Genomic DNA, 71897 nt, shown 5'->3' on the forward strand with positions numbered 1-71897 from the left:
AGGGGGAGAGAGTCGGGGGAGAGAGTCAGAGGGGAGAGAGTCGGGGGGAGAGAGTCGGGGGAGAGAGAGTCGGGGAGAGAGAGTCAGGGGGAGACAGTTGAGGGGAGAGAGAGTCGGGGGAGAGAGGCACGGGTATTGAGCCATGGGGGTGAGTCGGTTTGGAGAGAGTCGGGAGGGGGAGAGTCGGGGGGAGACAGAGTTGGGGGGTGATTCAGAGGGGGAGAGAGTCGGGAGGAGAGAGGGTCGGGGGGGAGTGAGTCAGGGGAGAGAGAGTCGGGGGAGACAGTCAGGGGAGAGAGAGTCAAGGGGGAGAGAGAGTCAAGAGGAGAGAGTCGGGGGGAGTGAGTCGGGGAAGAGAGTTGGGGGAGAGAGAGTCAGGGGGAGAGAGAGTCAGGGAGAGAGAAAGTCGGGGGACAGTGTCGGGGGTGAGAGAGTCGGGGGGAGAGAGTCGGGGGAGAGAGTCGGGGGAGAGAGTCGGGGAGAGAGTCAGGTGGAGAGAGTCAGGTGGAGAGTGTCAGGTGGAGAGTGTCGGGGAGAGAGAGTCGGGGGGAGAGAGTCGGGGGAGAGAGTCGGGGAGAGAGTCAGGTGGAGAGAGTCAGGTGGAGAGTGTCGGGGAGAGAGAGTCGGGGGAGAGAGAGTCGGGGGGAGTCAGTCAGGGGGAGAGAGTCGGGGAGAAAGTTCGGGGGGAGAGAGTTGGGGGTAGAGAAAGTCAGGGGGAGAGAGTCAGAGGGAGAGAGTTGGGGGGGAGAGAGATTCAGGGGGAGAGAGGCACGGGGATGAGCCATGGGGGTGAGTCGGATTGGAGAGAGTCAGGGGGTAGAGTCGGGGGGAGAGAGAGTCAGGGGGAGAGAGTCGGGGAGAGAGTCGGGGAGAGAGAGTCAGGGGAAGGGTCATGTGGGAGAGTCGGGGGAGAGAGAGTCGGGGAGAGAGAGTCGGGGAGAGAGAATCAGGGGGAGACAGTTGAGGGGAGAGAGAGTCAGGGGGAGAGAGGCACGGGGATGAGCCATGGGGGTGAGTCGGATTGGAGAGAGTCAGGGGGTAGAGTCGGGGGGAGAGAGGCACGGGGATGAGCTATGGGGGTGAGTCGGATTGGAGAGAGTCAGGGGGTAGAGTCGGGGGGAGAGAGAGTCGGGGGGGATTCAGAGGGGGAGAGAGTCGGGGAGAGAGAGTCGGGGGGGGAGTGAGTCAGGGGAGAGAGAGTCGGGGGAGACAGTCAGGGGAGAGAGAGTCATGGGGGAGAGAGAGTCAAGGGGAGAGAGTCGGGGGAGTGAGTCGGGGGAGAGAGTTGGGGGAGAGAGAGTCGGGGGGAGAGAGAGTCAGGGGAGAGAGAGTCGGGGGGAGAGAGAGTCAGGGGAGAGAGAGTCGGGGGAGAGTGTCGGGAGTGAAAGAGTAGGGGGGAGAGAGTCGGGGAGAGAGAGTTGGGGAGAGAGAGTCGGGGGAGAGAGAGTCAGGGGGAGAGAGTCGGGGGGAGAGAGAGTCGGGGGAAGAGAGTCGGGGGGGAGAGAGTCAGGGGGGAGAGAGTCAGGGGGGAGAGAGAATCAGGGGGGAAAACGAGTCGGGGGAGAGAGTCAGGGGAGAGAGTCAGGGGGGAGAGAGAGTGTCGGGGGGAGAGAGAGTGTCAGGGGGAGAGAGTCAGGGGGGAGAGAGTCAGGGGGGAGAGAGAGTGTCAGGGGGAGAGAGTCAGGGGGGAGAGAGAGTGTCAGGGGGAGAGAGTCAGGGGGGAGAGAGTCAGGGGGGAGAGAGAGTGTCAGGGGGAGAGAGTCGGGGGGAGAGAGTCAGGGGGGAAAGAGAGTCAGGGGGAGAGAGAGTCAGGGGGAGAGAGAGTCAGGGGGAGAGAGTCAGGGGGGAGAGAGAGTCAGGGGAATGGTCATGCGGGAGAGTCGGGGGAGAGAGTCGGGGAAGAATAGTCGGGGGAGAGAGTTGGGGGGAGAGAGTCAGAGGGAGAGAGTCGGTGGGAGAGAGTCAGGGGGAGAGAGTCAGGGGGGAGAGAGTCAGGGGGGAGAGAGAGTCAGGGGGAGAGAGAGTCAGGGGAATGATCATTCGGGAGAGTCGGGGGAGAGAGTCGGGGAAGAATAGTCGGGGGAGAGAGTCAGAGGGAGAGAGTCAGGGGGGAGAGAGTCAAGGGGGAGAGAGAGTCAGGGGGGAGAGAGAGTCAGGGGGAGAGAGTCGGTGGGAGAGAGTCAGAGGGAGAGAGTCAGGGGGAGAGAGTCGGTGGGAGAGAGTCAGAGGGAGAGAGTCAGGGGGGAGAGAGTCAGGGGGGAGAGAGAGTCAGGGGGGAGAGAGAGTCAGGGGGAGAGAGTCAGGGGAGAGAGTCAGGGGGGAGAGAGAGTCAGGGGAAGAGAGAGTCGGGGAATGGTCATGCGGGAGAGTCGGGGGAGAGAGTCGGGGAAGAAGAGTCGGGGGAGAGAGTTGGGGGGAGAGAGTCGGGGGAGAGAGTCGGTGGGAGAGAGTCGGGGAAGAGAGAGTCGGGGGAGAGAGAGTCGGGGGAGAGAGTCGGGGGAGAGAGTCGGGGGAGAGAGAGTCGGGGGAGAGAGTCAGGGAGAGAGTCGGGGGAGAGAGTCGGGGGAGAGACTCAGGGGGAGAGAGTTGGGGAAGAGAGTCAGGGGTGAGAGTCGGGGGAGGCAGTCAGGGGGAGAGAGTCTGGGGGAGAGATTCAGGGGGAGAGAGAGTCAGGGGGAGAGACAGTCAGGGGGAGGGAGAGAGTCAGGGGAGAGAGTTGGGGGAAGAGTGTCAGGGGAGAGAGTTGGGGGGAGAGTCAGGGGGAGAGAGAGTCAGGGGGAGAGAGTCAGGTGGAGAGTCAGGTTGAGAGTCAGGGGGAAAGAGTCGGGGGGAGAGTCAGGGGGAGAGTCAGGGGGGAGAGTCAGGGGGGAGAGTCAGGGGGGAGAGTCGGGGGGAGAGTCGGGGGGGAGAGAGTCGGTGGGTAGAGAGTCTGGGGGAGAGTGTCGGGGGGGAGAGTTGGGGGGAGAGAGTTGGGGGGAGAGAGTCGGGGGGAGAGAGTCGGTGGGAGAGAGTCAGGGGGAGAGAATCGGGGGAGAGAGTCAGGGGACAAAGTATGGGGGAGAAAGTTGGGGGGTAGAGAGAGTGGGGGAGACAATCGGAGGGAGAGAGTCGGGGGAAGAGAGTCAGGGGGGAGAAAGAGTCAGGGGGAGAGAGTCAGGGAAAGAGAGTCAGGGGGGAGAGAGAGTCAGGGGGACAGAGTCAGGGGGAGAGAGTCGGAGGAGAGAGTCGGGAGGAGAGAGTCGGGGGAAAGAGTCGGGTGAGAGAGTCGGGGGGAGAGAGTCGGGGGAGAGAGTCAGGGGAGAGAGTCGGGGGGAGAGAGTCGGGGGAGAGAGTCAGGGGAGAGAGTCGGGGAGAGAGAGTCGGGGAGAGAGTCGGGGGAGAGAGTCGGGGGAGAGAGTCAGGGGAGAGAGTCAGGGGAGTGAGTCGGGGGAGAGAGTCAGGGGGAGAGAGTCAAGGGGGAGAGAGTCGTGGGGAGAGAGTCAGGGGGGAGAGAGTCAGGGGGGAGAGAGTCAGAGGGAGAGAGTCAAGAGGGAGAGAGTCGGAGGGGGAGAGAGAATCAGGGGGAGAGAGAGTCAAGGGAGAGAGAGTCGGGGGGAGAGAGGGGGGAGAGAATCGGGGGGAGAGAGCCGGGGAGTGAGAGTCAGCAGAGAGAGTCAGGGGGAGAGAGTCGGGGAAGAGAGTCGTCGGGGGAGAGAGTCAGGGGAGAGAGTCAGGGGGAGAGGGTCGGGGGAGAGAGTCGGGGGAGAGAGTCGGGGGGAGAGAGTCGGGGGGAGAGAGTCGAGGGAGAGAGTCAGGGGAGAGAGTCGGGGGGAGAGAGTCGGGGGAGAGAGTCGGGGGGAGAGAGTCGGGGGGAGAGAGCCGGGGGAGAGAGTCAGGGGAGAGAGTCGGGGGGAGAGAGTTGGGGGGAGAGAGTCGGTGGAGAGAGACAGAGGGAGAGAGTCAGGGGAGAGAGTCAGAGGGGAGAGAGTCAGAGGGGAGAGAGTCAGAGGGGAGAGAGTCAGGGGAGAGAGTCATGGGGAGAGAGTCATGGGGAGAGAGTCATGGGGAGAGAGTCGGGGGAGAGAGTCAGGGGAGAGAGTCGGGGGGAGAGAGTCGGGGGGAGAGAGTCGGGGGGAGAGAGTCGGGGGAGAGAGTCGGTGGAGAGAGACGGGGGAGAGAGTCAGGGGAGAGAGTCATGGGGAGAGAGTCGGGGAGAGAGTCAGGGGAGAGAGTCGGGGGGAGAGAGTCGGGGGGAGAGAGTCGGGGGAGAGAGTCAGAGGGGAGAGAGTCAGAGGGGAGAGAGTCAGGGGGACAGAGTCAGGGGGAGTGAGTCAGGGGGAGAGTGAGTCAGGGGGAGAGAGCCGGGAGAGAGAGTTGGGGGAAGAGTGTCAGGAGAGAGAGTTGGGGGGTCAGTCGGCGGAGAGTCAGGGGGGAGAGTCAGGGGGAGAGAGTCGGGGGGAGAGTCAGGGGGAGAGTCGGGGGGGAGAGTCGGGGGAGAGTCGGGGGAGAGAGTCGGGGGAGAGAGTCAGGGGGAGAGAGCCGGGGAGAGTTGCGGAGAGAGAGTCGGGAGGAGAATGAGTCGGGAGAGTGAGGGTCGGGGGAGAGAGAGGGAGGAGACAGAGTCGGGAAGAGAGAGTGTCGGGGGGGCCAAGTCGGTGGGGAGATAGTCAGGGGGAGAGAGTCAGGGGGAGAGGGTCGGGGGGAGAGAGTCGGGGGGAGAGAGTCGGGGGGAGAGTCGGGGGGAGAGTCGGGGGAGAGACAGTCAGGGGGGAGAGAGTCAGAGAGGGAGAGTGAAGGGGGAGAGAGTCGGAGGGGGAGAGAGTCGGGGGAGAGAGTCGGGGGAGAGATTCGGGGGGAGAGAGAGTCGGGGGAGAGAGAGTCGGGGGAGAGAGTCGGTGGAGAGACTCAGGGGAGAGAGTCAGGGGGAAGAGAGTCGGGGGAGAGAGTCGGGGGGAGAGAGTCAGGGGGAGAGAGTCAGGGGGAAGAGAGTCGGGGGAGAGACAGTCGGGGGGAGAGAGTCAGGGGGAGAGAGTCAGGGGAAGAGAGTCGGGGGAGAGAGTCAGGGGGAAGAGAGTCGGGGGAGAGAGTCGGGGGAGAGAGTCGGGGGAGAGACAGTCGGGGGGAGAGAGTCAGAGGGGGACAGAGTCGGGGGAGAGAGTCTGGGGGAGAGAGTCAAGGGGGAGAGAGTCAGAGGGAGAGAGTCAGGGGGGAGAGAGCCGGGGGGAGAGAGTCAGGGGGGAGAGAGTCAGGGGGGAGAGAGTCAGGGGGGAGAGAGTCAGAGGGAGAGAGTCAAGAGGGAGAGAGTCGGATGGGGAGAGAGAATCAGGGGGAGAGAGTCGGGGGGAGAGAGTCAGGGGGGAGAGAGCCATGGAGTTAGAGTCGGTGGAGAGAGTCAGGGGGAGAGAGTCGGGGGAGAGAGTCGTCGGGGGAGAGAGAGTCGGGGAGAGAGAGTCGGGGGAGAAATTCAGGAGGAGAGAGAGTCGGGGGAGGGAGAGTCTGGGGGAGAGAGTCGGGGGAGAGAGTCGGCGGAGAGAGAATCTGGGGGAGAGAGTCAAGGAGAGAGAGAAGTGGGGAGAGTGTCGGGGGGAGAGAGTCAGGGGGAGACAGTCGAGGGGAGAGAGAGTCAGGGGGAGAGAGGCACGGGGGAGAGAGCCGTGGGGAGCAGAGAGAGTCAGGGGGAGAGAGTCGGGGAAGAGAGTCGTCGGGGGAGAGAGTCAGGGGAGAGAGTCAGGGGGAGAGATTCGGGGGAGAGAGTCGGGGGAGAGAGTCGGGGAGAGAGTCAGGGGAGAGAGTCAGGGGAGAGAGTCGGGGGGAGAGAGTTGGGGGAGAGAGTCAGGGGAGAGAGTCGGGGGAGAGAGTCGGGGGAAAGAGTCGGGGGAGAGAGAGTTGGGGGCAGAGAGTCAGTGGAGAGAGACAGAGGGAGAGAGTCAGGGGAGAGAGTCAGAGGGGAGAGAGTCAGGGGAGAGAGTTGGGGGGAGCGAGTCGGGGGAGAGAGTCAGGGGAGATAGTCGGTGGAGAGAGACGGGGGAGAGAGTCAGAGGGGAGAGAGTCAGGAGGAAAGAGTCAGGGGGAGTGAGTCAGGGGGAGAGTGAGTCAGGGGGAGAGAGCCGGGGGAGAGAGTTGGGGGAAGAGTGTCAGGAGAGAGAGTTGGGGGGTCAGTCGGCGGAGAGTCAGGGGGGAGAGTCAGGGGTGAGAGAGTCAGGGGGAGAGAGTCAGGGGGAGAGAGTCGGGGGGAGAGTCAGGGGGAGAGTCGGGGGGAGAGTCGGGGGAGAGTCGGGGGGAGAGAGTCGGGGGAGAGAGTCAGGGGGAGAGAGCCGGGGAGAGTTGCGGAGAGAGAGTCGGGAGGAGAGTGAGTCGGGAGAGTGAGGGTCGGGGGAGAGAGAGGGAGGAGACAGAGTCGGGAAGAGAGAGTGTCGGGGGGGCCAAGTCGGTGGGGAGATAGTCAGGGGGAGAGAGTCAGGGGGAGAGGGTCGGGGGGAGAGAGTCGGGGGGAGAGTCGGGGGAGAGACAGTCAGGGGGGAGAGAGTCAGAGAGGGAGAGAGTGAAGGGGGAGAGAGTCGGAGGGGGCGAGAGAGTCGGGGGAGAGAGTCGGGGGGAGAGAGAGTCGGGGGAGAGAGAGTCGGGGGAGAGAGTCGGGGGAGAGACTCGGGGGAGAGAGTCAGGGGGAAGAGAGTCGGGGGAGAGACAGTCCGGGGGAGAGAGTCAGAGGGGGACAGAGTCGGGGGAGAGAGCCGGGGAGTGAGAGTCGGGGGAGAGAGTCAGGGGGAGAGAGTCAAGGGGGAGAGAGTCGGGGGGAGAGTCGTGGGGTGAGAGAGTCGGGGGGAGAGAGTCAGGGGGAGGGAGTTGGGGGTGAGAGAGTCGGGGGGGAGATTCAGGGGGGGAGAGAGTCGGGGGGAGAGTCGGGGGGAGAGAGTCAGGGGGAGAGAGTCAGGGGGAGGGAGTCATGGGAGAGAGTCAGGGGGAGAGAGTCAGGGAGGGAGAGAGTTAGGGGGAGAGAGTTGGGGGAGGGAGAGTCTGGGAGGAGAGAGTCAGGTGAGAGAGACTCATGGGAGAGAATCAGGGGGAGATAGAGTCGGGGGGAGAGAGAATCGGGGAGAGAGTCGGGTGAAAGAATCGGGGGAGGGAGTCGGGTCAGAGAGAGCCAGGGGGAGAGAGTTGGGAAGAGAGAGTGGGGGGAGAGAGAGAGTCGGGGGAGTGAGTGTCAGGGGGAGAGAGTGGGGGGAGAGAGTGTCAGGGGGGACAGAGTCGGTGGGGAGAGAGTCGGGGGAGAGACAGTCAGGGGGGAGAGACTCAGAGAGGAAGAGAGTCAGGGGGGAGAGAGTCGGAGGGGGAGAGAGAGTCAGGGGAGAGAATCAGGGGGAGCTAGAGTTGGGGGAAGAGGGAATCGGGGAGAGAGTCGGGTGAAAGAATCGGGGGAGAGAGTCGGTGGAAGAGAGCGCGGGGGAGAGAGTCGGGGGAGAGAGAGTCAGGGGGAAGAGAGCCGGGGGAGAGAGTCGGGAAGAGAGAGTCGGAGGGAGAGAGAGTCAATGGGAATAATTATTATTTCCCCCTCCCTCACACTGTCCAACACAAGGGGAATAATTATTATTTCCCCCTCCCTCACACTGTCCAACACAAGGGGAATAATTATTATCTCTCCCTCCCTCACACTGTCCAACACAATGGGAATAATTATTATTTCCCCCTCCCTCACACTGTCCAACACAAGGGGAATAATTATTATTTCCCCCTCCCTCACACTGTCCAACACAAGGGGAATAATTATTATTTCTCCCTCCCTCACACTGTCCAACACAAGGGGAATAATTATTATTTCCCCCTCCCTCACACTGTCCAACACAAGGGGAATAATTATTATCTCTCCCTCCCTCACACTGTCTAACACAAGGGGAATAATTATTATTTCTACCTCCCTCACACTGTCCAACACAAGGGGAATAATTATTATCTCTCCCTCCCTCACACTGTCCAACACAATGGGAATAATTATTATCTCTCCCTCCCTCACACTGTCCAACACAAGGGGAATAATTATTATCTCTCCCTCCCTCACACTGTCCAACACAATGGGAATAATTATTATCTCTCCCTCCCTCACACTGTCTAACACAAGGGGAATAATTATTATTTCCCCCTCCCTCACACTGTCCAACACAAGGGGAATAATTATTATCTCTCCCTCCCTCACACTGTCTAACACAAGGGGAATAATTATTATTTCTACTTCCCTCACACTGTCCAACACAAGGGGAATAATTATTATCTCTCCCTTCCTCACACTGTCCAACACAAGGGGAATAATTATTATTTCTACCTCCCTCACACTGTCCAACACAAGGGGAATAATTATTATCTCTCCCTCCCTCACACTGTCCAACACAATGGGAATAATTATTATCTCTCCCTTCCTCACACTGTCCAACACAAGGGGAATAATTATTATCTCTCCCTCCCTCACACTGTTCAACACAATGGGAATAATTATTATCTCTCCCTCCCTCACACTGTCCAACACAAGGGGAATAATTATTATTTCTCCCTCTCTCACACTGTCCAACACAAGGGGAATAATTATTATCTCTCCCTCTCTCACACTGTCCAACACAAGGGGAATAATTATTATCTCTCCCTCCCTCACACTGTCCAACACAATGGGAATAATTATTATCTCTCCCTTCCTCACACTGTCCAACACAAGGGGAATAATTATTATCTCTCCCTCCCTCACACTGTTCAACACAATGGGAATAATTATTATCTCTCCCTCCCTCACACTGTCCAACACAAGGGGAATAATTATTATTTCTCCCTCTCTCACACTGTCCAACACAAGGGGAATAATTATTATCTCTCCCTCTCTCACACTGTCCAACACAAGGGGAATAATTATTATCTCTCCCTCCCTCACACTGTCTAACACAAGGGGAATAATAATTATTTCTCCCTCCCTCACACTGTCCAACACAAGGGGAATAATTATTATTTCTCCCTCCCTCACACTGTCCAACACAAGGGGAATAATTATTTTTTCTCCCTCCCTCACACTGTCCAACACAAGGGGAATAATTATTATTTCTCCATCCCTCACACTGTCCAACACAAGGGGAATAATTATTATTTCTCCCTCCCTCACACTGTCCAACACAAGGGGAATAATTATTATTTCCCCCTCCCTCACACTGTCCAACACAAGGGGAATAATTATTATCTCTCCCTCCCTCACACTGTCTAACACAAGGGGAATAATTATTATTTCTACCTCCCTCACACTGTCCAACACAAGGGGAATAATTATTATCTCTCCCTCCCTCACACTGTCCAACACAATGGGAATAATTATTATCTCTCCCTCCCTCACACTGTCTAACACAAGGGGAATAATTATTATTTCCCCCTCCCTCACACTGTCCAACACAAGGGGAATAATTATTATCTCTCCCTCCCTCACACTGTCTAACACAAGGGGAATAATTATTATTTCTACTTCCCTCACACTGTCCAACACAAGGGGAATAATTATTATCTCTCCCTCCCTCACACTGTCCAACACAATAGGAATAATTATTATCTCTCCCTTCCTCACACTGTCCAACACAAGGGGAATAATTATTATTTCTACCTCCCTCACACTGTCCAACACAAGGGGAATAATTATTATCTCTCCCTCCCTCACACTGTCCAACACAATGGGAATAATTATTATCTCTCCCTTCCTCACACTGTCCAACACAAGGGGAATAATTATTATCTCTCCCTCCCTCACACTGTTCAACACAATGGGAATAATTATTATCTCTCCCTCCCTCACACTGTCCAACACAAGGGGAATAATTATTATTTCTCCCTCTCTCACACTGTCCAACACAAGGGGAATAATTATTATCTCTCCCTCTCTCACACTGTCCAACACAAGGGGAATAATTATTATCTCTCCCTCCCTCACACTGTCCAACACAATGGGAATAATTATTATCTCTCCCTTCCTCACACTGTCCAACACAAGGGGAATAATTATTATCTCTCCCTTCCTCACACTGTCCAACACAAGGGGAATAATTATTATCTCTCCCTCCCTCACACTGTTCAACACAATGGGAATAATTATTATCTCTCCCTCCCTCACACTGTCCAACACAAGGGGAATAATTATTATTTCTCCCTCTCTCACACTGTCCAACACAAGGGGAATAATTATTATTTCTCCCTCTCTCACACTGTCCAACACAAGGGGAATAATTATTATCTCTCCCTCTCTCACACTGTCCAACACAAGGGGAATAATTATTATCTCTCCCTCCCTCACACTGTCCAACACAATGGGAATAATTATTATCTCTCCCTTCCTCACACTGTCCAACACAAGGGGAATAATTATTATCTCTCCCTCCCTCACACTGTTCAACACAATGGGAATAATTATTATCTCTCCCTCCCTCACACTGTCCAACACAAGGGGAATAATTATTATTTCTCCCTCTCTCACACTGTCCAACACAAGGGGAATAATTATTATCTCTCCCTCTCTCACACTGTCCAACACAAGGGGAATAATTATTATCTCTCCCTCCCTCACACTGTCTAACACAAGGGGAATAATAATTATTTCTCCCTCCCTCACACTGTCCAACACAAGGGGAATAATTATTATTTCTCCCTCCCTCACACTGTCCAACACAAGGGGAATAATTATTTTTTCTCCCTCCCTCACACTGTCCAACACAAGGGGAATAATTATTATTTCTCCATCCCTCACACTGTCCAACACAAGGGGAATAATTATTATTTCTCCCTCCCTCACACTGTCCAACACAAGGGGAATAATTATTATTTCCCCCTCCCTCACACTGTCCAACACAAGGGGAATAATTATTATCTCTCCCTCCCTCACACTGTCTAACACAAGGGGAATAATTATTATTTCTACCTCCCTCACACTGTCCAACACAAGGGGAATAATTATTATCTCTCCCTCCCTCACACTGTCCAACACAATGGGAATAATTATTATCTCTCCCTCCCTCACACTGTCTAACACAAGGGGAATAATTATTATTTCCCCCTCCCTCACACTGTCCAACACAAGGGGAATAATTATTATCTCTCCCTCCCTCACACTGTCTAACACAAGGGGAATAATTATTATTTCTACTTCCCTCACACTGTCCAACACAAGGGGAATAATTATTATCTCTCCCTCCCTCACACTGTCCAACACAATAGGAATAATTATTATCTCTCCCTTCCTCACACTGTCCAACACAAGGGGAATAATTATTATTTCTACCTCCCTCACACTGTCCAACACAAGGGGAATAATTATTATCTCTCCCTCCCTCACACTGTCCAACACAATGGGAATAATTATTATCTCTCCCTTCCTCACACTGTCCAACACAAGGGGAATAATTATTATCTCTCCCTCCCTCACACTGTTCAACACAATGGGAATAATTATTATCTCTCCCTCCCTCACACTGTCCAACACAAGGGGAATAATTATTATTTCTCCCTCTCTCACACTGTCCAACACAAGGGGAATAATTATTATCTCTCCCTCTCTCACACTGTCCAACACAAGGGGAATAATTATTATCTCTCCCTCCCTCACACTGTCCAACACAATGGGAATAATTATTATCTCTCCCTTCCTCACACTGTCCAACACAAGGGGAATAATTATTATCTCTCCCTCCCTCACACTGTTCAACACAATGGGAATAATTATTATCTCTCCCTCCCTCACACTGTCCAACACAAGGGGAATAATTATTATTTCTCCCTCTCTCACACTGTCCAACACAAGGGGAATAATTATTATCTCTCCCTCTCTCACACTGTCCAACACAAGGGGAATAATTATTATCTCTCCCTCCCTCACACTGTCTAACACAAGGGGAATAATAATTATTTCTCCCTCCCTCACACTGTCCAACACAAGGGGAATAATTATTATTTCTCCCTCCCTCACACTGTCCAACACAAGGGGAATAATTATTTTTTCTCCCTCCCTCACACTGTCCAACACAAGGGGAATAATTATTATTTCTCCATCCCTCACACTGTCCAACACAAGGGGAATAATTATTATTTCTCCCTCCCTCACACTGTCCAACACAAGGGGAATAATTATTATTTCTCCCTCCCTCACACTGTCCAACACAAGGGGAATAATTATTATTTCTCCCTCCCTCACACTGTCCAACACAAGGGGAATAATTATTATTTCCCCCTCCCTCTCACTGTCCAACACAAGAGGAATAATTATTATTTCCCCCACCCTCACACTGTCCCACACAAGGGGAATAATTATTATTTCCCCCACCCTCACACTATCCAACACAAGGGGAATAATTATTATTTCCCCCTCCCTCACACTGTCCAACACAAGGGGAATAATTATTATTTCTCCCTTCCTCACACTGTCCAACACAAGGGGAATAATTATTATTTCCCCCTCCCTCACACTGTCCAACACAAGGGGAATAATTATTATCTCTCCCTCCCTCACACTGTCCAACACAAGGGGAATAATTATTATCTCTCCCTCCCTCACACTGTCCAACACAAGGGGAATAATTATTATTTCTCCCTCCCTCACACTGTCCAACACAAGGGGAATAATTATTATTTCTCCCTCCCTCACACTGTCCAGCACAAGGGGAATAATTATTATTTCTCCCTCACTCACACTGTCCAACACAAGGGGAATAATTATTATCTCTCCCTCCCTCACACTGTCCAACACACGGGGAATAATTATTATTTCTCCCTCACTCACACTGTCCAACACTCGGGGAATAATTATTATCTCTCCCTCCCTCACACTGTCCAACACAAGGGGAATAATTATTATTTCTCCATCCCTCACACTGTCCAATTCAAGGGGATTGATTATTATTTCTCCCTCACTCACACTGTCCAACACAAGGGGAATAATTATTATCTCTCCCTCCCTCACACTGTCCAACACAAGGGGAATAATTAATATTTCTCCCTCACTCACACTGTCCAACACAAGGGGAATAATTATTATTTCTCCCTCACTCTCACTGTCCAACACAAAGGGAATAATTATTATCTCTCCCTCCCTCACACTGTCCAACACAAGGGGAATAATTATTATCTCTCCCTCCCTCACACTGTCCAACACAAGGGGAATAATTATTATTTCTCCATCCCTCACATTGTCCAACACAAGGGGAATAATTATTATCTCTCCCTCCCTCATACTGTCCAACACAAGGGGAATAATTATTATTTCTCCATCCCTCACATTGTCCAACACAAGGGGAATAATTATTATCTCTCCTTCCCTCATACTGTCCAACACAAGGGGAATAATTATTATTTCTCCATCCCTCACACTGTCCAACACAAGGGGAATAATTATTATTTCTCCGTCCCCCATACTGTAGAGCACACGGTGTGTAATGATGAATTCTCCCTGGAGGTGATGGTCATAGACTCACCGTGATGTTCTGTCAGGGTTAACGATGTGGAGGAGCTGGTGTTGGACTGGAGTGGACACTGTCTGAAGTGACACAACACCAGGTTATAATCCAACAGGTCCATTTGGCAGAACAAGTTTCCACTCCTGTGTCCTGTAATCCTGTCCTCGTAGCTACCTGACAAAGGTGCTGTGCTTCGATAGCTCGTACTTCCAAATCAACCTCTTGGACTATAACCTGATGTTGGGTGAGTTTTACTCGGGTTAATGAACCAACTGATGATGAAACAAATTCTGTTTGTACACTTTGGAACACATTGAGATTGCAAAATAGAACAACTGATTGTACCCAATAATGCATACTGTTTGGAAATTGGTGAATTTGATCTGTTAGATTTTATTTAAAATTGAGGAGTACTTTGCAAAAAGGAAAGCATTTGTCTGGAAGGGTCCGATATGTAGAAAGTGTTAATTGCATGATTGCTTTGATCTTTGACACATTAATCCCCCCCTCCCCATGTCTGCAGAAGCTGTTAGAACCGTTCAGCGTTTCCAGAACCTTCTGTGCTTATTTCCGGTGCCCAACAGGAGCAGTATGTCACTTTTATTTGATTAAAAGAAAACCCATTCCTGTGCTGCATTCAACATTAAAACATGAGCTGGGACCCAGCCCAGGGGGAGGCTGTCCTGGGTATTGCTACCCAGTTGCACAGAGCAATTCACCGTGACCATGGTGACTGCAAGGAAGCAGCAATCTGAAGGATCTGTTTCAGAAAAAGTCAATGGCGAATCTCTCTCATTTCGCGTTGGGCGATTTTTCAGTTGAAAATTGCTTTGAAACTACGGTGGCTCGGAATCGTGTGCAGGTTGAATGCTTCGAAGTTGCTCATCCCGCATCCCACCACCACTCTCTGCCAGGCTTGCTATTCCCAAACGCACTTCACAAAACCCCAATCATGAGCATTGAACGGGTGGAGCTGAAATCAAAACAGAAACGGTTCAGTTCTGAAAAAGCGTCAGCAGACTCAGAACCGTCACTCTGCTGTCTCTCCCCACAGATGCTGCCTGACCTGCAGAGCTTCAACAGGCCATTCGGCCCATCAATCCACACCGATTCTTTAATGAGCATCCTACGTCGACTCACACCTCTCTCCCCCTCCCCCCCCCCACCCTACCCCCTATAACCCTGCATTTCCCACGGGTAATATACCTAACCTACACATCTCTGGGCATAACGGGCAATTTAGCGTGGCCAATCCACCCCCCCCCCCAAAACCTGCACATCTTTGGACTGTGGGAGCACCCAGAGCAAATCCACTCAGACATGGGGAGAATGTGCAAACTCCACGCAGACACTCTGAAGTCAGGCAGGGACCTGGGTAATTGGAGAGGTTTAGAGACGGAATCCACATGTTTAGACCAGAGTGTGAGTGATGGGCCCAACAGCCTAATTCCAGTGCAGTAAAACCTCCACAACACGATGACTCCCTACATGCAACGTTCATCACAGTTTGCATTTCGTTTTAATTTGTCATATTATTGACCTTATACTGAAAGGAATGTTTGGAGAGAGGTTGTGCATTCAGTCAGATCTGTGTATCGGTGGGTTGAGGAGCATCACACACAGCAACAATACCTGAGGGCGGATTGATTTGCTGCTCCTTACAGATTCAAGGGCAACATGCCATTTCCTTATAATACATCTTAAATCAAATGAACTTAATATCTAATATCATCACAATACATTGATGCCCTTCTGGGCATGTTATGAATTTGAATGGAGCGGTACCTATTTTCTCTATGAACAAACAGAGTACCAAGGAGTCAGGCCGGAGACTGTGTCCTCTCTCAGAAAGAGGACCAGGCAGAGGATAGTCCCTCTGAAATAAACGGAGGCCGGGCTGAGAAAACTGACACAGTCGGCAGCATCTAAAGAGAGAAGGGAAGGTGTGCTGGAGTGTTGGGGGGGAAAGATGAACCCGTGTGTCCTGGGGGTGGAGGGCTTCAGTACAACAGAATGAAGTTAGGAAAGTAATCATTTCTGAGCAGTTGGAGTGGGGGTGGTGCTGAACAAAGAATGAGATGGTTTGTAATAGGGTGGAGGCTCCAGATGTTTAATAACAAATGGTTTCATGGAACCAAATCTACAGGGGGTGGGAATTGGTTCAGTAAATTTCTAAAAGTTGAGGCAATTTGAGCAGGAGGAGACTGCACAGCCTGTTCAAACTGTTCTGTCTGTTCTGGTAGTCAATCCAATCAGACCTGATTTTAGATTTCAAATCCAGTTTCCTGTCCACTCTCTATATCCCATGATTCCCTGAGGCACCAGCCAACTGTCTATTCTCGTCTGAACTGTATTCAGCGATGGCGTATCCACAGTCCTCAGGGATAGAGAATGTTAAAGATTCCGAGGCCATATAGTGAAGTGCTGCCTCCTGATCTTTGTCATAAATAATCTGCCCCTTATTCTGAGACAGTGTCCTCGTTGTTTCAGATTCCCAGGCCCGTAGGAATAATTTCTGAGCAAGTACCCTTTCAAGCCCCTGTTGCTTCAGAATTTGATGGATTCCAATGAAATTACCTTTCAATTTTCTGCAACGTAGACTCGATTTATTCAGATACTCAGCACTGGCGCATCCCGGGTACCCAGACCGTGAACGTGATCGTTTCTGATTCATTCGTGTGTTTGGGCCATCGCTGGCCGGGACACAGACGGGCTCTGGCGAGGAGAGGGTAAGTTGTGGCCTTGTACTGCTGGAATCCATTTGGGTCGGGTAATCCCACATTGATGGGAGGAAAGGAGCTCCAGGATTTTCAACCGGTGACACGATGGAACTGAGGTGTTTTTCCAAGCCAGGATGGCGAGTGGCTTGATGTGGAATTGTCACCTGGTGGTGTTTCTGTGTATCTGCTGAGCTTGGCACTCCAGGTGATCATGCCGTCGGTCTGGGAGCTGCTCTGTCAGGAACCTTAGTGAATTTCTGCAGTGCATCTTCTCTATGGTACACACTGCTGCTGCTGAGTGTTGGAGGTGGAGGCTGAGAAAGTTGTACTGCAAGTTTATTCTACTTAGACATGGAGAGCACAACGGTTCTGTTATACAAGTCTGTTAATTGTGCAAATGTCGATGAGATTTTAAACAGATTCACTCCTTCCCAGACAATAGGCTGAGGGACATCACTTGACTGCTCAACTTTCTCATTGACATTTCTTTTTTTTTATGATTAGATTCCCTACAGTGTGGAAACAGGCCCTTCGGCCCAACAAGTCCACACTGCCCTGCCGGAGAGCAATCCACCCAGACCCATACCCCTACACCTAACACTATGGACAATTTAGCATGGCCATTTCACCCTGACCTGCACATCTTTGGATTGTGGGAGGAAACCGGAGCACCCGGAGGAAACCCACGCAGACACGGGGAGAATGTGCAAACTCCACACAGACAGTTCCCCGAGGTGGGAATTGAACCTGGGTCCCTGGCGCTGTGAGGCAGCAGTGCTAACCACTGAGTCACCATGCTGCCCTTAATTTCATCTGGGAATGAGATGATTGACAAAGATGGTTAAACTCAGGGCAGTATCAGTTACTGCACACAGACTATATATATGTGTGTATATGTGTGCGTGTGCACGCACGCGTGTGTCTATGTGTTTGTCTACCCCTGTATGACTGTGTGTGAGCGTGTGTCTATGTGGCTTTGTCTACCCCTGTATGACTGTGTGTGTGTGAGCGTGTGTCTATGTGTGTTTGTCTACACCTGCATGACTATCTGTGTGTGTGTTTGTGTGTTAGTGTGTCTCAGTGTATGTGTGTCTCTCTGTCTCTGTTGTATTGGGGGCTGTATCCATTAAATGGGGTTGAACCTCCCTCTATCTCTTTCTCTGTCTATTCTTCTATTTAAGTTGATATAATGCTGTTGGTCATGTTGATGTGTGTGTGTGTGTGTGTGGGGTGTGGGCCCACCTCTGCCTGCAATGGGACACAGTTTGTCCTGGAGGGAAGTTTAAATGAATGAATGAATTAAAACCTGATGAATCAATTTCTCTGACTCTCTCTGGGTCAGTGTCTGTCCCTCTTGCGTTTAAAGTGATACAATGCCACCCTCTGCTGGGCTCCCCGCGCCACTGCACAAGCGGCAGGTTTCTTTATGGGACAATTTGCTCCTGTCCCTGACCATTCTATTGGTTCTGACAGTCTCACACTGACCCGAGTGACGCAAAGAAGCAAGGGTCAGCGCGGTGACATCTCCCCCAAATGGCCACACCCATGGGGCAAGGAGGAAGCGGGAGAAGGCAAGAGGTGAACTTGGGCCTTATCTTTTAGGATTAGCTGATGAAAGACTTAACAGTGAACAGGTTTGTTCAATACCATCAGTTGCATGGCACGGTGATCTTTTGCTGTAAGTTCTGTGTCCTACGATCCTGCTCCACTAGCTACCTGACAGAGGGGCAGCGCTCCGAAAGCTAGCGCTTCTAAATAAACCAGTTGGACTGTAACCTGGCGTTGTGTGATTTTTTAACTTTGCACACTCCAGTCCCACACCGGCGCCTCCACATACATGTCTGAAATTAGTTCTTTTTAAGAGAAATCTTTCACCATCTTGTAACAAGGCAGCACCCAGTCCCTGAAACACGGGCGTGGATTACTTCAGTGAAAGAATGCAGGACGTGTTTAACTGTTAGGAACCACGACAGAACATATTTAGCATTTTTATTTGCCCTTCCAGGGATGTGCATGTCAGATGGGGTTATCCATGGGAAATGCGGGGTTCCAGTATCAGGATTGGGTCTGGCGGGATACTGTTCAGAGCGGTCACTTGGACTGAATCTGCACTGCCAGCAATTCCTGCTTCTCACTGAGCTGGATGGCTACTTTGTGAAGGGCAGGGCAGGAGTTAACCATACCAGCTGAGATCACCCAAACGGACCCTGCTTCTGGGATCTGCTTCAGCCTGGGAATGTATCAGTGTCTGTGTGTCTCTGTCCAACCGGGGTCCCCTTGTTCAACACTTTCTGACTGTAAACTTAGTCTCTGTGTGTTTCCACTTCTTCGTTTCGGTTTGATTCCCCTCAGGCACACCTTCAGCTTCTCTGTCCACCTTGTCGCTCCGTCACCGTGCCCTGTAGCACAGGAAGCCTCACGCCTCTGTCATTCAGTCCGTCCTGATCACGGAAGTCCCTTTACACACCCAGCCCTTGCTCAAGACGTGGTACATCTCCGGTGCAAGCTCAAAACGTTAACTCTGTTTCTCTCTCCACACCCCTGATGCTGGCGGGTCGGGTGGACGGTATTCCAACACCTTCCCGTTTCTCTTCAGCTCAGTCTGCAGGATACAAAGCGCATGGACAACAGGCTAATAGGAACTATGTTACAAACCGAAACTGAGCCCAGTGCTTCCCGTGCCCCACACCCTGAGCGTCTCCGGAATTTTAGTTTTGTTTCCCTCAGGGAGGTATCACTGGGGAGTGGGGGGGGGGTGGAGTCTGTATCGACCGCTGCTGCACACCGTCCACCTCTTCTCCCTCATCCGCCGTCCGGACACGCCTTGGCGTGCCCACTTGCCACCGGGCGGTGGGGATCCCCAGTGGAGGGCTCTCTACGCGGGAGTCCTCCCCCTTTCTCTCGGGGATCTGGGGTGGAGGGCGCTGCACGCAGCAGTCCCCTGCAACCGCAGATTGCGGTGGTTCACGGACTCCCAGCCCAACTGCTTGTTCTGTGGCGCTGTGGAGTCCGTGGACCACGTGTATATTGGGTGTGGGTGTTTGCACTCCCTTTTCGATTTTCTAAAAAACCTCCTCCTCTGCTTTTGGTTGCACTTCAGTCCCATGCTCCTGATCTTCGGGCACCCGGTACGGAGGAGGGAGGGCAGGTCTGAAAACCTCCTCGTGGGTCTGCTCCTGGGCCTTGCCAAACTGGCCATCAATAGGTCGAGGCAGCGGGCCATGGAGGGGGTCGTTAGGTCCGACTGCCTGCCCCTCTTCCGCGGTTACGTTAGGGCCCGGGTGTCTCTGGAGAAGGAGCACGCGAGTGTCCACCAACACCCTGGAGGTGTTCAGGGAGAGGTGGGCGCCGCAGGGAGTGGAGTGCATTATTTCACCCTCCAACTCTATTTTGATTTAATCCCTGCCCTCCCCTTCACTGTTTGATCACACAGCATTGCCCCTTGATGTGAAGGGCAGTGTTTGTCACTGGCCACCCGGGTGTTTTCCTATCTTCCTGGTGGTGGGATATAAATAAAGATTTGTGCACTTGGTGTCTTTCACTGTGTCTCTCACCTGCACACACACACCATGGGGGCTGGGTGATAAAAATATAAGCACAAAGTGAATAAGAAAGTAAATAAATAGGAGTGTTAGGAGCCCCCAGTGTTGTCCTCACTATAAACTTGAGCATCATGTACTTCCTCCTTAGATCCGTGAAAATGTGCCATTGATTTTCTTTAATAATCTGCTTTAAATGAAATGTCTTTATCACTAGAAAAATAAATAAATAAATAGGAGTAAAAGCAAATTACTGCGGATGCTGGAATCTGAAACCAAAAGAGAAAATGCTGGAAAATCTCAGCAGGTCTGGCAGCACCTGTAAGGAGAGAGAAGAGCTGACGTCTCGAGTCTAACTGACAGAGCTTTGACAAAGGGTCAGTTAGACTCAAGACGTCAGCTCTGTTCTCTCCTTACAGGTGCTGCCAGACCTGCTGAGATTTTCCAGCATTTTCTCTTTTGGAAATAAATACGAGTGTTCCCTGAAAAACTGGTTGAATGGTAGGGCTTGGGGCCTGGCTTTGCTGCTCCTCTCCCTGGTAAAATTGCTGTTTCTCTGTCTCCAGCTGTTACTGTGAATTGTTTTAAACTGTGAATTGTTTAATCAAATATAATAAGTAGGAGTGTTTGATCGGGCAGCATTGTCCTTTGATGTGGAGGGGCACTCGGGTGTTTCCTTTATTTACTAAAGAAGAGAGGATACAAAAATGAAGCTGAGCTAAATAAATTACAGATTTTAGATAAACTCTCTCAATGGCAATATGGATTTGAGGAAGAGCTGTGCAAGCTGTTTTTCTCAAAAAACAGTCTGTTTTTCTCAAACTGGTTAGAGTATCCCACGGCAGCTAACTACTCAGGTCAGACAGGTGAAATGTTTGACGTGCGCAATAATGATTGAATGCGGATTCCCAAATTATCTGTATCATATTCGCTACCCGGTTTCTCTTCTGTTTAAAGAGATATCTCACTGAGTGGCACACTGTCTCCACAGTGAGAGTCTCTTCAGGGCACACTGCCTGTCAGTGACCAGATGAATAGCCAGATATACTCAGCAGGTCATCCTCACTTTCTCCTCAGTCTGAGGCAATCCAACAGGATGAACTGTTCGAGCTGATGACATTTCATCAGGACTAAAGGAAGCTGTAAATACAGCAAGGGTTAAGCCAGCAGTGTGGGTTTGTGAGTCTATCTCTTTAGTTTCTGATTCGGAGATGCCGGTGTTGGACTGGTGTGGACAAAGTTAAAAATCTCACAACACCAGGTTAGAGTCCAACAGGTTTTATTGGAAGCACTAGCTTTCGGAGCGACGCTCCTTCATCAGGTGGTTGTGGAGTGTATTCTAAAAGATGAGAGACTTAACAAACAATCCAGATCTTTTTTAATGTATAATTTCAGTTACATCGCACTGTAAACTTTTGCTATAAATTCTGTGTCTTACAATATGCTACTCCACAACCACCTGATGTAGGAGCAGCGCTCCGAAAGCTAGCGCTTCCAAATTAACCTGTTGGACTCTAACCTGGCGTTGTGTGATTATTAACTCTTTAGTTTCTGTGTTTGTCTGTGTGTGTGTATATGTCAGTGCGTGTGTCCGTATCTCTGTCTGTGTGTGTGTATATGTCAGTGCGTGTGTCCGTATCTCTGTTTGTGTGTGTGTGTGTATATGTCAGTGTGTGTGTCTGTATCTCTGTTTGTGTGTGTACGTATCTCTGTTTGTGTGTGTGTGTGTGTATATGTCAATGTGTGTTTCTGTATCTCTGTTTGTGTGTGTGTATATGTCAGTGTGTGTGTCTGTATCTCTGTTTGTGTGTGTGTATATGTCAGTGTGTGCATCTGTATCTCTGTTTGTGTGTGTGTATATGTCAGTGTGTGTGTCTGTATCTCTGTTTGTGTGTGTGTATATGTCAGTGTGTGTGTCTGTATCTCTGTTTGTGTGTGTATATGTCAGTGTGTGTGTCTGTATCTCAATTTGTGTGTGTGTGTATATGTCAGTGCGTGTGTCCGTATCTCTGTATGTGTGTGTATATGTCAGTGTGTGTGTCTGTATCTTTGTTTGTGTGTGTATGTCAGTGTGTGTGTCTGTATCTATGTGTGTGTGTATATGTCAGTGTGTGTCTGTATGTCTGTTTGTGTGTGTGTATATGTCAGTGTGTGTGTCCGTATCTCTGTTTGTATGTGTGTGTATATGTCAGTGTGTGCGTCTGTATCTCTGTTTGTGTGTGCGTGTATGTCAGTGTATGTGTCTATATCTCTACGTGTGTGTATATGTCAATGTGTGTGCCTGTATCTCTGTTTGTGTGTGTGTATATGTCAATGCGTGTGTCTGTATGTCTGTTTTTGTGTGTATATATGTCAACGTGCACATCTGTATCTCTGTGTGTGTATGTCAGTTTGAGTCTGTATCTCTCTGTGTGTGTATATATGTCAGTGTGTGTCTGTATCTCTGTTTTTGTGTGTGTGCTTGTTTCTCTGTTTTTGTGTGTATATTTCAATGTGTGTCTGTATCTCTGTTTGTGTGTGTGTGTATGTCAGTGTGTGTGTATATATGTCAGTGTGTGTATCTGTATCTTTGTGTGTGCGTATTTGTCAGTGTATGTCTGTATCTCTGTTTGTGTGTGTGTATGTCAGTGTGTGTGTCTGTATCTCTGTGTGTGTGTGTATATGTCAGTATGTGTGCGCCTGTATCTCTGTTTGTGTGTGTATTTGTCAGTGTGTGTCTGTATCTCTGCTTGCGTGTGTGTATATGTCAATGTGCACGTCTGTATCTCTGTTTGTGTGTGTGTATGTCAGTGTGTGCCTGTATCTGTGTGTGTGTCTATATGTCAGTGTGTGTGCCTGTATCTCTGTTTGTGTGTGTGTGTGTGTATGTGTGTGTATGTCAGTGCATGTGTCTGTATCTGTGTGTGTGTGTGTATGTCAGTGCATGTGTCTGCATCTGTGTATGTGTGTCTATATATCAGTGTGTGCATCTGTATCTCTGTTTTTAGTGTGTGTGGGCCCGTCTCTGCCTGCAATGGGACACAGTTTGTCCTGGAGGGAGGTTTAAATGAATGAATGAATTAAAACCTGATGAATCAATGTCTCTTTTGCTCCCTCATGTGTTTAAAGTGATACAATGCCACCCTCTGCTGGCCTCCCCGCGCTACTGCAGAAGCGGCAGGTTTGTTTGGAGAAAGCATCAAAGCCTGTGGGCTGTCTGAGTTTGCTCCAATCAACCAATCCAGTTCTCCCCCAGGAGGATGAGTGGAACAGCTTGTTGCTATGGCAACGGGCTGTCAGCTCTATACTCCTTTCATCAGCCTGTAACAAGGCATCATCCACCCCACCCTTGAAATACCAACCTGAATTGCTTCAGTTCTATATTACGGGACATATGTGACTGTTAGGAACTGCAGAACGGTGCATACCTTTATCATTATTGTCTGCAGATCCAGGAATGTGCAGGCTAACTGGGTTGGCCAGGGGTAGTGCAGGGTTACAGGGATAGGGAAGGGGGTGTGGGCTTTGGTGGGACGTCGTTTGGAGGGTTGGTGCAGACTCCAAGGGCCGAACGGCCTGCATTGCGTGGATTCTATGATTCTCAGCTAGCTCGATGGCTGCTCTGTGAGCTACCCATAACAGCTGAGGTCCCCCCCTGAAGGTTCTCGGCAGAAGTGGGTGCTGGAGATTAGAGTCAAGGTGAGAGCGGTGCTGGAAAAGTGCAGCAGGTCAGGCAGCATCCGAGGAGCAGGAACGTTTCAGTCAGGAGACTATGTCCTTGATGTTTTTCAATGGGGTAATAAACCAGGCCAGGCTCCGATCAGCCTGGTTTGGTACAGAGATGAAAAGGAGTTTGAGAGGCCTTTTGTTTTTACGTAAACAGATGAGAATTCAGGCCAAGGTGGTCATGTTTTAGAAGTGACCTGTACAATGAAAGGGGAGTGGTCAGCTCTCTAGCTGAGCTGAGCTGTTTTATTTCAGTCTGGAACTGGTTGGTAGTTCAACAGTGAGCTGTGTGGAAATTCTTTCTCTTTCTCTGCCCTTCAATTCCAACCTGTAAACATGTGTTCCATTTAGACTGGTTTTTAAAGGGAGTTTGCTTATTGGGACTGATGTGTGTATTTGGAACAGTATAATTAGGTCTAGTTGGATAGACTGAGTTCTGTAGGGGTCCTTTATTCTGTTCTTCTGGTATTTCATTGTGTAATTTTGTGAATAAAGTTTTGTCTGTTTTAAAATCAAGTAGTCAACTTAGCTAGCTTACTCTGGGTAATGTTCACACACACACACACACAATGGTATGAGCTCTCTTTCACACACACACACATACTGAGGCATGGTCTCTCTCTCTCTCTCTCTCTCTCTCTCTCTCTCTCACACACACACGCAGACATTTGAGTGACGATGCTGAGCTCAGACTTTCACTGAATGGTGACATGGTAGCTCAGTAGTTAGCACTGCTGCCTCACTGCACCAGGGTCCTGGCTTCGATTCCAGTCTGTCACTCCGTGTTTGCGTGCGTTTTTCCCAGGTGCTCCACATGCAGGTTAGGGTGGATTGGCCGGGCTAAATTACCCATAGTGCCCAGGGATGTGCAGGTTAAGGTGGATTGGCCGTGCTAAATTACCCATAGTGTCCAGGGATGTGCAGGTTAGGGTGGATTGGCCGTGATAAATTACCCACACTGTACAGGGATGTGCAGGTTAGGGTGGATTGGCCGTGCTAAATTACCCATAGTGTCCAGGGATGTGCAGGTTAGGGTGGATTGGCCGTGATAAATTACCCACACTGTACAGGGATGTGCAGGTTAGGGTGGATTGGCCGTGCTAAATTACCCATAGTGTCCAGGGATGTGCAGGTTAGGGTAGAGTGGCCGTGCTAAATTACCCATAGTGCCCAGGGATGTGCAGGTAATGGTGGATTGGCCATGCTAAATTATCCATAGTGCCCAGGGATGTGCAGGTAATGGTGGATTGGCCATGCTAAATTATCCATAGTGCCCAGGGATGTGCAGGTAATGGTGGATTGGCCATGCTAAATTATCCATAGTGCCCAGGGATGTGCAGGTAATGGTGGATTGGCCGTGCTAAATTACCCATAGTGCCCAGGGATGTGCAGGTAATGGTGGATTGGCCGTGCTAAATTATCCATAGTGCCCAGGGATGTGCAGGTAATGGTGGATTGGCCATGCTAAATTATCCATAGTGCCCAGGGATGTGCAGGTAATGGTGGATTGGCCATGCTAAATTATCCATAGTGCCCAGGGATGTGCAGGTAATGGTGGATTGGCCGTGCTAAATTATCCATAGTGCCCAGGGATGTGCAGGTAATGGTGGATTGGCATGGTAAATTGTCCCACAGTGATCAGGGATGTGTAGGTTCGTCAAACGAAATGTAGAGTTTGGGTAAGGAAATGGTTCTGGATGGGTTACTCTTCGGCGGGTCAGTGTGACTTGTTGTGCTGAAGGGCCTGTTGGGATTCTATGATTCTATGATGACTTCCCCCCTCCGACAAAGTCGTGTAAAGTGCCCAACATGTCCCCAGTCCTGTGATGGTGAGCGGGGGAGGGAATGTGAATGGGGAGGGGGGATGGTGGTGGAGATGGGGAAATGTTGGGAGGAGCAGGCATGTTATCAATATTTTACATTCCCAAACTCTGCTGAAATATGTGTGAAGGTGAAAGAATATAAAAGATTTAAAGCTAAGTTAGTAAGGTCGAGAGACACAGAGAGAGAAAGAGAGAGAGAGAGAGAGAGAGAGACACAGAGAGAGAGAAAGAAAGAGAGAGACAGAGAGAGAGAGAGAGAGAGAAAGAGAGAGACAGAGAGACAGACAGACAGAGAGAGACAGAGAGAGAGAAAGAGAGAGACAGAGAGAGAGAGAGAGAGAGACAGACAGAGAGAGAGAGATAGAGATAGAGAGAGAAAGAGAGAGGGAGAAAGAGAGAGAGAGAGAGAGAAAGAGAGAGCTCTATTCTGGGAACTGCATACACAACAGAAAGATTCTGAGATATTCTCAGCAAATATCCCCCTCTCCCTCCAGTCCGGTGTCTGTTGGGGGGGGGGGGGGGGGGGGGGGTGGTCTCTAGGCAGACTGTCGGCTGCTGGTGTGAGACCAATGTTTAATATTTTCAAACTGCGCTGATACCACTCACAAGGCTTCATAAAGATTAAAAAAAAACACACACACACACACAAGGCATGTGAATCTTTTCTGCCCCAGAATTAACATCTCAGTGGGAGCAAAGATCCGACAGCGCCCCTGTACTGGGAATTAACATCTCAATCCCACAGAGACCTCCCCAGAGTGACAGACGTTACAACGGGTCAGAGACTGCAGGAGTGCAGTCCACGAACACCTCACTGAGAATAAATGTGGACAGGCATTTGTCAAATTCACTCTCAAACCCTGCTCTCTCTCTCTGTCTATTGAGAGAGTGAGCAGCTCTCGCAGTCTGTGTGTATATATGTATGTGTTTATTGATGTTTCAAGCCTCTGGCTAATTGCTGTCCTATCATTTGTTTATATTTCAATCTTGCTCTGATTTTATTCAATATATTGGGGATGGGCTGGGGGGGGGGGGGTGCTTTTAAACCTGGGATCTTGCTGTGTAACTTTGCTTCAAACTCCTCTCACTCCCCCTTTCAACCTATCTTTTCTTGCGTGTATCCCAAGGACATTGGAAAGCTGCAACGTCAAGATCCAAAATGTTCAGGGCCAGGAAAATCTTGGACAAGAACAACCTCCAGGGGGGGAGGGATATGGTTGTGAGGCCTGAGGCCTGGTCGATAGGCTGCACCCTGTGGGGGCCCAGGTGAGTTGTGTGTTTATTTACCCTGAGATTTAATCTCGTCTAGGGGACCCCGAGTTTTAGGGGCCTCTGGTTAACTGGCTCCTGTCGGATTGCGGCCCTGTCATTTTTAAAACAGTTTTGAAGCCTGGGGTTAAAGTACGTCAACCCCAAGATCTGAGAGGCAGACTCCCCGAGGAGGAAATTAAAACCCATATGATGTGACCTTTTCTGAAGACTTGTCATAAGGTCAGAGTAATGTTGGTTATAGAGAAGGCAGGATGAGAAATTTTGACAGTGAGAGAAAGGGAGTGAAAGAAAGAATTGAAAAATTGAGAGAGATGGGGAAACAGACCGGGAGAGAGAACGTGAAATAGCTAGAATGTTTGATTTGGGGGTGACAGGAAATAATTAAACTGAAGCAGCGTCACAGAGGGGAAAAAAATTCGAGTAACTAGCTGCTGCTGCATTGTAGCATGTGGGATCGTGCTGTGCACCAGTCTTCCCAATGCTATCATTGAAGGCAGTGAGTGTTTTAATCAGCTAACCCACCATCTCAAAGTTTTTCAAAGGGTCTGCCATGAAAACTCAGCTCATTGCTCGATATGTTTGTGTTTGTATGTTGCGAAGAGATTGTCTGTGTCACTGAGAGAAGGAAACCTGGGATCCTGCTGTGCTATCTTTCTGTGCTATCTTTCCTGCTTTGCCTTTCAGTTAATACTGTCTCTTTCCTCCCAAAGGATCTTGCCGGCCATTTGAAGATTCAAAGAGTGAAACTTTGGGATCAGGAAACCTTTGAACAAGAGCTTTCTCCAGGGGGGGACACGGTCCTGAGGCCTGAGGCCTAGTCGAGAGGTTGAAGCCTGTGGGAGCCCACGTGGGTTATGTGTTTATTTACCCTGAGGTTTCATCTCCTCTGGGGGACCCTGGGTTTTAGAGGCCTCTGGTTAACTGTCTCCAATTAGATTATGGCCCTGTCATGTTTAAAACAGGTTTGAAACCTGGGGTTGAAGTAACCAGTTCCTATGAGTCTAACAGCACACAGAAACAGACCCTTTGGTCCAACCAGTCCATACTAACCATAATCCCAAACTAAACTAGTTCCATCAGCCTGTGCTTGGCCCATTTCCCTCCAAATATTTATTATTCATGCACTTATCCAAATGTCTTTTCAAGATTGTAACTGTACACTTATCCAGAACTTCCCTGGAAATTCATTCCACACACGAAACATTCTCTGTGGAAGAAAATTGACCCTCATGTCAAAGAGTCACAGAGATGTACAGTGTGGAAACAGACCCTTCGGCCCAACTCGTCCATGCCGACCAGATATCCTAATCTAATCTAGTTCCATTTGCCAGCACTTGGCCCATATCCCTCCAAACCCTTCCTATTCATATACACATCCAAATGCCTCTTAAATGTTGCAATTGTACCTCTGGCAGTTCATTCCATACACGTACCACCCTCTGTGTGAAAAAGTTGCCCCTTAACTCTCTTTTATATCTATCCCCTCTCACCCTAAACCTATGCCCTCTAGTTCTGGACTCCTCACCCCAGGGAAAAGACCTTGCCTATTTATCCTATCCATGCCTTTCATGATTTTATAAACCTCTATAAGGTCACGCCTCAGCTTCTGATGCTGTGAGGAAAACAGCCCCAGCCTGTTCAGCCTCTCCCTGTGGCTCAGACCCTCCAACCCTGGCAACATCCTTGTAGATCTTTTCTGAACCGTTTCAAGTCTCACAACATCTTTCCGATAGGAAGGAGACCAGAATTGCACACAATATTCCAACAGTGGCCTAACCAATGCCCTGTACAGCCGTAACATGACCTCGCAACTCCATACTCAATACTCTGACCAATAAAGGAAAGCATACCAAACGCCTTCTTCACTATCCTATCTACCTGCGACTCAATTTTCAAGGAGCTATGAACCTGCACTCCAAGGTCTCTTTGTTCAGCAACACTCCCTAGGACCTTACCATTAAGTGTATAAGTCCTGCTAAGATTTGCTTTCCCAAAATGCAGCACCTCACATTTATCTGAATTAAACTCCATCTGCCTCTTCTCAGCCCATTGGCCCATCTGGTCCAGATCCTGTTGTAATCTGAGGTAACCCTCTTCGCTGTCCACTACACCTCCAATTTTGGTGTCATCTGCAAACTTACTAACTGTACCTCTTATGCTCGCATCCAAATCATTTATGTAAATGACAAAAAGTAGAGGGCCCAGCACCGATCCTTGTGGCACTCCACTGGTCACAGGCCCCCAGTCTGAAAAACAACCCTCCACCACCACTCTCTGTTTTCTACCTTTGAGCCAGTTCTGTATCCAAATGGCTAGTTCTCCCTGTATTCTGTGAGATCTAACCTTGCTCATCAGTCTCCCATGGGGAACCCTGTCGAACGCCTTACTGAAGTCCATATAGATCACATCTACCGCTCTGCCCTCATCAATCCTCTTTGGTACTTCTTCAAAAACCCCAATCAAGTTTGTGAGACATGATTTCCCACGCACAAAGCCATGGTGACTATCCCGAATCAGTCCTTGCCTTTCCAAATACACCTACTCTTTTGAACTTTGGTGTGCAGGTCATTTGGTCCAAATGATTTATCCACGTTCAGACCTTGCAGTTTTTCTAGCAGTTTCTCCTTGGGGTGATGGCCACCATACTCACCTCTGCCCCTCGACTGTCTTGAATGTTTGGATATTACTCATGTCTTCCACCCTGAAGACTGACGCAAAGTACCCATTCAATTCCTCAGCCATTTCTTTGTTCCTCATTACTACTTTGCCAGCGCCATTTCTCGTCGACCCAAAGTCCGCTTTTGCTTCTCTTTTACCCTTTATATATCAAAAGAAACACTTGCAATCATCTTTTATGTTACTAGCTTGCTTCCCCACACGATTAATATTTTCCCTCCTTATTTCTTTTTTCGTGGTATATCACATCTGCTGCTTGTCCCTTATGTATTATGTTAGTACATCCTTCAGTAGGTTCGTCAGACATGTTCACCCTTTCAGAAATCCATGTCAGCTTTGCTCTGACATCATGACTTTTACTAAATATATTCCTTACCTTAGCCACAGTTGAGCCATTTCCCCTGGCGTGCTCTTTCACCCAAAAGGTGTGTAGACTTTTGTACATATTAATCCTTATACGTTAACCACTACCTATCCAACGTCATGCCTTTGAATGGAATGTTGGCATTTGTTGCGAAAGGAATAGAAAATAAAAGTAGGGAGACTTTTCTGCAACTTTACAAGGTATCAGTGAGATTGCACCTGGAGAATTGTTCACGGGCGTGGACACCTTGCTTAAGGAGGGATACCGGGGCTTTGGAGGCAGTAGACTGGAGTTTCATGAGATTGATTCCAGAGATGAGGGGATATGAAGAGATATGTGTGAAGTGGAGGTACCAGGTTATGATCCAACAAGTTTATTTGAAATCACTAGGTTTCGGATCACTCCTCCTTCGTCAGGTGTTAGTGAATATGTAGAATTTTAGACAAATACTACCGAGAGTTTAGAAGAATGAGGCGAAATCTGTTAAGGTACAGAAGGTTCTAAAGGGGGACTGATATTGTGGACTGAAAGAGGATGTATCATCTTATGGGGCAATCTGGAATGAGAGGGCACAGCTTTCGAAATAAAGAGTAGCCAATTAAATAAAAAAGATGAGGAGAATTTACTGCTTCTCATCTGTGGAATTCACTCCCCCTGAGTGCGGTGGATGCTGGAACATTAAGGAAGTTTAAAGAGGAGATCAACTTTTAACGAGGAACTGGTTAAAGGGTTACGGAGAGTGGACAGACAAGTGGAGTAGAGGTCACAATGTAATCACCGATGGTTGTGTTGAATATCGGAGCAGCTTCATGAGGTTGAATGACCTATCTGTACTCCTAGTTCCCATGAGGGTACCCATTCTATCACAGCCCGCTCACCCCTCGTAACTCATACTTTCACACTGTCCTTTGTTTCAATATAAGATCCCAGATTCAGATGGGACTGGTTCACTTTCTATCCCAATGAAGCGTTCAATCATGTTTTGGTCACCTTTTGCTGAAAGGTCTGTCACATGAAGATTATTGGTAAACCCCTTCTCTTTGCACAAAACCCAATATCGGTAAAGTGTTTCCCTCATTAGTTCATCAGAATACTTGTTTATAACCCATATTTTACACATTTCACATGTACACCCACTGCAGTCTTATTCCCAATGTGCTTCGTTCAGTGTGTATTTGGATTAAAATGATCACTGGTTCCTGCAGTTCCCTTGTTGCATGAATCTCTAATTTCCTGCTTCATGCCACCCTGCCTTCCCAATTCTGCTTGGCCACCTGGAGATAACTCCGACTAATATTTTCCATCTCGTGTTGCTTCTGAGCTCTGCTCAGGCTGATTCCACAACTGGATTCCTTGTGCCAATACCTTTTCTCGCTCTTGCACTGATTTCATCTTTGACTTACAACATGCCCCCATCGCCTTTTCCTTTTTATCTGTGCTTCCCAAGGATTGAATTCTTTTGGATATACAGCTCCCAGCCTTGCTCATCTTGCAGCCCTGCCTCAATGATCCAATTCCAGTTTTTTCCGCTGGTATTTCATCAATCTTCCATGCACTCAGTCTTTTCGACATTCCCACACATTGCTATACACTATCCCTTGTCTATATGGTATCTTTGCACATTCCTTTGTACTATGGCTCTATTTGCTGTTCGCCATTGCGTCGACTGCCTTCCCCTTTTTATTTTCTGCTTTTCTATCATCAATGTCCAACGTTATTTCCCTTGTTCCTGTTTTCAAACTCACGTTCCCACCCACCTTAATCCTCCAGCTAGCCTGCAACGTGCTGTCGTTAGTATGATAGAAACAGTTCCATTTTCAATAGTGCTGATTGCCAGCAGCGAAGATACACAGCTTCTCCAGAGTGAATGCTGGCATTAAGTTACAAAGTGAAAAGGGTATATAACATAAAGGGAGTGTGGCTAAAACGATACAATGCACTGGTCAAAGCAAATGTGGAATAGCATAAACAGGTTTGGTATTCTTACCTTCGGATAGATACACTGGCACTGTAGGCAGGCCAGAGGACATTCACTAGGAAGATACCAGCTATAGGGGAATTGTATGAGGAGGAGTGGTTGATGAGTTTGGGCCCGTACCCGTTGGAATATAGAAGAATAAGAGGCAGACTTAGTGAAATATAAAAGATTCTGAGGGGACTTGACAGGAGAGATGTGGATAAACGGTATCCCCCATGTGGGAGAGATTCCAGGGTCAGAGGGCACCATCTCAGTATAAGGGATCACACAGAGCTGAGGAGTAATTTCGTTTCTCGCAGGGGAATGAATCCGTGGAATTCTTTGCCACGGAGTTTGGGTCATTAAGTGTGTTCCAGGCTGAGACAGACAGATTTTTAATCAGGAAGGGAATCAAGATTTAGTGGGAAATTGGAAAGAAAGTCGAGTTGAGGAATATCAGATCAGCTGCAATCTCATTGAATGGCAGAGTAAACTTGATGGGCTGAATGGCCTACCTCTGTTCCCATGTCTAATGTTCTTATAGCAATGTCTGTCAGGTATTAGATCGGTAAAAGTGAAGGGAACCTGTTTAGCAATTTACGCCTCCCTCGCATTATTGTAATCAGTAATTGCTCTGTAATATCTGGGACTTTCAGTTCAGCTCAGCCTAGTAACATTGCCCATGCTCCTGCCCATTTTCAGCCTTTTATTTAAATCAGTCCCACGGTTCCCTCAAGTAGGGAGATTGGTCACCTGAAGTTGGCATTTTCGGGAGTTGATGTGCCAAATGGGTCTGAGCACCATAGTTCCTTTCAGACTAATACAGCTCTCCCACAATGAAAAAAAAGTTTAGTGCAGTTCCACAGACAAAGGGAACTGCTGAATTAATGCCAATTCCCAAACCTTTACCGTCTTTTCTCATCTATACAATATCTCAAATTGGAATAGGACTTCATCAATAATAGGAATTGAAATCAAATCTGAACGTATTGCAGTCCCCAATTCCAATACATTACCTCAGACAAACCCAGGATCTAAAGCCACCACTGCATTATAATCCAACACTGATTTTCATACCAACACATCTGTATAGTGACACTGACTCTGGGTCGAATAAAGCTCCTCAAATTGATTTCCTTTCTGAAATCGAGCTCAAGTGAATAAACCTTTAACTGGTGTATCGTCTCACACTCATGCAGCACCCCATGAGAACACAGATCCACAATCAAATAAAGCACTTGAAATGTTAAAAATCATCTCAGCTGATTACTGTTGTAAATGAATACTGCGTCTCTCTTCAAAGCAACACTTCAAAAACTGTAATTTATAGAGAACCTACCGATATAACAAGACCATTCAGATGGATACAACTGATGGGTCCTGAACTGAAACTAACTATGAAAGTGATCTCTCAATCCAGTCCATTATGTTTACAGAGTGCTCAAACTAACAAGTCGAAAAATTACATTTAAAGTAACCGTTACAAAGGCAGTGCGGGTGATGCAGCTGTCTCTGTGATATCCGTACTGAACCAAGGCACTATTGTGCTGTTTGTCAGAACAGGCAAAAGCGAAACCAACCCCCCGCCCGTCCCAAGCTTTTCAATGTTTAATTGATCATAGTCACTTACCCGGGATGCCAATGTTTGCAAGTTCAGGGTAATATATTTTCACAAACTTAATAAATAATACAAGTATTTTCCTTTTGTCAGAGCCCCTTCGTGTTGCAGGAGTTTGCTGCTACTTACGTTCTGAGGTGAAACAGTCCCAGTTTATACCCTTTAGCATGTCCACCGGGTCACCAAGGTCACAACATCTGAAGAAGGGTCACTGCACTCTCTGTGTAAACGTTGTATTCTCGGGCTGTCTCTCTGTTTTGTGTAGGTTGACCTATGCTTCAATTACTTTGTCCGAACTGCCAACCCTGTTCCAGAAGCGACCGTATCTGGTAAATGTGATTTGCAGGTGTTGAAGGGGAGGTTGTACAGAATATTGAATTTGGCACAATTAAGAAAAGGAATCAATTTGAGGGGCTTTATTAAGCCAAGCGTCAGCGGCGCTCTGCATTGGTGTGAAAAACAGCATTGGTGGTTTTAGATGTTGTGTTAGTCTGTGGCTATATTAGAATTGGTTGGGAGTCACCAATATTAGTCATAATGCAAGAATATTTATCTTCTCAGACATCGCTGTGGCCTTGCTTCAAGAGAGGACCAAAAGGATCTGTTGAAGCAAACAAACATTTCTTTAGCTGAAATGTTGGACAGAGGATGAAGGGCTGGGAGCACTCCAGGGCTTCATAGTTTATGTATTAGTGGGCAAGAGTCCAAGGAAGATTAGATTAGATTAGATTAGATTAGATTAGATTAGATTAGATTAGATTAGATTAGATTAGATTAGATTACTTACAGTGTGGAAACAGGCCCTTCGGCCCAACAAGTCCACACCGACCCGCCGAAGCGTACCCACCCAGACCCATTCCCCTACATACACCCCTGCAACTAACACTACGGGCAATTTAGCATGGCCAATTCACCTAACCTGCACATCTTTGGAATGTGGGAGGAAACCGGAGCACCCGGAGGAAACCCACACAGACACGGGGAGAATGTGCAAACTCCACACAGTCAGTCGCCTGAGGTGGGAATTGAACCCAGGTCTCTGGCGCTGTGAGGCAGCAGTGCTAACCACTGTGCCACCATGCCGCCCGGTGAGTCACAGGTCCCACAGACTCACAGATCTCCTCCAAGAATAGGGCACAGTGGCAGTTCTCAAACATCAATCCAGCTGTATTGGGAAGTAAAAGTTCATGAGGTTTGCACCAACTGTCCAGCCAGCCAACTGAAAAAAAAGACCCAAGGAATTCCAGTTTCCGTGACAACGCACATTTTTATAAGCTTGGATGTTGAAGATAGAGTCTCCAACCTTACTCCCATGACATGACCTGTTATTGAAAATGTTATTAAGCTCAAGAGAGTTCAGGAAAAAAAATGCCCAGGATGTTGCAGGGAACGGAGGGTTCGAGTTGTAAGGAGAGGCTTGGATAGGTTTGGAGTTTGTTCACTGCAGAGTTTTATAAAATCATGAGGGATGTGGGAAAGACGAACGGCAGCTGTCTGTTCCTTCGGGCTGGTGGGCATATTTTTATGGTGAGAGGAGAAAGACTTAAAAACGACCTGAAGGGCAATGTATTTTCACACATTGTGAGGTTCGTGTGTGGGATGATTGTCCAGGGGAATTGGTGGATGTCGATTCAGTTCCAACATTTTAAAGACATTTGGATAAGCACATAAATAGGAAATGTTTGGAGTGGTATGGTGAGACTAGTCTGATTTGGGATTATGGTGAGACTAGTCTGATTTGGGATTATGGTCGGCACAGACTGGTTGGACCAAAGGGTGCTGTATGACTCTATGAGTGGGTGGTCAGGGGTCTTTCCCTCCCCATGAGCCCGCTGTCCACGGGTGTAGGAAGGATGAGGAAGTTGATCCTCTAACAATTCGATCACGTCATTTCTTGTCCTCCTGTAATGACAAAGCGCTAACGATGCTGGAGACGTCAAAGGAAATCAGAGCGAGCTGGATGAACTGCTGAAAGCATCTTTAAGAGAGGCAGAGAGACAGTACGATTCAATATGATCCTTCCTCAGCGTCAAACTCGCACTAGGACTTAAATACGGGGAATCAAAGACAAGGAGCTAGCCCATGTCACCGACACAAATGCAACACAAAACAGATCATCATTTAGACTGTTCGAACCCAGTTCAATCCCATGACCAAGGGTCTTCTAGCCAACTGATATTGCTAATATGCCACGGCGCTTAACATCACAGCTAAAGCTTTGGAAGTTTCTTTTCTTTTAATTGAAGAACAAACATAGCAATATCCAATTCTTAACGCTGCAAGTCCTGTCTGGTCGTGCAGTGATCACTGGGGCTAGGAATGTAGACGGGATTAGCAATTTGCAGACATAGGTTCCAATCACAGCCAGTGGCATGATTTTCAATTTAGCAAAAGATAGGATGAAAACGTTAGCCGCATGGTAACTATTGGCGCAAAAACCCTGTCTCGTTCACAAATATCCCTCTAGGGAAGAAAATATGCCGCCTCCATCCACTGAAGGTGACATTTGTGTTACGACACGAGGTAAACTTTCCTACTTAATTTCAAACCAGCAACACAGAAACGATTTCTCCCGTGCAGTAAACTGTAAAATATCGAGTGGCCAAGAACTATGTAAAGTAAAAATTAACTTTATTTCTTAAAGTGCAAGAGAGAACAATTAAATAGCCACTATTTACAATTTCTTTCTCTATCCTATCTTTCAGCTTCCCTTGTGTAATACTGGTACGATAAAACTCCCAATTAAGATGTGCAAAACGACTCTTCGTATCTCAATACCAGACAAGTGTAGGTTCTTGTGTTCGGATCTTCCTGTGTCTTCTTTTCACCTTGTTAGGAATTATTGTGTCACAGTTCACTAATCGAAAAGGTACCATTTGAGAGTGTTTTTCAAGCAGTCTGTTACATGCTAAGACTTAGCAGTTCTCCTCTCAACTGTGCAATTTTCCCCTGGTCTCAAACCCCAGAGCATTGGATTGTATCGTTGGTTTTTAAGCTTGTCAATATACTCAATTCGAACTTGATTAGAAATTGGTATTTTCTTCCCGGTATAATTTAAACTGATTGGTCGAATTCGAATTTGCTTTTTTTTTTATCTCCAGGCAATGAAGTAATTGAGTGGTTCAAGCCAGTGTTTCGTCGTTGACTTATTGACAACACTTTGTGCAGTGTCCGGTAGTTCTCCTTCCTTTAACTCTCTTAAAAGTACACCCACATCTTCATTACTTATGACTCAACACCAACAGTAAAATGGTTCACTCTTAACTGCTTTCTGATATGGCCTGAGGGAACCTCTCGGTTGCCTCCTCCCCAAGGCAAATAAGGATGCGTAATAGTTGCTGTCCCAGTCAATGGTACCCTCATTTCATGAATAAAATATACCCTTAATTAACCTTGTTGAATTGTAGCCTTGCCATTTATGGAATATCAAGTCAGCTCAAAATGATTTTGGTTGGTCTCTTTGCCAACCTGTGTACATGAGAACAAATTTTATTCATGGAGTTGGAATGGGATCATGGAGTCACTGAGGAGAAAGTGAGGACTGCAGATGCTGGAGATCAGAGCTGAAAATGTGTTGCTGGAAAAGCGCAGCAGGGTCAGGCAGCATCCAAGGAGCAGGAGAATCGACGTTTCGGGCATAAGCCTGAAGAAGGGCTCATGCCCGAAACGTCGATTCTCCTGTTCCCTGGATGCTGCCTGACCTGCTGCGCTTTTCCAGCAACATATTTTCAGCATCATGGAGTCACTCCAAGTGATGGAGGTCATTCAACACATTGAGTCCACATTGGCTCTCTGGCAAGCAGTCCAGTCAGTGTCAATGACCCACTCCATACACATAGCCTGGCCACATTATTTCATTCAGCACCTCTGCAAAATCGTACAGGAACATTTCATGATTGCTGCTTTTCCATCTCACATGAAGGCAACACGCCTCATTCACTGCAATTATTCACCCTGCGATCTCCCCACAAGTATTCCTCAAAATCTTACATCAGTACTACTTCATCCTGTTATGATTTTCAAACGATAATAGTGTTATCTATATAGCCTCATAACCTTGAGAACTGCTTTTCAAATCTCTGCTGAAGCTTTTCACATCAAGATATAAAAGAAATTTCAGCCACTTCAACCAAACCTTGCAGCTGAAGTGTCTCCCTGCTGGGACGAGACCTGAGTGCAGCTCCTGTCGCTGAAAGCGAGCATTCAGATGTAGCAGGGAGTGAAGTGGGAAAATGGTATGCTGGCCTCAATAGCAAGAGGGTTGTAGTGCAGGAGCAGAGATGAATTGGTGTAATGGTACCTTGATGAGGATGTTCCTGGAATACCAAGTGCAGTTTTGATCTCCTTTCTGAGGAAGGGTGTTCTCGTGCAGGAGGGGAATGCCACAAACATTTACCAGACTGGATTGGTCAGGATTGCATTGACTGGATTTTCGATGATTTGATACAGAATTCAGAAAAAAATCCAAGAAATTCTGCCAGGACCAGACATGACGAACACTGGATGATGGAGGACTCCAGAAGTAGGTGGTCACTGTCTAAGGAGACGGAGAATGTGATTGAGGGCTGAGATGAGGGTGGCGTATCAGTGGATATCTCTGCCACACAAGGTGAATACGTTCATGATATTTTCCTTCGGGCTAAAGGGATCTAAGCGCATGGAGGAGAAATTGGGAGATGGGGATTAAGTTGGATGATGATTCAACATGAGGTTGAATGGTATGTGATAATGCTGCTCCTTTAACAAGGTTGTGTTGTCATTGATCTTTCTCTAAAGGGGTCTTAAAGGCAGATGTTCCGATATGTCTGGAAATATATCCTTGGGAAAGCTTTGGAGCCTTTCTCTTAAAACACATGGACAATGAAAGAGGAGGGGCTGGTTCTCCCAGTTCAGGGTTTGATTTGGTTTGGTTTTAGCAAGCAGTCTGTTTGTGGCTGCTGGTCCAAGAAACAGGTACATGTTGATTCTCCCTCTCTCCGACATCTCTCCTATAAGACCCTGTGTTTGATCTTACATTTGTTTGCCAAGAGGTTGGTTGTGGCGATATAGCAGGTATTTGGAACAGCATCATTATGTTGCAATCGAATCGATTGGGTTTTCTCATAGGTTAAGTTTTTTTTAAGATTAGATTCCCTACAGTGTGGAAACAGGCCCTTCGGCCCAACCAGTCCACACCCACCCTCCGAAGAGTACCCACCCAGACCCATTTCCCCTCTGACTAATTGACCTAATGTTAGGGGGTAATTCACCTGACCTGCACATCTTTGGAGTGCGGGAGGAAACCGGAGCACCCAGAGGAAACCCACGCAGACACGGGGAGAATGTGCAAACTCCACACAGACAGTCGCCCGGAGGCTGGAATCGAACCTGGGACCCTGGTGCTGTGAGGCAGCAGTGCTAACCACTGAGCCACTATTCTACATTCACTTCCCTTTTGTTCGTGATTCATTCAGTAGTCTGTTAATAAATTCTGTTTTGTTTAAACCCGAGTGGTTGGGCGAGCTGCGTCAGACCTGGAATATCCACTCGACCCCTGCTGGAAACAATTGCAAAGTTACCTTCTTGAAATGTTTCGAGAGGGTCTGGCCTGGTTCAAAATATATTGGGGGCTCATTGCGGGATATGGTCAATAGTTTCACTTTGGGATTAGGTTTGCTAGACATACATTTAGCGAGTGGTAGGTGTTAGTGCGTTTTTTTCCCAGGTGTTGTATTCAATTGGTTTAAACAGTGCTTGGTGTACTTGTGGGTGTTTCAGTGACTAAGCGATTTCTGGGGGTGAATGAAATTACCCTGAGGGTTTTACAAAAGCTGAACAAGAAAACGCCGCTAGAATTTAGGAGTCGACTGGAGTTGGAGTTACCGTCATCCGTAAGAAAATTACAGCAATACCTCAGCACTTAACTTTGCTGGAAGCCTCGTCAACATCGTTAGAGGTTTCTAAAATTCAATAGAAAATGAAGCAGCTTGTGTTAGAGGCAAAAGAAAAAGAAAGGGAGAAAGAAATGAAATTGAATCTTGATTAAAATCAGAGGACAGAAAAGAAAAACAAAAGGCCATCGCAGAAAAAAAAAGGAAAAAGAGAGAGAAAAGGAAACAGAAAGAAAGAGATGGGGTTTGACCTTCATGAATTGGCGCTTGTACAGGGAACGTCAGTTTAAAAGGATGGAGATGAAGGCTGAACGTGAGCGTAGGGAGGGAGAGAGTGAGGAGGAGCAAATCCATGGCAGGCAAAGGCTGGTGTGGATCTGTTTAAATATATTGAAACATCGCCTAAATCTGATGAGAAGGATGTCGAAGCCATTTGAAAAGGTATCTGAACAGAGGATGTGTCCAGTAATCATGTGGGTTTTGTTGATCCACACAAAGCTGGTAAGTAGCGTTGGTGAGGTATTTGCATCGCTATCGGGGGAAGTCATCTGGGCGGATCAGGAGGTGAGTAAAGCCATCTTAAGTATATCCAAGCTTGTGTTAGATGACTACAGAAGGCATTTCAGGAATCTAAGGAGGGATCCTGGTCAAACCCTACTTTGAGTTTGAAAGGATCAAACATACTAATTGCAATAGGTGGGTAAGGGCATTAAAAATAGAGCAAACCGATGACGCCGTTAAAGAGACGACTATCTTTGAGGAGTTCAAAACTGCACTTCCTGAGTTACTGAGAACTTGTGTGGAAGAGCGGAGAGTTGAAACGGTGAAATCAGCAGCTGATGATAATTAATTGGCTCATAAATCAAAGTTTGCTTTCCATGATTAATTTCAATCCACGAGGAATATAAACTGGGGAACACATGGTAAGGGAAAATCACATCTCGGATGAACGTCATAACTTACCACCGGATAAAAAGGAATCCCTGGAAGGGAAGAGAGAAGTCAAAAAGCGCCATTGTTTTCACTGCAAAATAATAGGCCATGTGAAATCACAGTATTAGATTAGATTAGATTAGATTAGATTAGATTACAGTGTGGAAACAGGCCCTTCGGCCCAACAAGTCCACACCGACCCGCCGAAGCGAAACCCACCCATACCCCTACATTTACCCCTTACCTAACACTACGGGCAATTTAGCATGGCCAATTCACCTGACCCTGCACATCTTTGGACTGTGGGAGGAAACCGGAGCACCCGGAGGAAACCCACGCAGACACGGGGAGAACGTGCAAACTCCACACAGTCAGTCGCCTGAGGCGGGAATTGAACCCGGGTCTCTGGCGCTGTGAGGCAGCAGTGCTAACCACTGTGCCACTGTGCCCTAACCACTGTGCCACCGTGCCCTAACCACTGTGCCACCGTGCCCTAACCACTGTGCCACCGTGCCCTAACCACTGTGCCACCGGTGGGTAAGAAAAAGCACTGGGAAACCAAGTGTGGGAAAACAGGATCAGCCAGTGAATTTTGTTGGAGTGGGAATGTAAAGCACAGTAGAGGCTGAAAATTTGCACCAGACAGTACAACCTGGTTGGTGGCTGATTCAGGAGGAAATGCCAGATGTTTTTAAACCGTATACTTGTGAAGGTAAAGTTTACTCACTCAGGCCAGGAGCAGCAGGTTACAATAATAAGAGATTCAGGATCCTCTCGATGAATGACGCTGAAGGATGAGGAGATATGTACCTCTGAAGGACTGTTGACAGAAACTGTGCTAGTAACAGGAATTCATGATGAGACAAGAAACGTCGATTTATGTGCTGATGTTAGAGTGTCCAGTGAAAGTGGAACAATCATGATACGAGACAAACACGCATCTCCAGGAATACGTGTTAGCGAATTAGCTGCTTCATAGTTAGGAGTGCTGCCTACTGTGGTTGAAAAGCCAGTGGAAAATCAAGCAACTGGGATATTGCAGGACACATGTCCTGGGATATTTCCCGACTGTGTGGTAACGAGGTCACAATGACAACATTTGAAACAGGGGAGAACAAAGATTATAGAGAAGGAAGTTGAAGTGGACTTATCACAGACGCTGTTGGATCAGATGATTGAAACAAAACTGGAGCAAATGGATGACAAAAAAAACCTCTTTTGCTCTGAGAAATTGACTGAGTAACAGCGGAAAGAGGAACATTTGAAGCAATTGTATCAAAAGGCGTACATGGAAGTCGAATCCAAATGTATCCTTGATTGCTACTAACTTAAAAACGAGGTCTTAATGAGGAAATGAAGACCACCAAATATTGAGGCAGATGAGAAATAGGCAGAAGTCCATCAAATCACATTAACAGTTGGTTACAGAAAGGAGGTGTTGCGGGTGTTGTGAAGATGTGGATGTAGTGTACCTTTAAAACTGAGCAGTGACAGCACCAAGTGTTCTCAATAAGATACAATGAAACATATGGTCCAGCTACTGGGGTAGCTGGGGTAGTTGGTTGCCTGGAGACAAAACAAAACAGATTTGAATTAGGCCTATCATTTGAAATTATACCCTGAAAAATACCAAACTCCAATCCAGTTTGATTTTTTTTATATTGACAATCTTAAAACCCAATGACACAATCTGATGCTTTGAGGGTATAAGAATGGGGAAACTGAACAGTTGAGAGGAGAACTGCCAAGCTACAAGCATGTAAGCGCACTTCCTGAAAAATAGCTCTCTTAAAGGTACCTTTATCGATCACTAACCTGTGAAACAGAATCCCCAAGGAGAAATAAAAAGACAGGAATACAGAGGAGAACCGAAAGGTACCTGTTTTTGAGTTGAGAAGTTTTATTTTGTAAATCGTATTTGGGAATTTTATCAGAGGAGCATTGTGGAAGGGGAATGTAAAAGGCAGATTCGCGGAAGGAGTTGTAAATAGTTGTTAGTTAATTATTCTCTCTTATACTTTAAGAAATAAAGTTGTTAATTTTTACTTTAAATAGTTCTTGGCCTCTTGAATTTTTGCAGATTACTGCACTGGATAAATATTTTCTGTTTTGCTGCTTTAAATTATGTAGGAGTTTTTTTTCCCCTTGTCGTAAGAGCTTGTGGGCTTGGGTGAGTGATGTGAACTGATTTAGACAGATTTGAATGCATTTGTGGGTACCAAAGATCCGAGCAGATTTAAACACTTGAAGGTGAGTGTCCGAGATCGTTAAATAAAACGTAGGTGAGACAATTTGTGTAATTTCGGCGACTTGTAGTTGATTAAACGAAAAGTCAGAGAAATGGCTCTTAAAATTGCAAAAGAGGTTCTGGGATTTGAAGATGATTCTCAAATTTGCCAAGAAAGTTTAGAAGGAAAGGAAAAGGTGATAATTTTAGCATTAGCCAATAAGTTAGGTTTGGGTTTAACCAAGGAAAAAAGTAAAGCTGAAATTATCAGGGAATTACTCAAACATGTAGGTGTGTCGGAGAGGCAGACAAGTACTGTAGTGGTGGAAAAACTTAAATTACAATTGAAGAAAATGGAGTTAGAAGATAAACAAAGGGAGAGAGAAAGGGAAAGAGAGAGAAGAAATAGTAAGAGGGAGAGAGAATAGGGAGGGAGAAATGGAGAGAAGAGAGGGAGAGAGAGGAAAGAGAGGGAGAGAAGATTCTTAACTGAGTAAAGAGAGAGAGAGAAAAGAAAGGCAGAGAGAGAGACAAAAGAAAGAGAGATGGTTCTTAGCTGAGTAAAGAGAGAGAGAATTTGAACTTGAGTAGTTGAGATTTAGTCAGCAAAGTCAAGTTAACAGAATGGAGATTAAAAGAGAAGGTAGTGATACATATAATTATGTCAAAACTCTGCCACATTTTGATGTGAAAGATCTTTAAGCCTTCTTTATTTCATTTGAAAAATTGGTGAGGCAGATGGAGTGATCCGAGGTTTTATGGGTAATGTCAGTTCAGACTAAACTGGTAGGCAGAGCTCGTGAGGTATTTGTCGCACTGTCAGATGAGGGGTCATGACATTATGAAGAGGTTAAACAGGCTATTTTAAGTGTTAATGGATTGGTACCAGAAGCACATAGATAGCGATTCAGAAACACAAAGAAGGAACGAGGTCAGACTTACGTTGAGTTCAAAAGAATTAAACATAGTCATTTTGATCGATGGTTGCGTGGTTTGAAAATAGATAACTCCTTCTGGTGCTAAGAGAGATTGTTCTCCTGGAGAAGTTTAAAAACACACACTTCCAGAGATGGTAAGAAGATGGTGGAGGAAAAAGGTTCAGGAAGTGAGAAGGGCAGCAGAATTAGCAAATGAGTACATGTTGGTGCATAAACCAAGCCTCTCTCCGGAATTTATTCATGTGAGGGATGGAAGTTGGGAGAACGGCAGCAACTGGACAGGCCATTGACCCATCTGATCAAGATCCTGTTGTACTCTGTCCACCGCACCTCCAGTTTTGGTGACATCTGCAACTTACTAACTATATCTCCTATTTTCACATCCAAATCATTTATATAAATGAAGGAAGGCAGTGGACCCAGCAGCGATCCTTGTGGCACTCCACTGGTCACAGGCCTCCAGTCTGACAAGCCACCCTCCACACCCACCCTGTGACTTCTACCTCGATCACTCGCTCTCTGTTTTTTTCCCTCTCTCTCTGTCTGTGCATGCTCTTCTCTCATTCTCGCCCTGGATATTTCTCTCTCTCGCTCTCTCTCTCTCTCTCTCCCCCCCTCCTCCTTCCCTGGCCATCTCTGTCTCTCCTTGGGATTTGTCTCCATGTCAATCCATCGCTCTCTCTTTTTGCTGTTCTGCACCCTTTGTCTGTCCCTTTCTCTGTCTCTCCCTGTCGGTTCTCTCTCTCTCTCTCTGTCCTTGTGTCTCCCCGCACCAGGTATATTTTATTCCGTCTGTCTTTAATTCTGCTCCTGCCTTGTTCTCTCACTGGGCTTTTATTCTCTCTCTCTCTCTCTTTCTCTCTCTCCCCGCCTCTCTCTCTCCCTCTCTCTGTGTCTCTCCCTCTCTCTCTCCCTCCCCGTCTCTGTCTCTGTCTCTCTCTTTCTCTCGACGCCGACCTCAAGATGTTCCCTCTCTGTGACTGTCTCTCTTTCTCAGTCCCTGATCTTATTTGCATTATCGTCCACCCTCCTTAACTCTCCTGCTCCCCCTTCTCCCTTTCCCTCTCCCTCACTCTCTGTCCACTCGCTTCCCCTGACCGTCTCCCTATCTTCCTGACCCTGAGTTGGATTTGGACTCAGAAAACCTGTGGTGTGGCACAAACAGTCGAATGGCCGGTCAGTCTCTGCACATACTCTCTGCGTCCCCACCCGTCCATCCCAGAGCGAGGGGAGGGCGTAGTGAGTGAGGGTGGGGGGAATTGTACTCAATGGAGATGCAGAGGGGGCCTTTATTCATTGCTGGGGGCATGGTTAGAGGAGGAAATGTGTTGCTGGAAAAGCGCAGCAGGTCAGGCAGCATCTAGGGAACAGGAGAATCGACGTTTCGGGCATTAGCCCTTCTTCAGGAATCATCCTGAAGAAGGGCTAATGCCCGAAACGTCGATTCTCCTGTTCCCTAGATGCTGCCTGACCTGCTGCGCTTTTCCAGCAACACATTTCCATCTCTGATCTCCAGCATCTGCAGACCTCACTTTCTCCTCATGGTTAGAGGAGACAGCTTTGTGTGTGGGGGGGGGACGAAGCTGCACAGGGTGGGACAATTGGATCGGAGATTGTGGGTGGCGGGGGTCTGGAAAATGTTGGGGGCTGGTTGCAAATTGTCAGTGGTGTCCCAAATTAGCAGGGGGCAGGGGAGTTACGGGGGAGTGAGCAGTAAATGTAGGGGCAGCAGAAAATTGGGGGGTTTTGGGGTGTGGAAAGGTAAATAAATGGGGATGGGCTGGAAAATCAGTTGGGAGTGGGGTGTGGGGAAGAGATTTAACATGGAGGAGGGGTATGGGAATTGTGGTAAGGAACATAACTGAGTGCTGAAGGAGGGGCACAATATTGGGGAGGAGGTGGGAACTTGATCGGGGGAGTTTTACAAAAACCCATGTCTCAGGGGTGGCGGGGGGGCAGTGGGTGCCTGGGATCTTGCTGTGCACTGAGGCAGTCTCTCAAAAGGCCAGTGAGTCTTTGCATGTGATTGCTGTGTCCCCGATTTAAAAAGTCTGCATGGTGGGAGGGGGTGATCATGAAGGAATAATATGGGGGGGGGGGGGGTGCAGTTAAGGTAAAGCTGCATGAGGGGGTGCGAGCGGCAGTTAGATTGGGGGCAATATACAGTGGGCAAAATATATGGGGGAACCTCAATATTTGGTGGGGAAAGGGCAAAAGAGACGGGTGAGTCAGGAATCAGGTAATGTAAAATATGGAGGGGGGTGCAAAAATATGGGGGTTATCAAATTGTTGAGGGGTTGTCAGATAATGGGGGCAGGAGCAAAATGTGTGCGGGGTGCAGGAAATGGATGGGGAGTCACAAAATGAGGGCAGTTATGTTGTCATACACCCTGCCCCCATTTTTGACCCCCACTCTTGCCAGACTCAGGTCAGTCCAAATCGGAGAGGGGAAAAGATTGTGTGGACAGGGGTAATGCCAAATTGGGGACAGACGGAACATCCAATGGGCAGGGGAGGACAACAGGCCAGTGTCTGCACACGCTCACTGTGTGAGGCCAGAGTGGGCTATCAGGGAGGAGTGGCCTCTGTCTATAAGAACACCCCCATTTCTGTCAGCTGTGAGCAGAGTTTGAGACCCTGTCATTTGGAGTCAACGTTTCCCTCAGTGAGCTGCCCCCAGCCGTGTTTGTGACGTGATGCAGCTGCTGAATGAAATGTTGGAGAATGCCAGCAAGGGGGAAGCTTCCATTCCCAAGGGGAAACATGGTGCAGATGACTCTCAACACCTTACCCTTCGGAGGGATTGGTAAGTCTTCCTCTTGTGAGTCAGTACCACACATCAGAGTGGGAAAAACCCAGTCTCCAAACACGGCCTGTATCCCTCACTCACTCACTCACTCACTCACTCACTCACACAAACTCACTCACTGGCGCGCACACACACACACACACTCACTGTCACTCACATACACACATGCTCACTGTCTCACACACACGCTCACTGACGCACACACAAACACACGTCGTCAGTGGCACACACACACATCTGCTCACTGTCACTCACATACACACACTCACATACACACACATACTCACTGTCTCACACACACACACATGCTGACTGTCACTCACATACCGATATGCTCAGTGAGCCTCTTCCACACACACACTCGCTGTTCCACACACACATGATCACTGTCTCACACGCACATGCTCACTGTCTTTCTCTCTCTCCCTGTCACACACACATGCACTCACTCTTTGACACAAACATGCTCACTGTCATTCACACACACACATGCTCAGTGTCACACGCGCACACACACATGCTCAGTATCACTCATACACATGCACACTCAGACACACAGGCATGTGCTTGCTGTCACACACGTGCTTACTGACAAACACGTGTGCTAACTCTTGCACACACATGCTCACTGTCTCACACTCACACATGTGCTCGCTGTCTCACACACACACCCACACTGTCACACACGCCACACGTGCTCACTGTCACTGACACACACGTGATCACTGTCGCATGCAGGCACATATTTTCTCACACTGTGCGTGTGTGTGTGTTTGTGTGAGAGAGAGCGAATGTGTGTGAGAGAGTGTCATAGAAAGGATTTGAGGACATAAGGCCAATTTCACTACACCTTCTGCAGTTGGCAATTCTTTGGAATGTAAGTGAGAGAGAATTGATAAGTTCTGATGTGGGCGAACAAGCCCCGGGCACGTTTATCTCCCTCTGCTCCCATCTCAGGGAAAGCATCATAAGAGATTGGACAAAGCTACCCTGTGTCTCCAAAATCATTGTTTGAGAAGTAATTTGAGAAACAACTGAGTTACCAACGAGATTCACAGGAGCTGATGCTTTGTGGGGGGGGGGGGTGGAGGAAAACCTTCTGCCTTTGCAGTGACACAGGGAGGCCAGCAGAGGGTGGCATTGTAATACTTTAAACTCAAGAAGGGCCGAAAGGCCGACTCAGACTTTGATTAATCACAATTTGGAGGTGCCGGGGCAGGACCAGGGTGCACAAAGTTAAAAATCATTCAACACCAGGTTATGGTCCAACAGGTTTATTTGGAAACATTAGCTTTTGAGCTGCTGCCTCTTCATCAGGTGGCTGTGGAACATGACCATTCGACACAGAATTTATAGCAAAAGGGTTGCAGTGTCACGGAGTTGCAATGATATATTAAACAACCTCAGTTAAAAATCACGCAACGCCACGTTACAGTTCTTAAACAAATTTAGATTAAGTCTTTCATCTTTTAGAATGGATATGGTGATTTAGGTTTTAATATGTAAATCCCAGGATTACATTCTCAAGGTGGCATCAACTAATCTAATAATAGGTGTCATCTCAGCTCAGACAATGCGTGAAGGTAAAGTCTGTACCAATGTTGAATCAGTTCTTTTTCTTAAGTGCAGCGTACAGAATCTTACATGGATTTATGCTGTTCTTGTGCAAAATAAAATGTAATTCTGCAAATAAATTCACCCCATAAACTTATATGTGTGCATGTGCATGAGAGACAGTGTATGTGTGTGTGTGTGTCTGTGAGTGTGTGCGTGTTAGTGCGAGTGCATGTGAGAGAATGTGTGCATGTGTGTGTGTAAGCTTGGTCAAGTATGTGTCATAGTGTGATGGGGTATAAGCCCGTGAGAAGGTGCATGCGTGGGGTAGGGCTTCGGAGCCCATAACCCATCCACACTGTCTACTTTCCTTTGCCTTCATTTTCTCTTTTCTCTCTTCTTTGCTTTTAATTTGTTGACCTAACTGCTTGGTTTGGGTTGGGGTGGGGCGGGGGTGGTGTCACAGCAATGGCATCGGGGGTGGTGAGTAGACCCAGCAGCCCAGTCATGACTAGACCCAGCAGACCAGACATGAGTATGCCCAGCAGCCCAGACTCGACTTGACCCAGCAGTCCAGACTCAAGTAAGCTTGGCAGCCCAGACACGAGTGGGCCCGGCAGCCAAGGATTGAGTAGGCCCAGCATCCCAGTTAGGGCCGACAGCCCAGACTCTATTAGGCCCAGCACCCCAGACTTGAATGGTCCAACAGCCCAGACTCGAGTAGGCCCGGTAGTCCCGACAAGAGGACGCCAGACAGCCAAGATACGAGTAGGACCAGCAGCCCAGATGCGAGGAGGCCCAGCAGCCCACTTAGGGTGACAGATTCAAGCCGGCAGTGGAGTCAAAGTCCAGTGAGGACACAGTGTGGTGAAAACATCGGTGGAGGTGCGATGGTGCTGAGGAGCGGTGACTTTTGTTTCAGCAGCGACAACGAACAGAAACCAGGCCTGACCACAGCCCGTGACGCAGCACGAAACAAGAAGGATTACAAAGCTCAACACGTTTTTGTTATTTCTTCACTCTTCTGCCTTTGTTTATCTGTGTTTTAAGATGGAGCAGGAGGGCAGCGATAACATACCACACTTTTCCACGGTAATCTGGTAACTAGATATATCCAACAATAAATAAATTAGATCACATTGATTCACAAATGCACAAATGTATGAAATAGGAGCCTGAGTATACCGTTGCCAACACACCTGCTCCACCTTTTGATAAGTTCATGGCTTTTCAGTTTGTGTTTCAAGTTCCACATTCCCAATTTCCCTGCTTTTCCATTGTTGTAAAGAATCGATCTACCTTCTTTCGAAGAATTTTCAGTGAGACTCCCTCAACTCCACCAGCTCCTTCAGATGAGAATTCCAAACGTACACAATCCTCAGAGTAAATTATACTAAACTTTTATGAGGGTACATCCTAATTTTAGAACCCTGCCTGTCCACAATCTGGACTACCCCACAAAAGGAAACACCCGTTCCTCATCAAATCTGATTAGGATCCTATGTGCCGTAAGTGATTTGAGGCATTTCATCTCTGCTCAGAGCCAATGGGACTTGCACCAGCACCATTACTTCCCCAGGCAGTTTCTTCCACACGTGAACCACTCTCAGCGTGAAAACATTGCCCCTCATGCTTTCCTAAAATCTGTCTTCCTCCACCTTAAAAGATGTCTTTCAACCTCAACGGAAAAATTCAATTACCATCAACTTTATCTCTACGTGTCATTATTTTACAAACTTCGATCAGATTGCCTGGCAAATTACTATGTTCTTATGGAAAAAAAGTCCCAACCTATCCGAACTTTCTTTAAAAAATTAAACCCTCCACATTCAGTAACATCCTGGTAAATCTCTTCTGAACCCTCACCAGCTTAAAACTATCCTTTCTATAACTGGGCGACACAGTACTCCAGAACAGGTCTAACCAACGTCCTGTACAACTTTGACATCACGTACCAGCTCTGCACTCCAAGGACAGACCAGAAAAAGCAAGCATACCAAACATCTTTTTAACCACCCTGCCCATATGTCACGCAAACTTCAAAGAATTATGTAGTTGCACTCCGAGTTCCCTTTGTTCTATAACACTACCCAAGGTCCTATCATTAACTGAGTCAGCCTTATCCTTGTTCGTTGAAACATCTCGCATTTATCCAGATTGAACTCCACCTGCCATCTGTCAGCCCATTTCACTGATGCGGTTTTGGTTTTGGAGGTCAATTCAGGAATTGTCCACAAAGCAAGTCCTGCAATAAATCGATATTTTCGACAAATTTTAATCAGACTGACCACTCTGAGATGCCAACAGCTTGCTTCTTGCCCCTATGGTGATTGTAGGGGACTGAACGTGAAGTGGGATTTAGATCTCATGTTTCAAACCCTTCAACCTGTACCACAATTTAAAGATTTGTTTGAAGGGATATGAAATTGCATTCGTCAGCTGTTCCCTGAATCTAACCTGGACCACAGCGTAAATGCATGTGTTGGTGCAGGAGCTGAGCAGTTGCAGCATCTTGGCTGTGCGGTCTGTGATTAAGCAAGGGTCTGTGTAGGAGTGGTAATACCGGATGTTTCTAATTCGTGCATAAATATTGTACACAACCTGGGTCACCCACAACAGTGCAAAACTGCCCGATATACTGAAGAGCAAAATGATGGACTTTTGCCGGTTTTCCATCTCTGCATCCTTTTGTTTCTCTCCAGTTCTTTGGCCATGGAGACTCCTACGGATTTGACTGCTCACTAAAATGCGCCTGACAGTCAGAACATTGAACAGCAGGATCAGAAAGAATGGAACACAAGGGGTTAAAATGTAGTTAATCATTTCGTATGCTGCCCATGCAGGGGAACTGAAGAAACTTGGCTTACGGGCACAAAGCCATGGCATATTGTTAATGATGTATTGTGACTCATATATAAAGTACTGGGGTAAAGACTCCAGGCAGCCGAGGACACTCACAGTTCCCAGAAATGTTGCTGCAGTTTTCTCAGTGCAAATCTTTGTTTTCAGCTTCTCATAGCAAATGGCCACAAATCGATCAGCGGTGAATGTGACTGTGAGCCAGACAGAAATTACTGTGGCTGCTGATCCCAGGGTAATAATAAAACTACACAGAGGAAAAAGGTTCAGGAAAGAAAGTGGAAAATAAATTCGAACAGCACACCTCAACATGGCATCAAAGACCACGACAAAGAGATCGGCCGCCGCCATTCCAACCAGATAATGCGTGATACACTTGGAGAGACCACAATTCCCTCGGGACAGGATGACAATCGCCACTAGATTAACTGTGAGGGAACAGAGTGAAATTGAATTGAATGTTGACTAATCATGTCCTGAGTCAAGGAACAAGGTGACACAACCTGAGGCAAATTCCCATGTTTGTTGTTGCATGATAGGTGTAAACTGAAATATTGAGTGTTTTCCTTCAAATACATTCTTAAATCACAATTACCAATATATGGGAATGCATAACGTAAGTGACTAAAGTAATAAATGGAGGTTTATCGAACACCATCAAGAGTAAAATGGTGAAGGAACAGATATGATTGCAGCATTTCATAATTAGAAAAGGTTATTGTATAAAACACACAGTGATAAATAATGACACTTAAGCAGCACAGTTAATATCAATTCGCGTGAGGAACACTTGAGAGACCAGCTTACCAGCAACACCAATGGCTGAAATGAGAGGAAAGAAAATATCTTCGATTTTCCATATAACTGGATATGCCATTTCTGGGATTAGCAGCAATTTCTGTTGTTCTGGGATCGCACATTCCTCGTAGGAATGGTGAACTGTTCCATTCCAGTTGATCCTGATTTATGCAGAGCATCAGCCTGTATTTATGTAGTAACACCTGACACCGGTATTACTGATGCTAGCTTGAACAAACGCATTACATCATCAGCTCTGACTCTGATGTGAGTACAATGGTGGTCAAAACACAAGCACCTTGAAATTCAGGGATCTATCTTAGTTCCACTGTGATGCAATGCAGGTGAAAAGTGCATGCAGAAAAGGCTGATCCCACACATAATGAACAGGTTCATTTACAGTTTCCCTACAAACCACTTTCCTTTTTCTTCCAGTCAAATTAATTGTTCCTCCTCTGCAAGGAAGACTGAATGCAGGGTCAATCCTTATAAATTCGATTTGAGGAAGTGAGAAAGAGATTGAGGAGGGTAGTGCAGTGGATGTTACCTACCTGGGCTTTGGTAAGGCATTTGACAAGGTCCCACATGGCAAACTGGTCAAGAAGCTGAAAGCCTATGGCATACAGGGAAATGTGATGCATTGGGTCCAATGTTGGCTCAGTTACAGGGCACAAAAAGTAACGAGCAACGGCTGGCCTTGCGAATGCTTGGCAGAGTGGAAAGTGTTCCAAAGCGTTCAGTATTGGGTTTCAAACAGAATTTAACAGCATCTTCCAAATGTTTGTAATTATGTTCCGCCAGAAGCATAAATTCTTGTATCTTTACGCAGTGTGTGTGTGAGAGAAAGAGCACTTGTGACTTTATATCATGTGGTTTTATGACACGTGATGGGGTTGGCTTCAAGGCGGAAAGATGAGAGGATAAATTCGAGAACGGTTTGGAATTAAAAAGGAAATGGTGGTTCAGATAATCAATTGATTCCATAACAAGTCCGATACTTGTTGCAGATTGGAAGTTTCTGCAACCACTTTCAATAATGGGGTTACTAGGACCAAGTTCAGAGGGCAGTTCAAGATCATGCTGAGATATTCAGTGAACCTGGCAGTTATATTAATTCAGTGATAAGAAAAACTGAGCTCTACCCAGAGCTCCGTTCAATTGTGTCGTGTTCAGTGTTGTTCCTGAGATCTCCCAGGATCTCAGCATATATTATGCGTGATACTGCTTGTTGACTAACCTGTGAACTGTTCAGATTTACAGGTTAGCTGCAGGTTTGGAAGGACAGAGCTCTCAGCCCACGTGGCAAATATTTGCTGGTGCTCTGCAGCCAGACAGAAACAGCTAGTAGATGAAAAGCTGATCAAGTGGGAATGATCAGAATTGGGTTACAACTTAGAGGCTGTGGAATCCAGTTTTCCTGACCTATTCGCATGACATTAACATTTGAAAGCTGCTTTGACTATTCTCTCGCACTGCTGTTGGAGGTTATACCAACATTTTCTAGATCTTTCTTTCAAGACCAACTTCAAAAGAAATAATATAATATAATGGGCGGAACAGTGGCACAGTGCCTCATGGCGCCAGGGACCTGGGTTCAATTCCGGCCTCGGGCGATTGTCTGTGTGGAGTTTGCACATTCTCCCCGTGTCTGCGTGGGTTTCCTCCGGGTGCTCCGGTTTCCTCCTACAACCCAAAAAATGTGCAGGTCAGGTGAATGGGCCATGCTAAATTGCCCGTAGTGTTCAGTGAAGGCGTAAATGTAGGGGAATGGGTCTGGGTGGGTTGCTCTTTGGAGGGTCGGCGTGGACCTGTTGGGCCGAAGGGCCTATTTCTACACTGTAGGTAATCTAATCTAAATTCTATAGACAGAACTTTTCCCATTCCAAATTCAGCCTTCAAATTGGATATCTTCCAACAAGGGTTATCTCTGTTTTCAGAAGAAGTTCAACTATTTTTATCCGCAGCATCTTTTCTCTAGCAGTTTTTTTCTCAAACAAATACATTTTGAACTTTCCAATGAAATAAGATTTGAAAGTTGTGAGCCTGTGGTGATTTCCGACGACTCCTTGTATTAGTATTGATTTTAAGTGAGGGACGCTCTCATTGTGACTGGAATGGGAACTCTTTGTGGGTACAATGTCAATTTCACAGAGGGCACCTTGAGCTTCAATGGTGAAAACAAACTTGTTCATCCCTTCCTTAACTGTGCCTAAGGGTCCGAGTCATTTTCCCACCCTCTCCAGCTCTTGGGTGCCTCTATACACCGACATTACCTCACAACATAGAGCTGGAATGGTTGGAGAAACTCTGACAACTCCATTCTCAAGGCTGTTATCCTGCCTTGTCTTGCATAGAACATAGAGCATAGAGTGTAGAATGTAGAACATAGAGCATAAAATGCAAAGCACAGAGAACAGAAGTTAAAGCATAGAGCATAGAACAGACCATAGAACATAATGGATAAAACATAGAACATAGAGCATAGAGCGTAGAGCATAGAATGTAGAACATAGAGCATTGATCCTAGAACATTGGGCATAAATCATAGATCATAGTGCACAGAACGCAGAAAATAGAGCATAGAACATAGAGCACAGAGCACAGAACATAGAACGTAGAGCATAGAATGTAGAGCATAGAATATAGAGCACAGAACATAGAGCATAGAGCATAGGACATAGGGCATAGAGCATAGAACATACAGCATTAAACATAGAACATACAGCATAGAAGATAGAGCACAGAACACAGAACATAGATCATAGAGAATAGAACATAGAGCACAGAACATAGAGTAGAAATCATAGAACATAGAATATTAAGCACAGAACATAGAGCATAGAGAATAAATATAGAGCACACAGTGTAGAGAATAGAATTTAGAGCAAAGAACATAAAACATAGAGCATAGTTCATAGAGCATAGAACACAGAGCATAGAGAACAGAACATAGAGCATGGGAAATAGAGCACAATGGATTGAGCATAAAGTATTGCGTATAGAACATAGAGAATAGAGTGAAGAGCAAAGAGAACAGAACATAGAAGATAGGACATAGGGCATAGATGTAGAATATAGAGCATAAGCCATAGAGCACAGGGCATAGACCATAAAGCTTAGAGCATAGACAAGAGAGCAGGAAGCATAGAACATCGAGCCAAGAACATAGAAAATAGAACAGTACATTCAAGTTGAGCAAATCTCATCATCTGGCATTAAAGATTCACTCACCCGTTGCAATATTATTCTGGGCTGAAACTGATATTCCAAACTCAACGATTGAAATCATAAAGTTTATGAATTTTACCCTTTCGCCAGAGCTGTTACCTTAAAATAATTCCAACAGATGTTGTGCAGTGTTTTAAGGAAAGAAGAAATACGTTCTGGCATTTAACTCTCTTCAACTGATTTCCCATGACGACAACCAAGACCAAGCGGTAAACTGTTACCAGCCCTTTGTGTAGCTCATTCGCAGTAACCACCCAGTGGCGGGTTGTTCATTGATTCATTCATGGTTTGTGAGTGTTGGTGCCTAGGTCAGCATTTTATTCTCCATCTCTAGTTGCCCTTGAAAAGGTGGTGGTGGACTACTTTGTTGAACTGCAGCAGACCAAAACCTGTAGATCATCTCACTCACTTTCTTCCCTACCACCATTGGAAAGGGGTATTTGTGGTGTCTCCTCTCCAGTGAGCTATTGAATTGCCCACCACCATTCAGGATTGGATGTGCCAGGACTTAGATCTGATCTGTTGGCTGTGGGATCGCTTCAGCCCCGTATATCCCTTGCTGGTTATGCTGTTTGGCAGGTAGCCCTGTTTGGTCGCGTCACCAGGTTGACAACTGATTTCCTGGTGAACCCTGGTGCTGCTCCTGGCATGCCCTCCTGCATTGCCCCTTGAACCAGGGTTGATCCCCTGCTTGATGGTGATGGGTGAGTTGGGGGATATGCCAGGCCATGGGTTTGTGGATTGTGCTGGTTGTATATTACACAACCACTGATAATTCTTCGAAGGGACATTGAGTGAAAGCCTCCCAGAGCTTGAGCTCCGAGGAGAAAAATACACAAGTGACACAAGATGGCGTTTTGGCTGCTAATGATGGAAAACACACATGGACCAAATCAGAAAGGGGTTTCTGTTAGTTCAGAGGCTGAGGACACTTGAGGAATTCACATCTAGACAGAAAAGATTTATTCCCCCAATCAAATATAATGGCTCTCTCTCCCCTACATAATAAAAGTAAGATGTCTAAATACATCTAATGATTTACACTCCAGAACGAGCAGATAAAGTATACCATCAGGACGTTACGGAGACTGCTTCATCTCGTACATATTATTCAACTATCAGCCCTGTCAACCTGACTTTTTCCATTCAAGTCAGCATGGTTTTGACACGGTGGTTGGCATCTGGTGCCTCACAGCGCCAGGGACCAGAGTTCGATTCCAGCCTGGGCCGATGGTGTGTGTGGAGCTTTCAAATTCTTCCTGTGTCTGTGGGCGTGTCTGCTAGGGTGCTGTGGTTTCCTTTAACAGTCCAAATGTGTGCGGGTCAGATGGATTGTCCATTCTGCTGTGTCCCATGTTTTCCATGGAAGGGCAATCTAGATGTATTAGTCGTGTCATACAGGAGGTTGCAGGGGTGGGTAAGTGATGCTCTTCTGAGGTTCAGTACTGTGCTGATGGACAGAATGGCTGGAATGTCAACAAAAACAAATCTGGATCCCTAATGCCCTCCAAATCTGGATCCCTAATGCCCTCCATCGCCTTTTCCACTTTGGCCTATGTGAGACTCCTGACCTTCCGAAAGTGATTGACTTATTTTCTCACTACCCTCTTCAAGCTGCTCATTTCTATCAAACTGTTACTGTAAAGCTAAACTGGAATGAGACAAATCGTCACCCAATGTGTGTCTCAAAAGCAGAAAGTGTGAACACTTGCATGGCAGTGCCCTTTCCAATTGCATAATCACTGACAGAGTTGTCCCGCTGGACTGGCCGAGCAAGAAAGGAGTAGAGGTTTTGACAATGCTGTCACTTTGCTGACAAGATTATTTTTTTTTCCTTGGATGTTTTTATTAAGAGAGATCATAAAAGCAGAGGTGCCGAAATGTCTCGGGATGAGCCTTTGTTAGCCATGGTGGGGGAGGGGCCAGTTCTCCCAGTTCAGGTTCAATCTAGTTTGGTTTAGTTGCAGCAGAGAAGCTGCTGGAAGCAGGCACTGAAGTTGCTGTTGTTTAAAGGCTCCATGCTGCAGCAGATGATTCCCTGGCTGATCATTCTCTCTGAAATCTCACATTTTGCCGAGGCATGGGTTCACGGGATGTTACGTGAATTGAAGCAGTTCCTTCATTCAGCTGCTGTATCAAGTCAGTCAAATTTTCCAATCGCTAAGTTACTCTAAATTCCATTTTCTTTTGATCATGTCTCACCTGTAGTGAGTAAATAAATTTCGTTTTGCTTAAAGCCGTGTGGTTTGACGAGCTGCACCACACCTGGAATACCTTGCCTTTAATGTAAGAAAAAGTTAGGGTCTAGGGGATCTTCCTGAATTATTTTGTGGGGGTCTGGCCTGGTCCATAACAGGCTGGGGGTTCGTTCAGGATATTTCAGCACCTCTTCCTTCATGACCTCTCTTGAAATGAACCTAAGGACACAATAACCTTGTTAAAGTGACAAGGTCACAAGGTTGATAGATTCATGTAGTAAAACTGTCAGTCCCGTCAATCACCCATCCTTGTCACGTAGGAGAATGCGAACCTGACCAACCTACCGCTGGTGGTCATGGTACAGTGAGCTATACAGATGGGCCTGGGGCCTGGAATGGTTGTCATAGCAATGTAGGTTCAAGATGCAAGAATCCAATCGAGCTTTGACAGCATGGCCCATTGTAGCTTTTCTTTTACTCATTCAAAGGATGTGGAGGGTTGCCTGGGCGGGACAACATCTATCGCCTATCCCTTCTTGCCCGTGGGAGGGGGAGTATTTCAGAATCAACTGCATTGCTGTGGGTCTGGAGTCACATGGAGGCCAGCCCAGGTAAGGACGGTAGTTTCTTTCACTCAACGATTTTAAAAGCAGATGGGTCCTTCTGACAATCAGCAGCTTTTTCTGGTCATCAGAAACTTAAGATCAGATGTTTTCCCTGTAGATTGATTTTAAATGTCTTCATCTGCAAGATTCAAGCCCCCTGTGATCCCAGAATATTGCCTCCGTCGCTGGAATAATACTCCAATGACAGTAACAGAGGACTGTCACCTCCCCTCAATGTTGGGATGTTGAGATGAGGTTGTGGTGTCCATTCAACCCATCGAGTCCATACTGGCTCTGTGCAAAGCAATCCCATCAATCTTAATGACCCACTTCGTAACCATAGCTTGGCTGGTTTCTTTCCTTCAGGTCCTTCTGTAAAATCCTTAAGAAATGCTTCATGATTGCAGCTTTTACCATGCATGAAGTCAACAAGTTCCATTCATCACCAGTCATTACTCCGTGCGCTCCCCACATTTCTTTCTCAACCATTAAATCTGTGTCAGTTTGATCCTTACACTGTTGCTGAGGAGAATGGGTTTTGTTTCTCGACTCTCATAACCTTGTACACCACTTTCAAATCTCTGCTCGAGCTTCTTTATTTCGAGATAAACTATTGCAACCACTTCAACCGAAACTTCCAGATAACATCCCACCCGGCTGGGACAAGAGCTGGGTGTCTCTCCTACACTAGTCACTGAAGGTAAGCGTGCAGGTCCGGCAAGTGGTGAAGGAGGTGAATGGTAGGTTCACTTCAGACTCCGAGTGTTGGAGTACAGGTGTGAAGGCATCTTGCAGCAATTCTATGGGGCCTTGGTGAGGTCATTCCTGAAGGACCCTGTGCAGTTTTGCTCTCCTTTACTGAGGATGGGCGGGTTGGTGATGGAGACAGTGCAGCGAAGGATTCCCAGACTGATTCCTTGGATGACAGGATTGATGTCCGAAGAGATACCAGATTGGTTAGGGTTAGGTTCAGTTGAGTTTGGAAAAATGAACTGGGTTGGATTTCATAGAAGCCGAGAAATTCTAACATGACTAGACAGCGCAAACGCTGGAAGGATGTTCCTGATATTGGTGAATCTAGAAAAAGGGGATCACAGTCTTAAGACATGGGGTAGGCTGTTTAGCACAGACATGAGGAGATATGGCTTCATCTGGAGTCTGGGGAGCCTGTGGATTTCTCTGTCACCTGAGGCTGTGGAGTTGAAAACATTTCATGGAAGATTTATACAGAGTTCTCAGGGCTAAAGACATCAATGGGTATTGCCATTAAGCCGACCCCCTCGACATGTGTTAAGACAATAGCCTTGACCCTCAACTTTTCTTATTTTAAAGGCGAGTTACAGACATTTTCTTACAGATGCATTTTGATTGGCTAAACTACCAGAGTGAAAGAAAGAAAGCACACTTTATTCATCTGCTGAAATACAATGAGAGAATTTGAACATTGGAGTAATGTAACTCTATTGGAAAGCTTAGCAGAATGATAATTATTCTACAACTAAACAGTAACTCTTCTAATGCAGTAGTGCACATGCCTGGCAAAAGCAAACTGAATAAAATAGATTATCTCACATGCAGTTCTAGCAGTTCAGACAGCCTTGAGTGAGAGAGGTAATAACAGGAAGAGATGTACTGCAGCTTCAGAGACACCAGCAACAACTGCTGCTACTGAAAAACTAAAACCCTAATATACTGGTTCTGTGACAGCTTGACCGCACCCGTTCAGGCTGCTTCTATTGTTCCAACTTTAAACAACAAACCCCCCCACAACTGTTTATTCCAGTGATTCTGTGCAGCCTGCTTGAACTCTCTTGCCAAACCCTGCCTTCAAATAAATAACGGGACAAAATAAACCTCTCAAAGTACCATCACAATATGTGGGAGAAAGTGGGAACAGTTTACATCATTTGTGCAGTCTCTAAGTCCCAACTGGCCTCTCCCTGCTCCTGTTGCCAATGATTTATTGGAAATCCTGGTTGTTTAAATTTGAAATTTAAAGAGTTAAATTTATTTACCCTTTATACTTGTTCAATTAACAGAAAAAATACGAAGTCCATCGTGTCTCAGTCAGAAAGCCAACAGGTTAAGAATATCCACACACCACATCTCTGCACTGAGCACTTGTCAGGAAGAATTAAAACGATGAGCAGAGACGCTAATTCTGAAATTGGGCAGAGACCGAGTCACCAACTGACGTCTTGTCATGTTTCCGTGTACTCTGTTCAAATATTGTCCACAAATAATTTGGCAATCTCAAACTGACATGTTTAATCTCCTGGAAGCAAGCATTTTCTGGATCTTTCTTGGTAAATCTCCTCCAGAGAGAAACAATACAAGTATATGGACAAAGTATTTCTCATTCCAAATTCGGATTTCAAATTGAATGGCTTCCAAAGCCGTCTTCTCGATGTTGTGAGAACAAACTGAGTCATCTTTGTTCATAGCATCTTCCCTACAGCAGTTTAAAATAATACTTTTCAACTTTCCAATGAAATAAGAATTCAAAGTTTTGAACCTATGATGCTTTGGGACGACTCTCTGTTTTCGTACTGATTTCAGTTGAATGGGAAAGTTGCTGTGCTTGTAACTTGCAAAGGGAATCTTTGTGTGTGCAATACAACTTTCACAGAGGCTTCTTTCACTTCACTGAAGGAAAGGGGCTTGTTGATCTCTTCCGTGATTGTGCCCAAGGGTCCTCGTCAGTTCCCCACCCTTTTCAGCTCCTGAGTGAAATATGGTATCGGTTTTGCCTCACCCCACAGAGGTGGAAGATTTGGGGAAACACCAGGAACTGTATGCTCAAGGTTACCCGACTTGCCCTGCAGGTTAAAAACCCCCAGTTGCTGCCTGTTCATGGCGTTTGGAAACAGGCCCTTCGGCCCAACAAGTCCTCACCGACCCTTTGAAGAGTAACCCACCCAGACCACCATTCCCCTACCTGATATTTATCCCTGACTAATGCACTTAACACTATGGGCAATTGAGCATGGCATTGAGTTATCTTTCGAAAATTCCAATTTTCCTGATCTTTCTAGAACTCCAATGCACACCAACCAATAGTCTTAGAACATAGAATAGCACATTTAAGATGTGCAAATGTTATTATCGGGAATTGAAGATTCATTCACACATTTGGAAGTTTGTTCAATTCCAAACACAATAAACCAATTATAAATTTTGTGAAATTTATTCGGCTTTCCTTAAACTAACATTATACTAACATGCGTTTAAGTGAAAGAGTAAAAAGGTTCTGATGCTTAACTTAATTTCCTTTCTTCAATTGGTTTCACACGCCACCAACCAATTCCAATATGTAATTTCTACCAAGCCCATCAGAACATAATTTCACATAAATGTTCCTTCGTCTAAAATTCACTCGTTCAATGAGTGTCATTAGTTGGGATTCTCTTTATTGCCCATCCCTAGTTGTTCTGGAGAAGGTGGTAGTGAGCTATCTGCTTGAGCCACTGCAGTGCACCTGCTGTAGGTTGACTCATTCCCTGGGTGAAGATATTTCTCTCCTTCCATCATTGAGAATGTGGGCATTTGTAGAGCCTCGTCTTAAAGTGAATTGTTGAATTTTTCTCCACTATTTCTGACTGGGTGGGTCACCTGATTTTCAAATATTCCTGGTGCTGCTCTTGGCATGGCCTCCTGCACACTGCGTTGGAACAGGTTTGATCGCTGGCTTGATGCGAATTGTTGAGTGGGGAATATGCCAGGCCGTGAGGGTGCAACGTGTGGGCACTGATAGTTCCTTAAAGGGACATCAGTTTAAACCTCCACAGACCTCCTTGATATCCAGGGTGGAAAACACACATACAACATCAGTTAACTTTCTGCAGTCAATGGTCATCAACAAATATGAACCGGTGCACACAGGGTTTACAGTTAGTTCAGAGACTGGAGGACAGCTGGGAAATTAACATTGAAACAGAAAGTAGCTATTAACTCAATTTATTAACACAAAAGCCTCTCTCTTTCTCTGTCATTTGAATGGGATGTCTAACTGATTTTACATGCAATAATTCACATTCCAGAACAAGCAGATATAGTACACTGTCATGACAACTAATTGTTTGAATTCCCACATGATTAACTATAATTCAACAATCAATCTTATTATCCTGGCTTCTTTTGACCACAGCTGCCTCACAGCCACAGGAACCTGGTTTGGTTCCAGCCTCAGGTGACTGTCTGTGTGGAGTTTGCACATTCTCCCATTGTCTGTGTGGGTTTCCTCCCAGTGCTTCGGTTTCCCCCAACAGTTGAAACATGTGCAAGTTAGAGTGGATTGGTCATGGTAACCGCAGGATTATGCAGATGGGTGAGATGCTGTTCTGAGTGTCAGTACAGACTGGATTGGCTGAATGACCTCCATGTGTAACCGAGGGATTCTATCAGCCCAACCTATATGCAATGACGCTCAGAGCTTGTAGCTGTTGCGCTAGCTGATTTTCAACCACCCAACGGATCGTGACTATAGCCTGGAGGTTCACACAATCAATTCGCTCACTCCTACCCTTGGATGTCGTGTGGGTGCAGTGGAATGATGACATGAGTTCACTCAAAAGCCAGAGTCCACTTGCAGCATGAGAAGGCTCAGTGCCTCCATCTCTGTTCCTCTCTGTCTCTCAGTCAGCTGAAGGTCATAATGAGTGCACATTTATTGGATTCACCTTCAACATTGCCCTCCCCCACCGTCCCCAAGGCTTGTTGTGTTGGACAGTGGGCAATGCGAGCCGGGTCGGATATCATTCACTTCCTTTAATTGTCGTAACTCCAGAGACAACGCCCAGAGGCTGCTTGCTCAGCAGAATCCGGCCTCCATGTGGACAGCTTCTTTGCGAAAACTGCTTCCTCCAGACAGTCCGAGTTGGCACGGCTGGGATTTTGTTCCAACTGCGACGCCTCCCCCACGAAACCTTAAGAGGCCCAAAACGCACACGGAAACCACCATCAGAAGACCATTTTGGGACTAGGAATGCTTCCCCAGCCTTCTTCCCCTCGAACATTTTCCCCATCCCCTGCTTGCAATGCCAAGTGTGTTGTAATTTGTTTTCTGACCAAGTGAATTGTTAGCTTAAAATTAGCTCACGGGCTCTTTCATGCCCCATCGAAATGATGACAAGAAGACGCGGGCACTTCAACCTGAAGCAAATTTATTAGTTGAATCTATGTAATATATGTCAGAGACATGTGCTAACTAATGAGTGAATCATTTCTATTAAACCACAGAGCATACCCAGTACCATATCCAAACCAATGAGTCCCACACACTGCCTTCTGTTCACTGGAGGTTTTTTGGAGCTCTCTCTCTCTCAGATTACACGGCACCAGCCCCACAGTGAGGCATCCCAGAAGTGGGACAAAGTACCTGATACTCATGCATTCCGAATCTAAGATGACGTGTTGAATTTACATGTCATAATGACGGCAGCACTTTCCCAACCTTTAACTTGGACTGAGAAACCAATCCAGGTGGACCCAGGTACCCTCACCGCTCTGTCTACCTGTGAGTCCACTTTCAGAGAACTGTGCAGTTGAACTCCAAGGTCTCTCTGTTCCAGTTCAAATAGGCATATCAGTGCCGTGTGATCACCTCCCAGTCAATACAGTTTGACTCTGCGTCACTCTTGTTTTAATATGCCTTCTCCGTTCCTGCGCATTGTTCCTTGCCATAACAATCCTCAATGCTCTGGTTTGAAGATATCATCGTTAACCTTCACATTACGGCTCCCTTCAAGCCACTCATCACGGTGAAATTTATCAGTGTTCCTTCAGTCTCACTGCGAGATACTGGAACTCCCTCCTTGACAGCACTATGTGGGAGCCCCTACACCACAGGGAGTGCAGCAGTTCAAGAAGGGAGCTCATCTCCACTTTCTAATGGGGCAACTTGGTATGAGCAATAAATACTACAGCAGGCACTGATGCCCGTGTCCCAGGGCTGAATAAAATAAAGCTGGAATTGAAAGAAGATGTCAGGTGGAAAGAGAGAACGAAAGAGGTCTGTGACTGGTAGGGTGTCTCAGGGGTTGGTGCTGGGCCCATTGCTGTTTGTTATCTATATCAATGATTTGGATGAGAATGTACAAGGGCATGATTAGCTAGTTTGCAGATGACACTAAAATAGGCGGTGTCATGGAGAGTGAGAAAGGGTATCAGAAATTGCAGCAGGACCTTGATCAGCTGGGTAAGTCAGCCGAGAAATGGTAAATGTAGTTTAATATGGATAAGTGTGACGTCTTGCATTTTGGAAATTCAAATCAAGGCAGAAGTTTCCTGGTGAATGATGTGGCCATCGGAGTGTAGTGGGACAAAGGGACCTTGGGGTGCTGGCACACAGCTTCTGAAAGTGGCGTCACATGTAGACAAGACAGTGAGGAAGGCTTTTGGCACACTGGCCTTCACCAGTCAGGGCACTGAGTATAGAAGTTGGGAAGTAATGTTACAATTGTACAGGACATTGGTGAGGCCACACTTGGATTATTGTGTTCAGTTATGGTCATCTTGTCATAGGAAAGATGTTATTAAACTGGAAAGAGTGCAGAAGAAATTTACAAGGATGTCGCCTGGACTAAATGGTCTGAGTTATAGCAACAGTTTGGACAAGCTAGGACTTTTTTCTCTAGAGCGTAGGAGGCTGAGGGGGAATCTGGTAGAGGAATATAAGATCATCAGAGACATGGATATGGTGAATGCACTCAGTCTTTTTCCTCAGGATGGGAATCAAGGATGAGAGGGCATCAGTTTAAGGTGATGGGAAACCAATAAAATGGAACCTTTACACATGGAGTACGTTTATGGAATGAGCTGCCAGTGGAAGTAGTTGAGGTGGGTACATTAACAACATTTAAAGGCCATTTGGATAAATGCATGGACAGCAGAGGTTCAGATGGATATGGGCCAAGTGCAGGGAAATGGGTTTAGCGCAGATGGACATTTTGGTTGGCATGGACTAGTTTGGGCCGAAGGCCCTGTCTCCGTGCTATAGGACTCTACAACAACAGTTTGAGACATCAAAGGAGACAATTGGAGAAAGTGAAAATTAATGGAAAGAGGAAAATGAGGAAGGGATTGGGAAAGGGAGACCGTGAAACTGCTGGATTGATATGAAAAGCACATCTGATTCCCATTGCTCTTCAAGGTGGGATATCCCATCTCCTTTCCCAGTTTGCGCCGTGTGTGCCTCCAGACGCCCAACAAAATGATTAACTCGTTTTCTTACTGCCCCCTTCAAACTGCAATGGAAACGTTAAACAGGAATAAAATCAAATCCTCACCTGGTGTTGGCCCAAAGACCGGAAACGGTGAATACTTACCTCGCGCCGCCCTCCTCACTTGTACAATCACCGGCAGGGTTTTCTCGTTGGATTGCTCATGCAACAGCCCGACGTAGTCAGACTGAGTCACATGTTACAGGCAATGTGCCAGGTTCCTTCAACCCAATCCTGGCAAATCCTTTAACACCAGCCTGATAAACCCACCACTGGTGGACACGGCAGTGTGGTGTACAAGAGGGAGTTCACAACATTGACTCCAGAATGCATGAGGTCATAGAGTTTTGGCATCACGATCCACTGTATCTTTTCTTCATTCAGAGGATATGGATGCTGCTGGGGCAGGATAGCATTTATTGCCCATCCCGACTTGGTCAGGGACAGATAAGAGCTGATTGAATTGGTATCATCTGGACTCACTTGTAGTTCAGACTTGGTCAGGACAGTGGTCTCCTTTGCTGATGACATTGGAGCAACAAATGGCCTCTCCCAACAACCAGCAACAGTTTTGTGGGGGATCAGAATCTGAACGGCACTTTTTTATTGTAAAAGATTGAATTCAAGTTTATGTCGAGACACTATGCAGTTCGACATAAACTCTACATAATCAAAGAATGGGAGGTGATAAATGCATATCATACCACCAATTGATTGAGTAGGATTCCTCTGTTCGTAACATTTTATAAATTCCATACTTCTTTGCAAAACATCTCACTCAGCAACAGCATACGATGACTTCTTATGGGAAGCAACAGCCATGACTTACAGCCATGTACAATTCATTCACATAGCAGACAATTTAGAAACACTTACTTTGCATCATTCTTAAGACATATAGCTTTAGCATGCACTCGCTCTTAAATTATCCAGTTGTATTGTTTCTTGTTCTTATTATCGGTTTGTAAGGGCCAGTTAACTGTGTTGTATGTATAGCCAACCTGTAGCTATTAAACAATATTTACGTGTTTGTATAAAGTTTTGATAATCTGTTTTGAAGATATCAAGGGATAGTGCATCGTGTTGGGCTTCAAAATGCTATCTTCAAACCAGACCATTGAGGGTCAATCATTAAGGATTAATTGCTTACCAAGAAGCAGTGGAAGGATACATGAAAATAGGCCTGTTGTGAAAGATAGGAGAAAGTGAGGACTCCAACTGTTGGAGATCAGAGTCCAGAGCGTAGTGCTGGAATAGCACAGCAGGTCAGGCAGCTTATGACAGAAACGTCGATTCTCTCCTGCTCCTCGGATGCTACCTGATCTGCTATGCTTTTCCTCTGTTGTGAAAGATGGTCTGTTTTGACTGGGAGGTGTCTATGTGACACTCAATCATCAATGAAAACTGTCTTGTTGTGTCGTTGCACGGAGTCACCTGGATTTGTTTCTGGAGGTGGGAAAAATGCTGCCATCAGTATGAAATGGAGATTCAGCATGTAATCTTAGATACCGAATAATATTACTATCAAGCACTTTGCCCCACTCATGGGGCTCCTCATCATTTGCGAGACAAGCGCCATGTACTCTGAGATTCACACGTTTGTGTGCGAGTGTGTGGGTCGATAGTGTGGCGCTGGAAAAGCACAGCAGGTCGGCAGCATCCGAGGAGCAGGCGGATCGACGTTTTGGGCATCAGCCCTTCATCAAGACTCTTCGGATGCTGCCTGACCTGCTGTGCTTTTCCAGCATCACACTCTCAACTCTGATCTCCAGCATCTGCAATCTTCACTTTCACCGACATGTGTGCGTGTACATATATGTAATAGATTCTCTCATTAGTGTGCACATGTCCTAATATATTAAGAAGATTAAGCTGATAAATTTGCTTCACACTGAAGTGCATGTATATTCTTAGAATCATTTTGATCAGACCTTAAATAACTCATTTGGTATTTTTCAGCCAAAGAATGCAGGAACTTACAGTGGGTGGCATACTCATGTATTTGCTGCACTTGTCCTTCTAACTGGAATTTATCAAGAATTTTCAAGGTGCTGTCTAAGAAGGCACTTTTGTTATTTGGCTAGTCCAAAAATTTCAATGTTGTTCCTTGGATGTGGGCACAGATCGTTCAGCCAACAATTCTTGCCCATTTCTAATTGCCCCGTCGAATTGTTGCGATGGGTCTAGAGGCATCAAACTACCATTAATGAGATTCTTCCTAAGAGCCCCTTGATGATAAAAGGGTTCAGTACCATTGAGAGAAGACGATTAGAGATGGGAGCAGAAGTTGGCTTTTTTTTTTCATGAGGTGAGGAGCTGACACAAATGAGGAATTGAAGACACAGGGCAGTACAGTCATATTTTTATTGAATGTTGGAACAGGAATAGAGGGATACTGCATGTATTCGTTGGGTTCTCTGCTCTAATGATACCATTGATCACTCTTTCTCTGTCTGCCATCAAGAAGCAAAACTGACACAGTAGCAACATCAATCATGATCACAGAATTCTTACTGGACCCAGTGGCAAACTGATTGAAAGGCCAATATTATATCAGCGTTCGAGAAATGAGAGAGGGATATGTTTGTATTGCATTCGACCGCGCTGCGAGAGAGCACACAAAGCATTTTAAATCATTTAATATTCAATGAATAGTTCAGGAAAACTGGTTTCTGCAGGGTCGGCACGGCAATTCAATTCAAACCTCTTTCTCACTTCATCAGCTTTACATCTGGACACTGCTCATGTCTGGCTACATAGTCCAAGTGAAATGACTTTTGTAGATCACATCATCAAGCTTTTCCACAACGGACTGCCAGCAGCTGAACTGTCAGTCTAAACACTTCTCAGGAGCGGCAGGAAACAGTGTCTCACACACACATATATTTTGAGATCCTGGGACATGTTGGGACCAACCATGAACAGGATACAGCTGAATATAGCTCTGGAGAGAGCTCAGTTTTTTTTTTAACTACTTAATTAATTTGGTGATCAGCTTCCCTGGATATTTCAGCATGGTCCTGAACTGCTCTCTGAACTTCGTATTAGTCACTCCATAGATAAAAGTGTTTGTACAAGAACTTAAAATCTGCAGCATGTATCCGACTTGTTCAAAGATAATGAGAGAATCGGTGTAATCTGCAAAGTTAGCCTCGGTGATGTTATAATATAAGAATTCCGCAACTGTGGTCAACCACAAGAGTGTGAAACTGCCAGAAACAGCAAACAGCAAGATCACAGACTTCCTTCTGCTCACCATTTCTGGGTCTGTGTGATACCCTCCTTTGCTCTGGCCCCTCAGTCCCTTACGGACACGGCTGCTCACTAGAATATGTCTGATGGTCAGAACATTGAGCAGCAAAATTAAAGTGAAGGGAAGTAATGGAGTTAGAACTGAATCAAACCAGTCAAATATCACCCACCCAAGATCAGTAAAGTAGTTTTCTTTTGTAAAGCAGTCCCATGGTACATTGTCAATGATCTCACCATGTTGTAAGGTAAAGTAGAAAGGAAGGCTTTTTAGACCGAACAGTAGAGAGGTTGTTGTAATCACCACCACTGCAGTTTTCTCAGTACAATATTTTCTTTTCAGCTTCTGGCTGCAAATGGCAACAAAGCGATCGAAGGTGAAAGTGACTGTAAACCAAACTGAAGTGTTTGTAGATATATGACTGAAGACGATAATAATACTGCACACAGGAGTCATATCGAGGAAGGAACCCCGGAAGTAATAATAACTGATCCGATACAATACAACCTCATTGATTACAACCAGTAGATCTGCTGTCGCCATGGCTACCAGGTATCGACTGATGCAAACAGAGAGCCCACACTTTCCTTGGGACAAGATCACAATCGCCAGTAAATTAACTACATAGTTGAGAAGGAGAAACAGGGAGAGGAAATTACTGATAAACAACTCATTCTCCATGCTTGAGAACAGAGAATAAAAACAGTACTGTATATGATATCAGCATTCTTAGCCCTGCAGAATGCAGTAGCATAATATTGTTGGATATTCCTGAGGGAAAAGGGATTTTAAGTGTGTCCTGAGCCTGGAGTAAGTGAGTCCCACTGTCCCGTCATCAATGTGAATGGCTGCAGCATGTAGCAGCTTGTTTAGACCTAACGTTTTGCAACGTTGATGTTGAGGACCTGCCTATGTTAGCCCCTTCAAAACATTGTTCTGCCTTTTCCTACAATTCCTGCTTTTATACGTATTCCTGTCGGTTCCACTTCTCAAATACCTGGTAAAATCCTTTTGATCTTTCATATGGACCTTCATATGTTTCCACAATTGCATAAGCAAAAACGAAATCTCTTCTTTGTTCCCCTCAATTTTGTTGTCAATAAACATTATTTTAAATTGTCAGCACAAACATTATCAGCTGTTCTGCTTTCTACTAAATGTTAATGAGCAACAGTGTATCCTATCTCCTGCATGAGATTTGTCATTTATTTCAAGAGGGTTGAAATGTAAAAGCAGAGAGGTTCTGCTATGATTATACGAAGGTCTGGTTAGACCCCATTTAGAATACTGTGTCCAGTTTTGGGTCCCATACATCAGGAAGGACATACTGGTACTGGAGCATGTCCAGCGGAGATTCACATGGATGATCCCTGGGTTGGTTAGTAAAACATACAATGAACAGCTGATGATGTTCTAATTGCATTCGTTACAGTTCAAAAGGTTGAGGGGGCATCCAATAAAAAACATAAAACATGATGCATGGCTTATAAAGGATGGACGCTGGGAAATTGTGTCAGGTAGGGATACAAGGACTCATGTGCACAGTCTTAGAATTAGAGGGTGTCAATTTAGAATGGAAATGCGGAGACATTTCTTCAGACAGAGAGTGGTGGGCTGTGAAATTCACTGCCACGGAGCCCCGTGGAGGCTGGGAACATTACATGTCTTCAAGGCAGAGATTGGTAAATTCTTAATCTCGCAAGGGATACAGGAAGAGTGCGGGTAAGTGATATTGAAATGCCCATCAGCCATGATTGAATTGCGGAGTGGACTCGATGGGCCGAATGGCCTTACTTCCATTCCTATGTCTTCTGGCCTGATGGTCTTAAGGGAAAGGCACCAGTTTTGTTTCCTTTTATGAATTCAACTCGTTATTTAATCATCATTTCCTCTTTAATTCCATGCACTTTTACTAACAATTTAAGCATCACATAAATTATTTCCTTTCCAATGGAATACTTTTGCAGGTAGTTATGAAGTATTTCCTTAAAATCTGCCATAAATTATCGACTCTATTTTCCTATTAACCTGTTTCCAGGACCATTTAGCCAACTCATTCCCTACATCCTTTTCAGTTACCATCATTTAAATTTAAACACTAGTTTTTAACTCCTTCAAACTGATTATGAAATTTCCCATATAATGATTACTCTTACTGAGAGGATCCTTCGCTATGATTTCATTTGGCCCCTTTCTGGGATATTTCTATCATCAGTAGCCACAGGTGAGGTGCTGGAAGGTTGGAAGGTGGCTCATGTGGTGTCGTTATTTCAGAAAAGTGGTCATGAAAAGCCAGGGAACTATAGATCGGTGAGCCTGATGTCAGTGGTAGGTACTTGGTGGCGGGGATTCTGAGGGACAGGATTTACCTGCATTTGGAAAGGCAAGAAATTATTAAGGATAAGCAGCATAGCTTTGTGCATTTGAAGTTGTGCCTCACTAATTTGATTGAGTTCTTTGAAGAGGTGACCAAGGAGATAGGTGAGGCAGTGCAATGGTTGCTGTCTACATGGACATTAGTAAGGCCTTCAGCAAAGTACCACATGGTGTATTGGTTAGCAAGGTTATATCGCATGGAATCTAAGGAGAACTAGCCATTTGGATATAAGTTCTGCTTGAAGGTTGGAGATAGTGTGTGGTGGTTGAGGGTTGTGTTTTTGGACTGGAGGTCTGCTACCAGTATTGTGCTCCAAGCATCAGTGCTGGGTCCATTGTTGTTTGTCATTTGTATAAATGATTTGGATGTCAATACAGGAGGCATGGTTAGTAAGTTGGCAGAAGACACCAAAATTGTTGCTGTCGTGGACAGTGAAGAAGATTATCTCAGAGTACAATGGGCCTTTGATCAGATGAGCCAATGGGCTGAGCAGCGCCAGATGGAGGCAATGATTTTAGATCAATCTGGGGTGCTGCATTTTGGAAAGGCAAATCTGAGCAGGACTTATGTAAGTAATGGTAGAGTAGGGGAATGTTGTGGAACAAAGAGAGCGTGGGGTGCAGTTTCCTTCAAAGTGGAATGCCAGGTAGACAGAGTAGTGAAGGAGGTGTTTGGTACTTGTGCCTTTATTTATCAGAGCATTGAGTAAAGGAGATGGGATCTTGTATTGTAACTCTACAGGATAGTGGTTAAGCTGCATTTTGAAAACTGTGTTCAGTTCCTGTCTCCCTGCTATAGGACGGGTTTTGTTCTACGTGAAAGGCTTCATCAAAGGTTTAGAAGGATGCTGCCAAGTTTGGAAGATTTGATGCGTAGGAAGAGGCTGAACAGGGTGAGGCTGTTTTCCTGGAGCATCGGAGGCCGAGGGGTTTATAAATTCATAATGGGCATGGATAGGGTTTAAAATGGTGGCATTTGTTGTGAAAGGAATAGAGCATAAAAGTAGGGAGGCATTTCTGCAACTTTACAAGGCATATGTGAGACTGCACCTGGAGTATTGTTCACAGGCTTGGACCCCTTACTTAAGGAAGGATGTAGTGGCTTTGTAGGCAGTACAGAAGGGTTGCTGAAATTGTTTCCAGAGATGAGGGGTTTGTCTTATGAAGAGATATGCGTGATGTGGAGATACCAGTGTTGGACTGTGTTGGGCAAGGTCAAAATTCACACTGCACCAGGTTATAATCCAGCAGGTTTATTTGGAAACACTAGTTTTTGGAGCCTTGCTCCTTCATCAAGTGGTAGTGAATATGTAGCAATTACGGCATATACTACCAAGGGTTTAGAAGAATGAAGGGAAATCTCTGAAGGTAATAAGATGCTAAGGGGGACTGATATTGTGGATTTAAAGAGGATGTTTCATCATGTGGGGCAATCTGGAATAAGAGGGCACAGCTTTGGAAATAAGGAGTAGCCAATTCAAAACAGATGAAGGGAAATGACTGCTTCTCTCAAAGGGTCGTAAGTCTGTGGAATTCACTCCTCCTGAGTGCGGTGGATGCTGGGACATTGAGGAAGTTTAAAGAGGAGATTTTTTTAAAATTAGGAACTGGTTGAAGGGTTACAGAGAGTGTGCAGGCAAGTAGAGTAGAGGTCATGATGTAATCATCCATGGTTGTGTTGGATATTGGAGCAGCTTTATGAGGTTGAATGACCTATCTCTGCTCCTAGTTCCCATGAGGTACCCATTCAATCACAGCCATTCATCCCCTCCCCCACCCCTCGTAACTTATATCTTCACAGTGTCCTTTGTTTCAATATAAGATCCCAGATTCAGATGGGACTGCTTATCTTTCTATCCCAATGAAGTGTTCAAATCATGTTTTGGTCACCTTTTGCTAAAAGGGTTGTCACATGAAGATTATTGATA

The 71897-nt window shown here is 46.4% G+C and overlaps 2 protein-coding genes and 1 long non-coding RNA gene across 3 annotated transcripts; 1 reads left to right on the forward strand and 2 right to left on the reverse strand.

Moving 5' to 3' along the window:
• The first annotated feature begins 15852 nt into the window (after window positions 1–15852).
• LOC148136913 (uncharacterized) lies at window positions 15853–32716 on the forward strand. The gene is made up of 3 exons (XR_015754376.1): window positions 15853–16159; window positions 26345–26483; window positions 27200–32716. It is a non-coding gene; the product is annotated as an uncharacterized LOC148136913 (long non-coding RNA).
• A 17077-nt stretch (window positions 32717–49793) lies between these two features.
• Window positions 49794–51171, reverse strand: LOC148136914 (putative G protein-coupled receptor 139). Its single transcript, XM_087982854.1, has 2 exons — window positions 51102–51171; window positions 49794–50722 (listed from the first exon to the last, which is right to left on the reverse strand). The coding sequence occupies exons 1-2, from the start codon at window positions 51169–51171 to the stop codon at window positions 49794–49796; spliced, it is 999 nt and encodes a 332-aa protein (XP_087838980.1).
• A 16143-nt stretch (window positions 51172–67314) lies between these two features.
• On the reverse strand, window positions 67315–68274 carry LOC122544409 (putative G protein-coupled receptor 139). The gene has a single exon (XM_043683657.2). The coding sequence runs from the start codon at window positions 68272–68274 to the stop codon at window positions 67315–67317; it is 960 nt and encodes a 319-aa protein (XP_043539592.2).
• Between the last annotated feature and the right edge of the window lie 3623 nt (window positions 68275–71897).

The sequence above is a fragment of the Chiloscyllium plagiosum genome, unplaced genomic scaffold (genome assembly GCF_037043375.1).
Source record: "Chiloscyllium plagiosum isolate Xiang-an unplaced genomic scaffold, Cpla_swu_hap1 HiC_scaffold_44, whole genome shotgun sequence".
NCBI lineage: Eukaryota > Metazoa > Chordata > Chondrichthyes > Orectolobiformes > Hemiscylliidae > Chiloscyllium > Chiloscyllium plagiosum.

Excerpts from the sequence above, each read along its gene's own strand:
- LOC148136914 (XM_087982854.1), bottom strand. The coding sequence starts at position 51,171 with ATGGCATATCCAGTTATATGGAAAATCGAAGATATTTTCTTTCCTCTC. Across the intron at positions 50,723-51,101 it reads TTCAGCCATTGGTGTTGCTG|TTAATCTAGTGGCGATTGTC; the intron begins GTAAGCTGGTCT and ends GTTCCCTCACAG.
- LOC122544409 (XM_043683657.2), bottom strand. The coding sequence starts at position 68,274 with ATGGAGAATGAGTTGTTTATCAGTAATTTCCTCTCCCTGTTTCTCCTT.